At 42.3% G+C, this 72,089-nt stretch overlaps 1 protein-coding gene across 1 annotated transcript; it reads left to right on the top strand.

The window, feature by feature from the left end:
* Positions 1-14,247: 14,247 nt before the first annotated feature.
* LOC141002555 (anosmin-1) lies at positions 14,248-63,318 on the top strand. The gene is made up of 14 exons (XM_073473908.1): positions 14,248-14,441; positions 21,430-21,477; positions 39,574-39,636; positions 39,949-40,171; positions 45,371-45,555; positions 45,873-46,002; positions 49,215-49,420; positions 51,799-51,943; positions 53,326-53,472; positions 56,411-56,499; positions 57,634-57,805; positions 58,733-58,953; positions 59,644-59,785; positions 61,820-63,318. Exons 1-14 carry the CDS (start codon positions 14,250-14,252, stop codon positions 61,876-61,878), a joined length of 2,022 nt encoding a protein of 673 aa, XP_073330009.1. The 5' UTR covers positions 14,248-14,249; the 3' UTR covers positions 61,879-63,318.
* Positions 63,319-72,089: the final 8,771 nt, after the last annotated feature.

Genomic DNA, 72,089 nt, shown 5'->3' with positions numbered 1-72,089 from the left:
TAGACGTTACAATGGAAGAGCCGTGGAACAAAAAATGGCGGATCTGCCGAAGATGAGAATCTTTCCTGATCTACCACCTTTTACCAACACAGGAGTAGATTACTTTGGACCAGTTGAAGTTAGGAGAGGAAGGTCAACCTGCAAGCGGTACGGAGTGATATTCACTTGCATGGCAAGCAGGGCCGTACACCTTGAAGTGGCTAATTCACTGGACACAGATGCATGTATCAATGCTCTGCGGCGTTTTATCAGCAGAAGAGGACAGGTGGCACACCTCACGTCAGACAATGGCACTAACTTCGTTGGGGCAGACAGAGAACTGAAGCAGGCTCTAACTGCTTTGAATCAGGACAGGATTCGAGGAGTTCTCTCACAGGTTGGAATCCATTGGAGTTTCAATCCACCAGCAGGCTCACACCATGGTGGTGTATGGGAAAGGATGATCCGCCTGGTAAGAAGAGTTCTCAGTTCTGTTCTACATCAGCAGAAGCTGGATGATGATGGACTTCATACAGTGTTCTGTGAAGTGGAGGCCATTTTGAATGATCGTCCAATCACCAAGCTTTCAGACGATGTCAACGACCTGGAACCTCTCACGCCGAACCACATACTTCTCTTAAAGGGTAAACCAGCATTGCCACCTGGAGTGTTCGAACCTCATGACCTGTATGTGAAAAGGCGCTGGAGACAAGTACAGTACCTCTCAGATCTTTTCTGGAAGAGATGGATACAGGAGTACCTGCCCTTGCTCCAAGAGAGGCAAAAGTGGAACAAGAAGAAAAGAAGTTTGACAGCTGGAGATATTGTGGTTATAATGGATTCTTCAGCTCCACGTGGTTCCTGGCCACTTGGCAAGGTTCTGGAGGTTTTTCCAGACAAACAAGGACTTGTGCGTTCTGTGAGGTTGCAGACAAAGACCAACATTATTGAAAGGCCTGTGACAAAACTCTGTTTGGTACATGAAATATAAATGTGTCTATGCTGAATTGTAAATTGGATTGTCATAACATTTGGCTCATTTTCTGTTTTGTTTTTTGTTTTGTTTTTTGTTTTGTTTTTTGTTATGTTTGAATTGTTATGTCTATTTGCCATTAACAATTAGGGGCCGGTGTATAGGAGCCAAATATGTTGTATGGGTGTCTTTGTAAAATGTAGTTCACACTGTGTGGGTGTGGTGTCGCTGTGCTGTCATTTAGGGGCACAGGTGTATATAGGAAGCAACGTCACTATTGTTGGCAGGTGTTTTGACCCGGAAGGGCATATGGTTTTTGACCGCTATGGCGCTAAGGAGAATTTGTTATATACTTTGGAATTGGAATAAAACCATTCACAATTATTCAATCAAGGGACTCTCATCTGGACTCTGATTCAACACAACAAACGAACAATAGCGAGTGGCGCGTCAACCAAGTTACTCCGCGATAAATGCCTCAGTAGCTTAGTAATGGACTGAGCTCCTTCAACAGTGCCCCTTTAACAAGGGAGAGAGTGAATATTTGTCAGTCAAAAAATAAGTACATGTGGCGTGTATTTCAATGACTACTTTTGGTATTTTTAGACTCAGAATGCTTAATTTGGACAACTTCAGTCAGGGGTGTAAATATAGACAGTGCAGGCAGTGTGGTTGCACTGGGGCCCGTGGGGTGGGGAGGCCCACATGGAAACGGCCCTTGTGCGAGACTCACATTGCCACTTCGGAATATATGCCCATATTAAAAAAGAACACACATCATTAAATTATAATCGGTGGCATCAGATATATATGCCCATTTGCTGGAAGTCCACATTTTATATAAATACAATATATAAAAACCTACGACTATACTTAACTACGAGTGCTCTAGGGCCCATTATAATAGTGTGCACTGGGACCTGTCGTAACTATCTTATGCCACTGCTTTCAAGCTAACAGTCAAAGAAATATGCATTCAGTGTACATATTTTCCTAGCAGTGTGAAGAAGGCTTTGAAACAGTGTTCAGACCTTCTTATTGAGAAATTACATTTATAGAAAATATGATTAAACAGTTATCAAACTTGATAAAGTATGAAAAGAAAAAAAAAGTTTTAGAGACTTACTTTTATTGTCTGATTATAACGAGGGGGGCTTGTGTCAGAGACTCGGACTCATGTCTTTAGTTTCCTAAAATAATGGCTAAAGCCCTGATTATAAACCTAATATGTTTTGTGAAAATGAAAACCTGAAACATTATCCTCCCGGAAACAACCTAAAAAGAAAGCCCATCATTTTCAATACATCACATTGAAACATAAAAAGAGCGGTAAATGTGGGACTAAAATGAAAACACTATCTCATATACCAAGGGAGATAAGAGATATTTGAAGATGTGATGAGGTCTTTGAGGTCAATAATGAATAGCACAGCTAGGGAAGTCCCTGTTGGAATATGACAGGGTTATTACAGCGATTTTTCTTTTTAGGAAGTGAGTTAACAGCTGATAAACTCTCTCCCTGGACAAAGGATCTCACTCTTGTGTATATCTCCAGCCATGGTCATTATCTAATTCTTCCTCTGGCTGTTATGTCTTTATAGGTCACAGCCAGGTACAGTTTATGACTACGCTACTGCCTGTGTTACTGGCTGGTAGTGTTGATATTAAAGCTAGGGTTGGTAAGTTATGCTAAGCGTTTTTGTTATACGTGGAGAAAATGTCTTAACATTCCTACAGCAATCTTTGAATCAAATGCTGCCCAGCTTGACAGTGGTGAGTACTAACAATAGCCACGCTCATTGTTTACATTCATCATGATAGTGTTTGGGGTTTTCTTCATGTGACACATGAGACTGTTGTTGGTTTTGGTCTGTTTATTTTCATTTTGATGACAATGAGAAAAAATCGTCACAGAAGGCAGTTAAATTTAGGAATTCAAGCTATTTTAGCTGTTACATTCTGAATGAGAGAGAAAAAAAACACACATGGTTCACAGAGAACATGCAAATGTCAGCCAGTCTCCGTTGGCAGATGTTGTAGGACCATATACTACAAAGAGAGTCCTGTCAGAGCTATTTTCTGGAGGAATCCATATTTGATGAGAGCATATAAATGGATATATTACCTCAGCTCTCCAGCCTGCCAAAAAACAGTGTCAGAGCCCTTTGTTGACAGTAAATTGTTCTACAAAGTTCAGGGAGGAAGTGAGACATCTCATTTCCAGAAAATGACAAATTAGAAATTTTCTACATTCATGCATCCGGCCCCGTATGCAAATGTGACCAATCTACATTTTACTGTATGTTCCTCAATCAGTACTTTGCCTGTCATCTCATAAGGTTCTTCCCCATAATTCCCGGGTTTGATGCTGATAATTTACATTTTTTATATACTGAAGTTTCATGATCTTATGTATTGAACACATTTCTGAAGTTGTGCCATTACTCTGAAAGGCAGTGTAAAGGGTACTCAAGATTATATTACAATTTCGTTGGAATGCTGTACTGTGTCAGTGCTGCATTCTTACTTTGATGTGGTAGTGTGCATATGATTTGGTGTTCATAATGACCTTTAGAATGTACCCTTGTTAAACACATTTGCAGTGTTTGCAGCAACTTATTCATGAAGTGACTACTGCGACACAAGATGAGTAATAAGCAACTGAATACCAATTAGCAGTTTGTCTGCTCTAAAGGATGTCTGAGAGTCACCACTTGAGAAACCGTCATTGTCTCTCAAGCATGTTGAAACTGTCTAAGTGACAAGAAAGTATGATTACTTCCTCACCAACACTGAAAAACACAAAAAATGTCCTTAACAACAATACAAATCACAGCCCACAGAATTACCATCTAGTTGAATAACCATGGAGAATTTCATATGATAGTATGGCATTTCTTTTAATTTGTCCATTCCTTGTAAGTTGGATTTAAAGGTGCAACATGTAAGCCTTTGGCCACTTGTTGAATTCATACTTAAAACAAATGGGGGCAGCATATCACCAGAGTAACTGCTAACTGCTGCCATCTGTTGCTACGATCAGCTAGTTAGCTCAGTTGTAGTTGGAGCACCGATGAAGTGCTTTGCAACACAATACATAGACATCATAATCACAAAAGTGTTATTCCTTCACACTCTGTTGATAAATGTATCATTTTTTTTATGTTTTCAACCAAAATTCTTACATACTGCACCTTTAAGATGTGAAATTACATTTTGATTGGAAATTAAACATGATTTTAAGACTGTACTTAGCCTTCAAGTATTTAGTATCTCATTGTTTCAGTCAGTAGTCAAAGCTTGTGACAGTAAGGAGTTTGAGAAATAAAAATTGAGCATTTAAGTAAAAGATTTACTTCATAGCTCAGTGTTATCATCACAAATATGGCCTGATAAACAGACTGTAATGTACTGCAGCTTATCCCACCACCTGGACTGACTATCACTCACATGTGCGATACCTGAATTCCTTTACTTAATTTGGATGCTTCACTCGTTATGAGAATTCCACTGTTTTCTAGACAGTTTCAAAAGATTCAAAGGTTTTATTGTCATGTGCAGATATATATGTTATCAATGCGATGAGGTGCTTAGTTCACTATGTCTCTACCTAATGCCATCCGTCAACCTATTAAAAACATAGTAGAGACATAAAAAAGAAGAAATATAAAATTTCCCATTCATATCCACTATCCACCACTCATGTACATTCATACATACTGAGGTAGACAATTGCAAAAAACAGTAAATGAGGAGGTGTGAATATTGTTCAGTTGTATGCATTTTAGAAAACAACTATCAAGGTATTAGAAGTCCTTGATCTCATCCCAACCCGGTCACATTCAACTGCAAACTGATGAGCTTACAGTCCGATAAAGCAAGAAGGACAACATCATCTGCAAACAGTAGAGATGCTGCGCAGCTTTGTTGCAGGTTCCCACTGAAGAAATTTTGACACTCAATATTTCTTTCATTTATTTCAACAACCTAATAACATTACTTGATTTTTTGCCCCCCTTCTAGCTGTAAACCTTTGAGCTACCTCTCCTCACACAAACAGCCGTCTTTATGTCATGCTTATAAAAACTGAGCCTGCGTTAATAAAAACAGAGACCAGGCCTCAGAGCTATTCACTTATTTTTCTTTCTGTTACATCATCCTCTTGCCATTTTATATGAAACCATGCTTGCCTGCTCTAGTCTTAGTCGAGTCAGCTGCCTCTAAACCCTCCACACTGCCTTCTGCACTTCTATTACACGCTGTACGGTAGCAGCGCTTCCTGCCATAGAGCTGGGGCTGACCTCCTAACAAAGAACAGGTTCAATCTGCCTCCCCTCCCCCAACCCGGGAAGCTGATGAGGGTCACATGACCTTTCTAGACAGCACTGAGGAGCAATGGTAATATGTATGGGTGGGGGAAGGGTGCCGCCGAGTCACACGACTCTTGTTGTGTCGTTATTAGACTGGGGAAGCGTGTGGAAAGCTCAGTCTGTAGCAGGGGGAATATCTAGTTGGGTATCTATTCCTCATTGTGCGCCGGTGTCCATTGACATATTGGATTTAGCTCCCTAAGCCCTGCTGCTTTATTTACACTGTAAAGATAATAGGAGCGTAGGAGCTGTCAGAGCCAGTCTGGAGGAAAAGGCTTCACTGTTTTGTGTGTGTTTGTGTGTGTGCACATTAGAGAGAAAAAGAAAGCCTTGTGTACTGTACAACACCTCCCCCACTGTCTTCCTCCCCTCCCCCTCTCCAGCCAGTTACACTGGCTAGAGATGCAGAAGTCTTTCTGTGGTACACTGTTATGTCATAGCCTACAGACCTACTTTCCAGATAGAGCAGAGAAGAATCAAATGGGGGGGAAAAAAAGATCTGTTTTCGGATGCAAATGCTTTGTTTCCACATCAGCAGTGAAAAGTAGAGGATGCAGTTGGAGTGGAAAGTGGAGCTCAGATGAACTATACTGTATGTGAGCTGCTACAAACATCCTGTTTATATATCACACTTGATCAGTGAGTGCTGGTGCATTTTCTCGAGAGCATCTGAGTGTTTAAATAAAAAAAATGTCACACTTTAGGAAGCAACATTCCTCCCCCTGCCACGATCAAATTCCTTTGACAGAACAGGGGGAGGGAGAGAAGGCGGGAAAAGCAGACAGATGTCAGAGATTCAAGGGTCGAGGACAGAGGTCAAGGGTTGGTGACCTGGGCATCCAACAGACTCGCCTTCCCTTTCCTCCCCCACCAGCATAATGGCGGTCATTGAGTTTACAATGCTTTTTTTCTTACAGTGACATTTAAATCTTTTAGTGACAGAGTTTTGAAATTCCCTTTCAAGCTGCAGATTGGTCAGTTTATCAGTGCTTTTTTTCATTTTGAGTTAGTAGATGCTAAAAATCCAACTGCTTTGAATAAAAAGGCCCATTGACAAACATTTCCTTTGAACAGTGAAAAAAAAATAGTGTTAGGGTATGTTTATTTTGAACCCAATCACCAGAATTAAGGTTGGCAGTGTATGTTTCTGCAAACCACAAATTGAACCTGCACACGTTGAAACTTTATATTTGATATGTTGATATTTCTTTATGTTCAATTTTATGTTGTGACAATGCTGTGCTTATACTCTTGTTAGATTAAGGCACAATTCAATTTAATTCAGTTCAATTCAAACTACAGATAAAAGACATCACAGTCGATAGATTCAATTACCTACAAAAGCACAATAAAAGACCAAAAACCACGTGGTTAAGGTTGGGAAAAGATCATGTTTTGGGTTACCTTTTTCTGTCCCCACAAACATGGATGGAAAATGTTCCGACTTCTTGTTAATTACATTGCATTCATGGGCTACCTGTTAGCTTAGCATTAACAGTGGAAACAGAGGGAAAAAAATCACGTAAAACATTTAAAAAACATTTTATATGTTGTTTGTCTAATCTGTACAAAACTCTGGTTGCCACCACCTCCAAGCCAAGAAATATAGGCCTACTAATAAATAGCTGATATTCATCAATGCAGTTAGTATATTTAAGTGTCATTTCGATCATTTGGACTAAATTGATCTCTTCTTCAGCTGTATATCTTTTACATCTTGTATTTGGGACACATCCACACAGTGTGCTAAAAATGGTTGATGCTCATGTTGAAGTCGTTCACGGCACAAAAACGTCTCTGATGGGTTTCCATGGAGACAATAGTACCAGATGTAATTAAGATGTTATGCATTATAAATATTCCTGCTCAGTATCACAATGTATTTATTCGGTAATTTAATAAGATGGCATGATGGTGGAGTTATGCTTCAAATCCCTCATACCCAAATATTTGCATCATCTCATCTCCCTGTTTTGCTGATAATGAAACCGTTCAATTTTGTGATGCGTTACACTAATGTGTCGCTCTTTTTATAGTGAGGCCAAATGGACCATATAAGGGTCAACTCAAAAATGTCCACACCAAAAAACAAGTGGAGTTATTTCTAATTTGATCTCCTAAATTCAAAATAGATCAATGGAAACCAAGCTGGTGAGCTTTGCTGAAAATATAGGTATTATTTCAGTGTATAACCGGAGGGCGTTTAAAAACATTCCTACTGTATGGAGACTCTCACAGGAGCTGTGATATCCCAGTTACATTGTATTGTTCGCTCAGAGGCTGGGGGATGGGCATGTCTGCCGTGCAGTGGATCACTGGTTTCAGCCTCCTGCTTTGTCATAGCAACATAATGCTACGTAATGGGCCTCCGCTCAGCCAGACACCCAATACAACACTGTGACATGTCACTCTACATAATCACTCCCCTGACCTCCAGGTTCAGGAGATGACATTTGAACAACGCTGTCATGGTTCTCCCTGTTCCCTCTGGAAATAAATGATGATGACACGAAGAAGCATGGAGGGATTTACATGTGGCTGAGAATCATGGGGTTGTATAACAGGCAGGAAAGAACAAACTGTGTTATCACACATCCTGATAAAAGTCATTCACATGGAGATGTCAGGCACCTCGTGATCTGATATGTAAAATGATTCAAAGAGATTTACCACCGGCTAACATTTACCGACCAATTAAGGTTATAAAACATAGATAAATCCTGCCTCACTTTGTAAGACTTGTGTGTATGTATCTCTGTGTGTAAAATCATCCAAATGTGTCAGTGTGTGTGCATGCACATGTGCGTGACAGACACAGAGAAAGAGAGATTACATTGAGTTTCAAAATGTGTTCTTTTTTCCATCATATCTGATAATTGTTTGCCTCAGACGAGAGAACAAAATCCTCCCGATAAATTCCCCATTGTTGGGTATTAATGCTGGATCATCTCCTGGAAAATAATGTGAGAAAAAAAGAGGGAGAGAAAGAGAAGGGGAGAGGTTTCAAAGCACTTGAGTCTTGACTGAAGATTTGCCTGTGGACACATTGCCATCTAGTGGTGCAATATGGTACATGAGCACTGAGATCATCCTCACTTGGATAACATGTTTTCTGTCCTCAAAATGTGAATAGATGCTGTTTCATAACCCCATCCTCTCCGTCTCCTCTCGGTCTATTATATCCAATCTGAAAATAAACACCAGCACGCTTTGTAAAAAGGTGCTGCTGACGACCACCGAGGGACACTCAGCTGTCAGTCAACCATTACTGTCTAAACCGAAAATGTAACTCTGAGTGGGTGGCTTATATGTGAATAACAGCTTGTACTGGACTATTGCACAACGCTGCATTGTTTCGGGACGTGGTGAAAGAAGAAAAATATTTCATGCAGGACATCTATTTAGAAGTCCTCCACGCCAAGTAGGTTTTTCCAAACCTCGTATACAAGACAAATATTATCACAGGGAACGTTAGAAATGAGGAGTGAATAGACTTTTAAAATTATGAATAGACAAAAGAGGGACTGTAGAGCTGAAGGGGTTTTATCAGTTAGACAGAAAAACATATACCGCATGCTGTTTTTTTTATTAGTTTCAAGACATAACCATTCACTCATGGGTCATGTGAAAGGATGGCAGTGTGCAGGCGTCCCAGGCGTAAAGGCAAAACTCAAAATAAAAGAGCAACATAAATGTATAGATACTAGGGAGCATACTGTAAATCTTTAAAGCTATCCTATCTGTGGCTTACATAGCAATACTCAGTTTTAAGAAAAATCTTCAAATGGAATGGAATAATTAAAGGGGCAAAAAATATTCAAACTCAGAATTTTAATATTTACAATATTAATGACATATTTAAACAAACTCAAGAAAGATGTATTTTTTCCATAACTGATAACAAGCTGTTCTCAGAGGAAAATAAGGTCCCCAGAACACTGTTTGATGCCAGAAAAATGGCAGGGTCCGCCAAATATAAACAAAGTAAAACAGTATGAAATTGTGTTGTCCTTTAAAGTCTGTTTGTTTATTCAGTTTATTCAGTCATGAAAACAAAGAGAGTTTATTTAGTTAGTTTGTTTAGGCATAAAAAAATCAGTCAATGAAGATTTTTCTCTTCCTCCCCAATGCTTCATACTGCACCTTTAAGATGCTCGCAATGTAAATCAGCCTGCTCCACTTATCTCGAATAAAATCGCAGGAATATGACAGAAGGCTGGGTGAACTTTTTAATCTACTGCCTTCATTTGAAGCCCTGCAAGTGAAGCAGTGTCTTGCCATGACATGTTATTTGACTTGGTAAGAGGAACAAAAGAAGAAGAAGAATAGCGATTTCTCAACTTGGCGTGTGATGAAAGGTGTTTAATCAAACGCGGCTGCCGCGGTGAGGACTGAGGGAAGATTTCAGTGTTCGCTGCCTCTACTTGGTGGATGACACTGCTGAGGAGATCTCTTACAGTGATGTCACTCTTGTAACTTTCTCTTAGAGACCGACCTCATGTTCTTTATATAACGTGGGCTGCTGATTTGCCTAAAGCCATTTCCTAAGTATCAATCTGGAGAATTAATTCATATGAGATCACAGCCTGTGCAGATGAAGCAGTGATAACATCATGACTTTTGGAATAATAGACTCAGAGTTTTGGCTGCTGACGAATGTGAAATCTTTGAACTTTCTGTCTCGTCTATTAGCAGGTATCAACCTGTTCTGTAGCAGGTGTTGAACTTCTGAAAACAACAAAATCTTACATAATGCAACACTGTTTGAAATATTTATGTGCCGTTTTATTCTGTGAGCCCTTTCTTAACACACTGTGCGTCCATGATCACAAAGAAAGGAACAAGTTGAATTCAAAATGCATTCTGACGTGCATCTACACGATTGTTGTGCTCTCTGTTCATCCTTTCAGTGATCCATGCAGGAACACCGCCTCCGTCTGAGCTAATCTTCTCTTTTGTTTGCTATTTGTTCGCAACAAAAGCCTCTCTCCTCTGATTCGGGGGGGGGCCTCTCATCAAAGTTGTGAACTCTGAGTCCACCTGCACCTTTAGAGATCAAAGATACTCATAGTGTTTGATCGCAACACACCTTCTTTTCTCAGGAGTATGCAGGCTGAAAACCGATACCGGCATGTGTTGTCTTTTGAGATGCCTTTTGTCAGATAATATGAGAGGGACCAAGTTTTTCTTGGGCTGCAGATGGTCCCCTGTCACACCGCCGTAGGGCTGAGTGCTGTTCAACAACACTTCCAACATAAAGGTGATGATCAGTTCCTAGTTATGACTGAGTCTTGGGATATTGGTTGTCTGTTTTACACTGATGTTTACCGGTGGACTGGTGGTTGCAGACGGGGCCCCGTGTGCCCTCTTGGATGCCCCTTTTATAGATAAAACATGATAAATTGCATTCTCAGGTGCCCTTCCAGTGGACAAAACATGGTGAAGCACCCTCTCTTTCTTTGCACTAGTGCCCTCTCGCATACATGTGGTGCCGTTTTTTGTTTTTTTTGCCCCTGCCCCTCAAACATCCTGAGTCCGCCACTGCTGATGTTATTTTGTGAGACGGGACAAATTAAGTTTGAAAACTGGGGTAAATGTTGGGCAATGTTGAGCCAAGTCACCTATCACATGAAGTCATGACGACTGGGTGCACTGATGCAGGTAAAAACAAGAACTGCATGTTTCTGTAGGTACATGTTTTATTAGATCATGAGCTGGTTTATGTACACATAGGTTTATTTACATTGGTTGTTAACGATGACTCATTGTCAACAAAAGTGTGAATTAAAGCAGGGACGTGAGTTCGAGATGAAATCCTGTCAGTCAAGCATGTATGCCCTATCTAGATATCTTCTAGCCTGAGTTCACAATTGGCAGAGGCTTTTCCCAGTCAATGAAAGCATGGCGTCGGAGGGATACGTGTCCCACAGGCTGCAGGAGACATCAGGACCGCACACAGACAGTGTGTTTCCTTCACTGCACACCATAAAACCCCCCCGCCACACATGGCTGTAATAAGCCAACAAATTAAGCCATTATACCGTTTTTAAGGTACACAGACATCCGCGTTTAAATGTTTTAAGAGTGGCAAGGGATCTCTCACCCCGAGTTACATTGTATGTCTGAGACCACCAGGGAAACGATCGCACATCCATCTTATCATTAGAGAGCTGTGAGATGATTTGTATGATACACACACTCCCACTGTAGCAGGCCATTGCTCTCATTACAGCGTCCTGCTTACTCTCATCGAACAGGATGCTGGGTATTCATGAATGACATGGGAATTAGTGAGTATGATTTCATGATCCCCGTCGTAAAGAGGGTGTATTTGGTTCAGGATGTGCTAATATGGGCATATTACCATTCCGGCAGAGGGGCATGGGTCGAACTATTTGGCACAATCTATAATTGGCCCCCGGCAAGATGGCGACTCAAGCCAAATCTAATGATGGTGTGTGTGAGTGTGCTTCCACTCCCACTCTGCACACAGTTTAAGAGCAACACCTATAAAAGTTCATTATGCTGCTGCTGTAATGGGGTTCAGGGAAGTACTCCATGAGCTGACAAAAGCACTGAGTGTCTTGTAAACCCCTCGAGGGAACTTTCTAATTAAATACTCACTCTTTAACACCAATAAATAGCAAGGATTTCAAGCTTTTCCTACATGTCATATTTTCTCCACACCTGAGGCTATGAAATGATGCCAGAAGTTGGGAGTCCATCTTGAGGAATTTAGGCAGGATGGTTTTAATAGTTTTCCAAGTCGAATTGTTTTTCCAAGCTACTGTTAAACTGGGGAGGCGAGAGCTGAAGGGGAAAGGGCTTCCCTGGGATGTTGGCAAGCTTCACCAAGGCCATATGTGAGGAGTTTGATACAGAGAAGCTGGCTTCTCCACATTTTTAATGAGTTGTGTCATCAGTAGATGGCAGTAGGTCTAACCCTCCTACTCATACAGTAGACAGGTGGGTGCTTTCCAAAGGCCTACTTGATGTTTGGGTGTATTGTTGGGGTATTTTATGAAGGCAAAAGGAGAAATGAATGAATAAATTGAAGGATGGAAGCAAATAAGATACATGAATAAACTAGAAAGGTACACAGTAGAGAGCATACCAGTTCCCTTTAGTTGAACTCAGCCTAATCCAATATGAAACCTGATAGCCATGTATCACTCTAAATTTTAAACTACTAAACCATAATCAATGCTCACTAGATCTAGGATCTGCATCAAATTGCACTCACTCATAGATACCAGCCACCTAAAGATGCCTGATTTTTTCATCAAGATCCATGCATTATTCCCTGAGGAATTAACATAAACATTGAAAAACACTCGCAAAGATAAAGAAAGAAAGGAAAAATTCCTGGATCCGTCCCTTTATCTGGATCTGCACCAAAAGTTAATAGGGTCTATTCTGTACTAAGACCCATCGTTCATCTAACTTTCATGGAAATCCGTTGAGTAGTTTTTATGTAATCCTGTTCACAAACCAACCAACCAACCAACAATAAATTAGCACAAAACGGCCATTTCCCATATTCTAACAATAATAACATTTTTTTATCGTATGTCTGTTATTTACATTTAACTAAAACTCGTGAACATGTCATATGTATTGAACGGGCACTTCACCAATTTTACACATGAAGTTCTGTTTACTTATGGGAGCCTGTGAAAACATGAGTATCGTGTCTTGTGTGGCTCTGTAGGAGCTTTCTAAAGTTTGAAAAAAATAACCCCAATGATGTTATCAGGGTTATCTCTGATTGGACTTTAGGCTTGAATTCATATCAGAATGCCTGCTTCACAAACTGGAGTTATAGAGTGGGCGTTTGTAGGCGATGCTATGCTATGCATTATGGGAAATGTAGGATTCCCATACAATAGGGGACTAATTTACGTCGGAAGTTGGAGCTGGTCATAACGTCACTTGCTTTGACTTTCCGAGTCGAAAAATTTGACTTCAGGGGTCGTCCCAGTTGAAATTGCTGACAGGGAACAAGGAAATATAGACTTTGGAATATCTTGCCCTCTGCTGCCTTTATTCTGACCATTCCTCCTTTAAAGGTGCAATATGTAAATATTATCGGCTAGCTGAATTCATATTAAAAATAAATCAGGGGCAGCATATCAAAGTAACCACTAACTGCTGCTAACTGTAGCTGCAGTTAGCTAGTTAGCTCAGCTAGCCGTGCAGCTAGCACCTTGGACTGGGAGCTAGCACCGGGGACGTGTTGGTGCTTACACTGCTAGCACAGGAGCTTTGGACTAGGACGGGGCTAGTTAGCATGTCAATGACATCATAATGTCATAAAGTGTTATTCCTTCACATTGTTGATGATTTTGGTGAAGATTTGAATGTATTCAACCTAAATTCTTACATGGTGCACCTTTAATGAGTTTGTTGTGAGTCCACCCAACTTTTGCTTATATGTTTAGGTGACGGATAAATGGTCAGCACCACTAGACAATGTGCCCGGTAATAAAACATTAGCCTAATAGTGCAAATTGTGTACTCCACAGCCAGGTCCCGGATTGATCTGATGTAGATTAATATGTAATTAACATGATAATAACAACTCATCTGTTTTCTATTCATGCCTCAGCTCGTTCTATTATAATTCATGATTATAGGACATGATTTGCATCCACACACCCACCCTTTCCTTCCTCCTGCTCTGTGGACAACCTGCCCCTGCTGTATGAGCAGTGTGCTCGGTGGGACTCTGCAGCAGCAGCAGCAGCAGTCTACCTGCTTTAACGCTCCTCGTGCCCGTCAGTCACCGCCTGCTCGTCCAATGGCGGCGCCCGTGAGCCCGTGACTCCTCCCCAGTGTATAATTGAAGTTTCTTTAGTTTCTCCGGCGGAGCCCGCACGCAGTATTGTCCGATCCGTGGAGGGATTAAATACACATCGGCGGGGAGCATGTTTTCCAGGAGCCTGAACGCGTCTCTGACCCTGTGTTTGTGGATTACGGCGTTAACGAGCCCGGGAAGTGTGTGCGCGAGGAAGCAGGACGACTCTTTCTTCACTGCCAGTATTTACCGAGCGAGATGCGCCTCGAGATGCCTCAGCCTGCACATCACTCGCATCTCCGCTTTCTTCAAGCACTCGCAGGTACGAGCATGTGGCCGCGGACTCCTCAACTTCTGCCAGTGCGTTAGAAAAATGAGGGATAAAGGCGCTGTTGTGTGGTTTATTGATGAATGAGCGTGTGGGCAGCCGAGCCTCCCCACATGAGTCTAACCTGTTTCTCTTGAGCTCATTGTGAGGAGACAGTATGGTGCTGAAATACTTTCTCAACGTGTCTTCTGTCAGGAATGAGTAGATCTGTGAGAGTGTCACCAGAATAAAAAGCACCAGTTGCAGATATGAGCGTCTATGTGAAGGGTTGAGTTCATTGCAAAGTTGCCACATGCATCATAAGTGTGTAGAGAAATCTAATCAACGCACAGATTTTTCAGACTAAAAGGTGCATTTCAGTTGTGCCAGTGTCCATTCATTTTTTTTTGTTTTGTTTTAAATGAGATTTCTGTCACTACAAATGTGATGGACTTAACCCTGGTGTTTTTCTGCTGCCCACTTACTTCCAAGCCATCTGTCTTCCACTGCCTTACATATTCACAGTGAGAATTTTTCTACCAGGGTCCCCACAGAGCCCGCTGCTGTGATGCACACCCTGTTTGATAAATTAGCCGTATTCCTTTGCCTGATTTGGTATGTGTGCTATCAGAAGTTGTTTTTCACCCTCCACTGGACACACTGTTCTCTCCCAGGACTCCAGAGAAAAGGACCCGGTCACTGATCCTTCTCCCCTCTGCTCCCTTTTCACCAGCTATCTATCTGGTGCTGGCCGTCTTTTATACTGGCTTCATTTGCATTTGCAAGGCTTGTCTTTTCTCAAGGTGCATTAATGAATCCCTAATTGTCAGGAAACACTGCGGCGCAAGGTAAATTTGTAATTAGCCCGAGAGTTCAGTTGCTTGTTTCTTTGTCACCAATTCAGTTGACTTTGAAAGCACTTATTGATCCTGTGTGGCAGGTCTTGATGCATGTGGACACAGAGACCCACTAAGGTCAATTCTCGCAGTTTTATTAAGGGACTTTATACACCTGGGGTGAGGGATGAATGTGCTTAACTGGAATTAAAAAGCAGCGCTGCGCTTCCAAAGAACACAGAGTGAAAACAGTGTTCCTTAATTCACAACTTGGCAAAGTACAGTTGGGGGTTTGCTTTGAGAAGTCTCCAAGGGTATGTTGCTGCAAAGTTTGGGAATCGAATTAGTCACCAGCTGACTGAGAAGTCAAATAAGTGATGGAAGTCCCACCTCTAATGAGCGGCTAATAGTCTACATAATTGACTGCAGAGCCTCAGAGTCTGAGGGGAAAATGAGAGGGAGGTGTTTGTGGAGCGTTTTCCTGGTGAGTGATAAGCAAGGTTGCCTGAGCAAGCCTGTGGGTCTAAGAATAGAAGGCAATTGTTGATAATCTGCAAGGACTGTCTTATGCACAGGCCTTTCATGTGAAAATGGGGGGTCTGGTCAGCTGCAAAAACATATGGACCCAACCTCCACCCCTCCTCCTCCCTCCACCCTGCCCTCTACCCCCTGGCCCTGCCAATAAATGCCAGCATCACACCTCATAGGCATGCAGAGGATGCACACTGAGCTACCGATGCTGCTCCGTCGAGGTCACCTTCCTGCTAAACGCCGGCGCCCAATTGCGCTAAATGTGATAAGCTCTTATGTGCTGTTGCCACAACACTGGAGCATGCTCAGTCAGCACAACCTACAGGTGGATCTGCTTCCTCCGGGAGATCTGATTACAAGCGGACAGGCAGCTCGGAGCTCCACTCCTATGATTGAGACGGCAGACCTCCTAATTCAACTCGGACATCCTTCAGGGGTCATTTAATACTCGATAGGGAAACCAAGACATACAACACTTTCCATTTTCATGGAAATGAAATGTCTGGGCTGCATGTCAAAGCGGTGACTTTTGCCTACTGTTTCTCAATATTTTACAGTGTCTACTCAATATCTAGTAATCTATACGGACTACTTATTTTGGTTACGGTACAAGAGACAATTTGTCCTCTTAACACATTCTGCAGCTGGAATTTAAAACCTCTGTTTTTCATATCAGCTTTTTTAATATGATCATTCTGTGAATACTGGAACGATACTTGCAGAATTTAGCGCTTGCAGATGTTATGAACACCCACGCGGCTTTTCCTTTTTATGTGGCTGAATCTGAGGACAAATCAAGAGACTTTGTTTTAATTGTTGCAACTATGAATTAGTGTGAAATGGAAACAAGGGCAGAGCTGCAGAGCTGGGAAACCCACGGGTCGGCCATAGGTTGTCAGATTTATTGCAACTGTAGATTTATTGATGTAATAGTATTTCCAAATACAGATTTATTGACATTTTACTCCACTTTTGGGGAACTTGTCACCCCGGCACAATAGACAGAGGGGAACACCCAACCATAAATATTAGCCTCGGACACTTTAAAATATTAAGAGCGAGCTGGGAGCCCTGTGCAATAATGTATTCTGAAAGCATCAGCCTTGTAGTGGATTATTTATGTGGGGACCTGCGAAGCCAAAAACAAGGTGTGTCCATGAGGTCTTGTTATTACATTCAAAGCAATAAAAATCTAACATTTTAAATTCAGTCATTCATTTCTAATGTGCCGCAGAGTAAAGTCTAAGCATCTTACTTGAGAGATTTGTGTTTCAAGCGAAGGGAAGGAAAACATTGGAAAGTAGTTTTTCCGTGTCCCCCTTGTTTTCGCCTTTGATATTAAATAACGTGCGGTGGAATCAAACCCCAGCCAGTGCTCGTCTCATGTGTGGAGTTTTTCATTAGTGAAGACAGCGGATGAATAGGGGTCTATGTAGCTTGGCCTCACCTCTCCGTAAATGCTTTTAAACCATGACACTCCTGTCTGTAAATCTCTGCTACACCCCGAGCTACCTCATTTGACAAATAGGCTTCGTTCCTAAAGTGGAGACAACTTTACACCAGTGTTGTTTGAGATCTCTGAAACACCCTTTTATGTTAACATTGGATGTGCGCTAAGCAGCACATTAGCTCACTTTCAGAGCGCCTGTCAAATAATTCATATAAAGTGAATAATTGATGAGCAGAATGACCACAGCCCTCACACCCACTCAAGTCGAAGCCTAAATCTTGAGGCTCCTTTATTTTAGTGCTGCATATGTGCCCTTGAGGATCAGTTATTTTGGTGTAGCTCGAGGACCCCTAGGCTGACACAGAGACACCAGTCTGTCCTTTGAAGTCCTGCCTCCTGTTAACCAGAAACGTAGCCACGGTATTTTTCAGTACTTAAAGGGTGCATTATGTCGTTTTGGAAAAGAAATCCAGGTAATATTTACAATATTGATAATGTAATAATACAAACTCAGAAATATTTATTTATTCCAAAACTGAATAAACAAGCTGTTCTCAGAGGGAAATAAGGTCCCCAGAACACCGTTTGAAGCTAGAAAGGTGGCAGGGTCCGCCACATATAAACAAAGTAAAACAGTATGAAACTGTGTTGTCCTTTAAGGTCGTTTTTTTATTCAGTTTATTCAGTCATGAAAACAAAGACACTTTGATATTCACGCTTAAACTTAAGAAACAATCAATGAAGATTTTTCTTTTTCTGTCTGATTAAAATTTCCTCCCAAAAACTACATAGTACACCTTTAAAGATTTAATGCAACTGCTTCTTCAAAGGGGCAGTATGTAGTTTTGGAGAAGAAATTCAAACTCGGAATTTTGATGTTTACAATATTAATGAGGTAACAATACAAACACAGAAATATTAATTTTTTCCATAAGTGAATAAACAAGCTGTTCTCAGAGGAAGATAAGGTCCCCAGAACACAGTTTGAAGCTAGAAAGCTGGCAGGGTCCGCCAAGTATAAATTAGGTAAAACAATATGAAATTGCGATGTCCTTTTAAGGTCAGTTCGTTTATTTAGTTTGTTTAGACATAAAATAATCAGCCAAGGAAGATCTTTCTCTTTTGATTACATTTTCTTCTCCAATCCCACACAGTGCACCTTTTAATGCTGCAAAACATATAGTCAAGATCGGACACAATTCAAAAGCCATTCTTCGGTGTAACCTGAGATCCATTTAACCCAAATCAGAGGCTCATAGGAAACAAAGGATTCCCATTTTCAAAAGGTGGAATGCTGTCCTGGGAGATAAAAGGGGTTTTGTCCATGTTCCCCTCAGTTGTCTAGACAATACAACACGCCCCTGGCCACCTGCTCCAACTTCTCAGCTGACAACAGCCATAATGCATCTCTGTGATAAATTCCCTGTTTACACGACTCCACCACAAAGCAGCGAGTTCACCTTAGCCTCGCATTCGTAGACCACTGTCTGCTCTCCTTTCCTTGACCCCCCAGTAACTCAGGAAGATATCTTGAAAGCATTCATTCACTGGAGTCCTTGACTGTCCTCAGCACTGCATAATGTTCAGACTGCAGAGGAATGTCATGGTGAGTCAAAGGGATGAAGTCCTGACCTATAATTATTCCCCCGTTGGTCCCTGACATGGTGGGGTCAGGCCTGGACAGCTGGGGCAACATCCTGCTGAGCTTCTCTGCTACGGGGATGCTGTCACACAGCAAAATTAGCTCCTCTGTGGATCTGGCCCTGTCGCCGTTGATGGATGGGCGAAGAAAGGTGTCAAAAACAGGATTGATGATTTAGGACATGGTCTAGAGTTGTGACAATCTGTATAAATTATCCCCGAGGCATTGGCTGCCAGCGAAAATGTCAAGGTTTTATTTACAGCTTGTTACCAACAGGGGGTTTGGCATGGTTACAGTGATCATTTTTTTGTAAGTTAGCGATCTCCACAAGGATTTTAATCATTTGATGGAGGAATAATTCATGTTTTAATCAACTTTCAGCCAAAACGAGTGAAGGTGCTCTGTTACACAGAAAACTTGCTGATGCACACTGAACTCGTCAGCCAAGTTTGCACTCATTTCCACCAACAAAATCAAACTATTCCAATTCTCCTTGGTGCTCCGGCTCATATATTTTTCATCCTTATCTGTAGTTTTTTTTCGCGTTGAAGTTATTCTCCTAAGACAAGACCATACAATCGTGGATTCCTTTGAAGCCATTTGACCATTATCCTTGACACTAAAAGCACAGCACTTACTGGTACTGGATGTCAAATTAAAACCCTTTAATGATAAGTTCTCTCCTAAGGTCTCATGGGAAATTTCTTCTGGATTACATTGTGGGAAAAGGCTTTGAACTTGACATTGAACTTAAGCAGACTTTTTTGCCTTCAGAGCTTGAAAGTTTGGCTGGATCCTACTGCTTCATTGCTTTCATTAAGAAGCGCAGGGAAGTTCCAGTAGTGAAGCTCAGATCCAGGTCATCGACGGGCGGAATCCATTAATGAAACTCAAAGGCTCCATTGAGAATATTTGCATTTGCATTTTTTATAATGCATCCAGAATTGTAAAGCAGGAAAGTAAAGCGGCTAGAATCAATATTTTTAGGATATTAATGGACCAAATGTCGTTTGCGGTGATGAACCCTCAGTTCTGTGCCTGCATATAAACTGTTTTGGTTCACTCCCACGGCTCTCATAGTGTCGTTTTAGCCACAGCAATAGAACTGCAACTAACTTAGTGTCATTATTCTGCAAATTATTAATTATAACTAATCGTTTAGTCTATATGATGTCAATAAATGTTGAAACATGCTCATCACAGTTTCCCAGAGCCCAAACTGGAGCTGGGTATGGTTAAAGGAATTTCAATACCGGTGCTGATACGGATACTTTGACTTCGATAACTGTTCCTGAACACCAATTATAAGAAATACAGTTTAACAAAAGATTACATTACATGCACGTTCAAATTGCTTCTTTTGTCCAACCAACAGTCTGAAACCCAAAGAATCTTCATAAATGACAAAGAAAAGCATCAAATCCTGGACGTCATTGCTTGAAAAATTATTCGATAACCAAAATATTTGGCAACTAATTTTCTTTTGATCAACAAATCGATTGTTGCTGGAAAGTCAGCAAAAAGGCTTCAAGACATGGCTGTACCTGCCCTCCAAACAGCGCCCAATCAGAGTTGGCGATTAGCTGGCGAACGTAGCGTAGCATTTCGTGAGTAAATATTTTGCCCAGGAGTTGGTAGAGACCAAAAATGGAGCAAAAAGAAAAATTAATCATCTGGCTTAGATTCATGAAGTGGACAGAAACTCAACTCCAACTTTGTGCTAATGTTTCCCTGTGTCTGCTAAATGTGTTATCAACCCCAACAGCACACATACATCTCGCAGACGTCAGGGCGAGTTACGTAGGAAAGACAAAGTCATAGATGGAGCGTATGTGTGCTATCTGGGAAGAAACTGTTTGACAGGTTGAACTTAACGTCCCTTTTTCTGTTGCTCATCACATTCAAACATTTCGCCTCTTTCATGTTGATCCCACTGGTCATTTATTCTGCAGCACCAGCCTTGCACTTGCACCATCCAAGCACAATTATGTTTGCAGAGGCTGACAGCATAATTCTCCGCCCTAATGGAATTCAGGAAATGACCACTTGCATGAGCCATTTACCCCCACTGGTCCTCCGCTCGACAACTCTCATATTTACACGTAGAGGGGTTTATAAATACGCAGCCCTATTAGAGCCAAATGTTTGCCTCGTCTGAGCGCAGAAGGTGGCACTTCCACAGCAATTAGAGGAAATTGGCAGTATCTGCAGTCTAGGCAGGAGTGCTGACATCAGTTCCCACCTCGACGGCCTTGGGGACGTCTGTTGAGAGATCAAACAGGCCTGAGGTCATCGTGCTCTGCTGAAACTGACCAGAGGTTTGCCCTGGCTCTGGTGCTGTTGACCCCTCTTTCCTGCTTAGGTTACATGCACTCAGGAAGCAAAAGCTGACTCTGAAGTCTGTTTTTGAAATTTGTCTACCGTTAGCACTATTGTTACTCAAAATAGGATGGGAGAGGAAAGAATCAAAACTGCGTATTCATTCATTTGATGAATTGATTATTTTCTGTGTCTCTATTGATATGTTTTTCTTCTCTTTCACAGAATAATGGATCCTTGGTGTGGTGCCAGAATCACAAGCAGTGCTCCAAGGTAATGCGGTTTCCCGTCTTTCATGAATGAGACGCATGCCACATACATGCCTCATTATCAGAGGATAATACAGCATAAAGTGCGCGAGTCACGACAGGACTAGTTTTGTCATGCCTGCAGGAAGAGAGCCTTCGAGAGCTGTTGACATAGACTATCATGAGAGAAACTCTTTTCTCTTCAGTGAGTCTTTACTACATGGCTTCTGCTTCAATTGATACCCATTTGCTCCTGTAAATGGGATGCGATTAAATAAGTTTCGAAGAGGTTTATGAAAGCAAAGCATGATTGTTTTCCCCCCTCTTGCCATTTGGACTTTCAGTCCCGACGCGCTACGCTACGCCTCCCGCAGGGCTTGTTTGTGTTTCTTGCCCTGTCCCAAAGAGGGTTGATACAAAGCTGGCGTTGACAGGCTCCTCTGAAAAAGATGGCGCTGACATACTCTATCAGACTCTCCTGGAGCTGTTGACAAGGCCCGCGTAGAGGTGCTGTATAGACTGTAGACAGAGAACACTATGAAGCTGAAATAAGAAGGATGATACGCTAGCAGAGGCCGGTCCAAGCAGAAATCTAAACAATGCTCTCTGTGGCTGTCCAAGGCTCTCATCTCCTCAGACACGGACCGTGAAAGCAGGATTTAATGCTGTTAGCCTATGAGGACTCAAAATAGGACACAGACGGCGTGTGTTGTCTAAATAAAAGACAAAAGTATTTAGGAAGTATGTTATTGCCCAGGTGATGACATATTCCATGTAGTCCTTGTCTGTATTTATTGTTTTTTCCACAGACCTCAGACTTTGTTGTGCCTATAGAGGAATGCATGCTGAGAATCTGGGCCAGCACTGCACAGCACTGCAGTGATGGTGATTAATAGGAAATTCGAGAAAATGCAGTTTTTTTTTTCTTATGCTTACTTAACACGGCCTTACATTCGCTGTACATATTAATCACAATCAGTGTCGAGTATCAGCGTCCTCACAGAATGACCCCTTGTGCCTGATTTCTAAATTCCCTTTTTTGAATTTCAAATTGTTTCCTTGACAATTTGCATTTGCCTGCACCACAGCTGAGCTATTGTGCTTTGTGCTTTCTACTACATCTGCAAATGTATAGGTGTTTCCCCCTCGCCAAACAAGCAAATGTTAACAACATGTTGTTCTATCAAACCACTAAATGTTTCCTGAACTGTGTGTAAATCGTAAGCTCTTGTTATGTTGTGTTACTTCTAATTATAAAGCTCTATTATTGAACTCCAGGTGGTAACTGAAGCAGCTCAAGGCAAAGCACAATCAGCTTAAGTTTGACTTTTAAATTATTTTAAACCTTCTGTGGTGTGTTTAGAGGTACAGTTCACCCTAAAATAAAAAAAATGCGTATCTTTCCTCTTTCCTGGAGTGCCATTTATCCATCTAGATTGTTTTGGTGTGAGGCAGTACAGGCTGTCCTGAATGGTTTTGTCTCGTCTTGAATATAATGGAACTAGATGGAACTCAAAGCGGAGAAAAAGTACAATTGGAAAAACTCAGCTGCAATGTCTCTTTTCCAGAAATCATGGCCCAGTTTGTCAAGATAATCTTCAGACTTTGTTCTGGTGAGTTTCATGTAGGAACTATTTTCTCTCTAGTGCATCACTACACAGAAGGAGGTGTGCATCTGCTCATGGACGAGAGGCTCGTGCTTGTGACGGTCCGTGATGTTAACATAAATGACATCCTCCTTGGCTTAGTTCAAATGTTAGTTAGCTTAGGTAGCTAGCCTTTCGTCCATGAGCAGATAAAGTTTCCTTCTGCCTGGTGATACAGTTGGTGGGTGTAGTTTGAGCACCACAAGCCGAGTGGCGTCTAGTTCCATTATATTGTAGAAAAGGCAGACACCTCTACAGTTGATAGGGCTGGGTATCGAACCGCAATACTTTTATGGCACCGACCGAATTGATCCGATACTGTCGCGTTTGGAAAAATGTCTTTTCATTCGGTACCAAATTTCAATACCTAGAGAGTTCATCTCATCAGCGTCAGTGAGCCAATAAGCATGCGGCATGCTTGTTGTGACAAGATCTAATAGGTTACACCCAGAGACCGGGCTCACAACGTGTACGTGTAATGTAATATTTGTTTTAAATGGATTTCATAAAATTGGTATTGAAAAAAGTACTGTTCAGGAGCCGGTATTGAAGTCAAGGTATCAGTTTCTGTAGCGGTATAGAATTTTTATGATACCCAGCCCTAATGGTTGATATCTTCAGAACTCACCATCTCACACCAAAACAAAATAAATCGATAATAAGCACAGCAGGTAAGAGGAGAAATTGGCATTTTTCATTTTTGTGTGAACTATCCCTTTAAAGCCCATGTTTTATTCACTTAAGAAGGCAGGTCTCCGTTGTTTTCACCATAATGCTGTGAAACTTGTTTCTCTCCTTTCCACTGTGATGGCCAACATCGGTTCTTGGCACCGGTCGCTCCCCAGTCACTCGGCAGAGTTTCACGTTTGAAAAAAGCCTTCTGCTGGCTGTGAGTCCCGGCACAGCAGACTGTTTTCATAATCAACCAGCTAACATTGCTGAAAGTCTGAAAATGCCCCAAAAACTTTTTAATGGACTTCTTGTTCTCCTTGCTGTAACAAGCATGTCAGTTAGCACTTCTTGATCCTACTTGTAGGTTGTAAATAAATGAGACTGGATTTGATGTAAGCCCTCTAAAAATAATGATGTGCTTGTGTTACTGCTGTGTTACCGGGTTTGCTCTGCCACTCTGGTGCGTCGAGTAGTTTCAAGGGCTCTCTGAATTTAATTAATTTAATTGTATCCTCGGTTTTTTGTTCAGCCATTCAGGACGCCGGCCAGGGCACGGCGCTGAGGTTTAATTTGTGGCCAGAAGTCAATATTTTGGTAGCAAACATTACCACACTTCACATCCACGTCAATGACTCGAGTGCACACTCAGGGCCTGTGTGCAGCCTGTCAAAACATGGGGCTATTGTGGCCGCTCTAACAATTGTACCAAATGGGCCCATGCTGTACAGTGGTTCCCTGTGAATAGCTCTACAGCCACTGATTAGCCTCTTCACTTCATGAACAGCACACACTCAAACAGAGAGACAAAGGCAGTGGCTCCCGGGGAGTGCGTTAGGGCAGAAGGCTTGTCCACCCAGAGCTCTGTTAAAGAGTAACAGAGGGCTCCCCGCCTGTGAAGAAAATGCAAGGAAGGACTGCCTAATAATCAGACAAAGATGCTGTGACCCCGTCCATCTGTCCTCGTTTTAGGAAATCAATGCCTCCCGTTTGATGAGAAAGTCATCCCGGTCATCTCGTATGCGGTGTCCGGAGTTAGCCCCCGCTCTCAGCGTCCCCATTGTCATGGTAATTAACCTGCTTGCCCCCTCTCTTCAGTGCACAGCGAGGTGGCATTTGGAGAGCCGGGGAGTCATTATCATGCCATAACGCTGGACCAGCAGACAAACTCCATTCAGCATGGGGGAGACGCCAGGAGAGCAGACACAAGCAGCAGCAGCGGCGGCGGCATTTTCTATGAGGCCATTGTCATTTTGTCTCCCTACTGTTAGAGCTCCCCTGACTTGAGAAGTTTGGACGTGTTCCCTGAAAGTTTGAAAAACTCCAGGGTGTTTCTTTTTTTTTCTGTTGGTGCAAAGAAAATAGATTTTGTGCGTGCGCAGAGGCAGCCAAGAAGCTTTTCCTCATTCAGAGCACGGCTGATATTAGCAGGGATTGCTTTCCCCCATGGGTGTGATCCAGGCTCCAAAATCAAATGCTAGGATTGACTTAAGGCAGCTAAATGCCGCTGTGCAACAAAGCAGTGCGCTTCATTAATCAAACTCCTCTCAGGGAAGGGAAGAGAGGAAAGGACATGTGCATTATGCCTGGATAAGTTTGCCCTGTGGTGAGTCATTGGGACGTGTCCATCATTTACAGCTCCTGAGGATGAAAGTGTAATATTTTTCTTGTAAACACGCTGAATATCCTGAACTTCCATTGAAACTCTCAGTGAATTAGATGGGTGGTGGAAGGGGTGCTATGTAGTTTTGGAGATGAAATTAAAACTCAAAATTTTAATATTTACAATATTAATGAGGTAATAATACAAACTCAGAATTATTTATTTTTTCCATAACTGAATAAACAAGCTGTTCTCAGGGGAAAATAAGGTCCCCAGAACACTGTTTGAAGCTAGAGAGGTGGCAGGGTCCGCCACATATAAACAAGTAAAACAGTATGAAACTGTGTTGTTTGTTTATGAAGATCTTTCTCTTCTGATTAAAATTCCTTCCCCAAAGCTACATAGTGCACTTTTAATAATCTTTCAGCAGGGTTGACTCGGCCTCACATTTCTCTACACCAGCCACGTCCCTGCCCTTTATTTATTTCCACAGGGAGCGCCTTTAGAAAGCAACCTTGTCTGGTCACCATTTGATGGCAATGAGTCGTGCACATCTTCTTTCACGGACGTCTCACACGTCCCTGATGGCTCTTTCGGAGCGCTCTTTTCCTCACCAATCACACCCCGAGCCGCACATACCAGCGCAAGAATAAGAAGTGTTTGCTCTTTAGGATTACACGCGCCCTCGTCTTCACATGTTTAAAGCTTTGGAGCCGTTTGCCTGAATAACAATCACAGGAATGCTACTATGTGTCATTCAAAAGCCCCACTGTCAACCCCCCCGCGCTCTCCTACCAACCCCCACGTTTTCTCACGCTGAAATAAAACGGTCGAACTTCCCATTAGTTGATTTTTAAGGGTCAGTTGAAGCTATAAAGTTAAATCAGAAGCGCGGCGGACAAATCTCACTTTCGCTTGAAGCTTCGAGGCGGGTGTGTCATTGCAGGTCTTTTGTGTGGCCGTCTCTTCTTTGGCGGTAGGTAGTATATTCTGAGGCGCTCTGAAAAGATGTGATGAAGTGGGTGCTGCTTGTGGTGGGTTTACGGCCGGGCATGGCCGGGATTGTTAGGTGCTTAGACAGACTTCAAAGCACCTTTTGGTCATGTTGAGGCCAGACGCTGCTCTCACCTCCTTGTGTTGGACACATTACCAGCCCCAACACCTTCAAAGTGAGCTAGAAATCAATCTGTCATGCGGGCAGCTCGTCTGGATTGCCTGCCAGTGTGGCTGCTAAGCAGAGTGTAAAATGGGAGAAAACACTCCTTGCTGGTTTAATTGATTCTCTAATTTCACATATATGTGTAAGACTTCTGAGATCATCGGTGCGGTTTCTCTGAAGCCTTTCCTCTTGGGCTCTTCTATCTAGTTCGAGGCAGTGTGAGTGTTAGCGTGTGGGTGGCGGAGGAGTGTGAAGCAGGGCTGGTCAGTCCCAGCAGGAAGGACCTGATCTGGACATGGTTGTTAAGTTTCATTGGCTAAAGGGGGGGTCGCTTCATTGGCTGCTATCTGTGGAGCTCATTATTCACATGGTGGGTGGCAGAGAATGAAAAGCCCCCACAGCAAAAAAAAAACAACAAAAAAACCCAAAGACATGGCCACAGGAGACGAGGCTGTGGAACTGCAGTTTAGACTTCCTCAGCAGTCTGAAGCTGCTGTCTGTTCAATATGCGAGTGATGAACACTCCAAGAAACCCTCCAGGAAGAAGTACACTCACCGTCTCATACCAGCCTGTGTTTTTATTGATCCCGCAGAGCACGGCGGCCTTTTAAAGAGTAGCCATTTATTTTTCTGGGATAATCAAGCGTTCACAGATAGCCCGATTTCACATGTTCTCCCTGTCAGGAGGGATTTTATTCTCATGAAGGATTAATGTAATCAAAGCTGCTGTGAAATCCTCTTTTAGCAATAATGACCAGTCACACTGAGACAATCTGCTGTCGTCAAAGTGTTTGTGCTCATTCTGAGGATGGATTGGCTGAATATCATAGACGAGAGCACACCTTTTTATGTTGGCTGTGCTGGCCGTTTCCCTCCCGATCTCACGTGTTGAGAGGTGCTGAAGCAAGAAAAGATTCTGTGGCTTTGTCCACGGTCTGCGTTCATGTGGCATCACCAGAGTAATCGTGCAGACAGTCACATAGACGAAAGGGAAGATTAGAATGTAAGAATCTTAAAGCTGATGTACTTAGCAGATGTGGGCTTATCAATTTATCCTCAAAGCTGCTGCATCCTGCCGATAAATCCCGAAGATTGTGTGTGACAGTTTCAGGACGACAGAGATGCAGAATGTGTGTCAAAGACTTGGTGATCGACAGCTCTCTTCACCTTTGACTTGAAGATGACAACTCCAGTGGAGCAATTTATACTTGAGACATCCAGAGCTTGTATCAGAGATGAAGAAAACCGCCTTCTTTGGTTATTTTGTTTGTTTCCTACATCAACAGAAATCCAAAATTCCTTCTCAGCTCGCCAAGATCTGCCTGCTTTTTGTAAAGTCTTTGTTCTCAGCTTTAGAAAAACATAAAAGAGAATTCAATCATCACTTCAAGCAATTAGAATGTGTAATGCCACTTTTATTTGGGCTGCACGTTACGTCTCAATTAGGGCCTCAACTAGGGATGCACATTTTAAGCAATTTCTTGAGGTTAGGGGTGAGGGAGTTATCTACTGGCGTGATCTTTGTCTTATGCAAAATCAGAGTCAGCTACATTAGGAGTTAAAAGAACAGATAAAGTAAACATCAGGTTACTGACTGATGACTTCATTTCAGTTGCATAACTCCAGTCGGTTGCTGTTCAGCAACTGGCCCAACCAAATCTAACCCATATTGAGATGACGAAATTGCTAAAATGTAACATCAGTTTGGATAGAATGTTTTTTATGTATTTTTTTAAATTACAAATTACTTCTAATACCAGTATTTTGTGTTTTCTTTTCACATGTTCAATTAGCAGGCATTTGTAATTTGTAACAAGATATTTTTAGTTTACGTGCACAGACAACACAGAAACAGGAACGATATACAGTATAATTGTACAAGGTACCGGGCTGCTTTCCTTGGTAATTAATGACATCTCACTTAACCTAGTTGCAGTAGCAGAGAGTTGGGAGGATGTTTACTGCCGAGCCTCTATATAACATCGTTTATCAACAAGGTCAATGCTGGAGCTTGTGCCTGTTTCCAATTCAGAATATTGATCTATGTGCCAAAGGGGTTATGACCCTTGCCACAGTTATAAGGAGTCCTTTAAGAGGACTGTCATAACAAGATGCTTTTTAATGTATTTGTGCCAACGTCTGGCTGTCAGTTAATAGCTTTTTAATTGGTTAAAATCTTAATAGCAATTAATCAATGAATGATTAATCATTCACCTTCGTAGCTGCAACTAATTATTATTTTAATTGTCGATGAAATCTCCTACACAGAACCATCTGCTGGAATGCAACCACCAGCGGAGGGTAAACCATTGTTTTACCAAAGTGCTATAGCAGTATCGACGCTAACCTCTTGAGGAGCCGCCATTCTCGCTTTCAAATGACCAGTCGCTTTGTCCACAAACAGAGCATATTTAGTTTACTGTCTTAGGGGAGTAAAGAAACCAGAAAATACTTATAGTTGACGGGTAATTATCAATTATTGCAGCTCCAGTCTCAATGTGTATGTGCTACAATTCAAAGACACTGGAAAGAACCACTGGTGTTAGGAAGTGTTGATGGAGGCTGGAGAGGGCAAGTAGGATTAGTGCATTTCAAGTGTTTCTGAGGCTCAAATAAACAAATGGAGATAGTGCTGGAATGTGACTGCAGCATGGGATTAGGACGGCTTTACTCCCCTTAACGGCGTGGCGTGTTTTACATGTTGTTGGCCTACATTGACACAGAATCTCCAGGTCTTGTTGCATTTGGGGCGAGGAGGGATTGAGACGGCTTGAGTGGTCACCGCCGGGACGTCCTTCTATCTTGTTTACAATCTCCTCAATCTGCAGTGACCGACGTCGCCGTGACAGAAATGCACTTTTCATCTCCTGCGTACGGATAGTGCGAGTTCATTACCGCCGCTGTAAATCAACCGAACGGACAGGTTGAATGAGTGGAAGTGCTTTATCAGGCGATCACGCTTTCAACTCCGCTCCGTCGTAACATTATTCAGCGTGATGGTGTGGGAGTAAATACAGTAAATCATGCGCCGGGCATGGTTTTCTGAGAGGGTTTTCGCTTTCCCATGCCACGTCACAGCCGGCCTCTTTATCACCAATCTGACCCCACATGATGGATACATCCTGTTGAGTCTAATTGTCATGAAATGTAAACCGAGCCCAGAGGTAGGTGATAACTGAGGCTCTGGTTACAGCCACTGTATTTCCTGACTCTTGCAGAACATAACAACATGAGATGGCAGAGGACCTGTAAGAGAAGGAGGCCTCGCAGTGTGTGTGTGTGTGTGTGTGTGTGTGTGTGTGTGTGTGTGTGTGTGTGTGTGTGTGTGTGTGGTGTCTGGGTGAAACTTCAGAGTCATTAAGTATTAAGTGCACTGCTATTGCATTCCACAGCAGACAAAGCACAAATTCTGGCTTAAGCTGTGTGGGCTTTATACTCATAAATAAGGCAGGCACCTCTGATTGGGGGCTAAATGTATAATTCATGCACTGCCCCTCCTGCTCCTCCTCTTTTTTCTTCTCACTTTCTGCCAAGCTATTCCTTTTCAGCTCTTTGTTGTCTGGGCCTTCAACTGCATTTTAATCAATAATTAAAGTGATGCTCAAAGAATGTCTGTGACACCACCTGCTAGGTTACTCACCGTCTCCGAGAAACAAAATAGAAAGTCTTGAACCGTATACATTTCAGTTCACCCCACCGGAGCTGGAAGAGTACAGTGTTTTAGTTGGTTGTAAATGTGAAAGAGTTATGAGACTGGCAACAGTTGCAGCATACGTCTTTCTCAGGGCTGTAAAACACTTGGAGATTTTGGAAAATGTGTTGTTAGTCGTGTAGGAGTAATTTGAAGAAGACTGTGTCAGTCTTTGTCTGAATTCATTAGCCTAGTTATCATAACAAGGCTCCAGACTGCGATCATTTAGTGGCATTTTGGAACCATTTTTTGGAGACAGTGCAACAAAATGTTATAATTGGGAACACTGGGAACTTGTCCCTCATCATTGTTTTTTTCCGTCTCATCATCATCCTCCATTGGTGACGTCTGCCTTGGCTGCCACAGCAGTAAAAAGAAGAATCAAAAAAAGAAAACAACAACAAACATTTCTCAATCAGTCATCTAACACTTTGTCAATACGTACGTGGTTATTGTTGCTGCACATCAGTTTGTTGCTCTCACTGTGAGAGCCGATGATAACGTTTTTGTGTCACTTCGCATGCTTCCTCTCTCTTGTCCACTTGAGCACTGCCCTTGAATGTGTTGCACTGCATCAGTGTTGTAAAAAGTATCCACAAGTTATAATTGAGTAAAAGTAAAGATATCCTGTTAAAATATTACTTTGGTAATAATGAAAGTTACCCATATGAATAGTACTTGAGTAAAAGTCTATGATATGATATGTCCTTAAGTATTAAAAGTACTCTTCTGACAATCAATGTACTCAAGTATCAAAAGTACAAGTAAATTAATATATGTTACCGGTAGGTATAAACTGTATACCTGGTGTTGCTTGACTTTATTTGCGTTGGCGTTACGAATTAAAAAATGCACTGCTATGGCTAGTTACTTTGCATGCTGTCTGCAGAGTAACTAGTAACTAAAGTTATCAAATAAATGTAGTGGAGTAAAAGGTACAGCATCTGCCTTCAAATGTAGAGGAGTGGAAGTATAAAGTAGCAGAAAATGAAAATAAAATATAAATACTCAAGTAAAGTAAGAATTCCTTGGAGTTGTACTTAAGTACAGTGTTTGAGTAAAAGTACTGAGGGAGCACCAGTGCTACCAGTGGAAAGAGTTAGTCTGGAGCCCTGCATGGTTATATGAGTTGCCTTGATATTGCAAATAGTGCAAGCCTGTGGCAGCTCTGTATGTCATTCCATTTTTAGACGATAATTTCTAAAAATCCACGTTGGCAGTTCTTAGTATTTCTCGGTTGCTGCAGGGTATCGCTGCAGACAGCTTGTCCTTCCTCAGAGCGGCTGTGACAGAAGTGATAAACAGATGCAGGGACGATAGGCTTGACTGCACTTAATGCCCAATTTTCATAAAGTTTGTGGAGACAAGAGGAGAGCAGACAGCCACCAATTTGCTCCACACACACTGTACATTATACCCGGTTCCTGTACACCTAAGCGCATGAGCACCTACATGCTGTAATTGTTGTCTTTCCTTGCTCTGAATCCTCATCTGACACTGCGAGCCTTGCAGGTTTGCTGTTAGTTTGCAGAGGCTTATATAACTGCGGAATAGAAAACCCCACAGCAACCACTGCGGTATAATTTTATCTGTGCATCCCCCTGAAATATGTAAATACAAAACCCAAACTTTGTATGAATATTTAACTGCACTTTCATTGACTCACACAGCCTTTGTACTGTAAGTTTAAGTTGCAAGTATATCATCGACACGACTGGGGATCTTTCCAACAGCTCTAATACAATTCCTTAATAAAAATTTCAACCGTTTTCCCTTCCAGATAAGTGTTTAGATAAGCATCCTTCTTCTTGTTGGAACACCTCATCTCATATTTATGAGCGCTCATGTGAGCACGCTGCGTATAGAGTTGCAGACTCACATCTCAAGTCGGCACGCCGTTAATCTTTTTTGTTCTACCTGATCCACGCCACTGTCTGCTCAACACACACCTGTGCTGATTTACAGCAGCGCAGAAATTAAATACACAATATCTCATGGACCTTAATGCTCTATAAGGTCACATAAGGTTGAGGAAATGGTGCGTCTAGACTATATAACAGCTCAGGACGGGGATATCTTCTTCCTGATTTATTTGCTGGATTTTTTACAGACCTTTGAAACTTAATGGCACGTCAGAGACGTACTGGAAAGCCTTGCTAGCATATGATTTTACACTCATTGAGATCACGGCTCATGCACTTGATGAAATATGTTTCAGCCTGGCTAATCTGTAATCATAGACTCTGTGGGCATCATCTGGAAGGAAAGGACAAAGATTTTAAGGCATGCTACTCAATTATTGTGTCCAAAAATAGACTTTAACTTTGAATGTAAATAAAGCTGAGTTTGAATGAGAATGGGGAAGAGAACAGAGAAATCATCAAGAGTAATAGTCCTCACTGTGGTATTCCACTAAGCGCTGAGGGTGACTGACTGTGTCACGGGTAAATCTGAAAGTGTTGTCCGCATGTCTCAAGTTTTTCATCCATCTTTGGATTTTCTAAATCCATTCACACTGAAATGCCAAAAATAATTGGAAAAACAGGAAAATCTTGTATTTTTCCTCCTCTTTTATGTCTGTGGTTTTGGTGCACCATTCCATTGTTTGAAAACCACCATTAATTCGGAAAGAAATGGGATCGAACATAAGCTGTTGTGACACACACACAGCCTACAGCTGTAAGAAAAGAGAGGCGAGGTCCTGTCCCTTCGAGAGACAAACAGAATTTTGATCCCGTTTGAATTGTGCCATGAATTACACATATGATATTTGTCAGTTCAAAAGATATGCATCCCAATAATTTTACAGTTTGTTGTAAAGATAGTAAATATCTAGCTCACTGAACTACATCGTCTCGCTCATCATACATCGCCAACACCAACATGGCTGTCGTCTCGGTTCAGAAACAGTATTGAAAACGGTGAAAATCAATAAATAATAAATCTGGCCATATTGACAACTTCAGTCATTTGAAAGCAGAGTTTGTCAGTTCTGTGAGCTGCTAATATACAGGACTGGCTCTACAAGGTTTTGTTTATGGCTTTTGATGAACATTAAACAAGATGACGTCACTAATGCAACTGTTGGCTGTGTAGTCCTTCTAATTACATACTGTCACAGTGTTATATTTCTACACACATCGTAAGTGTAATTCATGGCACAAATCAGACAGAATAAAACAAATATTTATCTTTATCCATTCACTACCATATATATTTTTTCTGAAATAAGGTCCCATGGTGGTCCACCACAGGGGGCGTGACTTCTCTATTAGTCGATTAAGTAATTAGTCAATTCTGTCATTTAAAGCAAAAGTGTCAAACATTCTCCTCAAATGGAGTATTTCTTTGTCTTAAATGGCAACAATTTTCTTTTAGTGTGTGGCTGAAAACAGACTTCTAATAAGCCTGGAGGAGGAGGATACCACGCTAAGGCACAGGATTACCAAGACTTCAGGTTATTCAAATATCGGATATTTAAGTTGGTGCCCTGAAACCCTGAAAAAAAAGTGTTTTAAACCTTATTTTGGGGCAAAGTTGCCAAACTTTATAAGTTCTTTTTATCAGATTCGACAGGTGATACTGTACATGCAGTTTTTATGGGCCTGGTGACCATCAAAATTAAGTTATGGCTTTCTCCCCATTCATTCAGATAGGGGCCTGATATTGGGTGATATCGGGCTGATTAATGATTAATAAATAATGAAAACGACAGATGTTAAGTGTCTCAGAGTGGCCAATTAAGTAACGCAGGTGTGGTCACTGACATATTTTTGTGATGTGTTCAGTATTAATCTTGAATTATTTGTGCTGTTCAGGATTACCTATAAAAGCTGTGCTCATTTTGGGCAGTGGGTGTTTTCTGCACAGACAGTGTTGGGAAACTGGCTTGTTAAAGTGCTTCAAAAGGGTATGAAACTCTCCCAGCCATCATTGGCATAAAAGATTATCGCCTGCATCAAAAGAAAAAGAAAAAGTTCTTTGATGAAATGTCAAAGGTATGCGGGGTGTGACTGCTTGCTCGCAGTCAGCCATGGTTGTGCTGTGGCTTCCATGTCCCATCTCAGCTCAACCCTTCATCCACTTCGACCAATGTGAATTTCTGGATCCCTCGGCTGCCAAGATTGCAACAGTAAACTCCAGGCTGCGAAATGTCTCTCACATCTTACATGTCCCTCGAGAACCTGTTCTACAGTCTGTGATTGGCATATTTCATTAAATGACTTGTCTTCTTGTGCAATTGTCTTACAGCAGACGCAAAACATGTGTCAGTGACATCACCTGTACTGTGTGGTTGGCTATAGGCTGGGAAAACACACAAAAAAAGATCACAAAAAGAAGTTGGAGGCTACAGAAACATGGCCTTGTATCGTTGCTGGCAAGTGAAAGTGCATTGGCCGTGTTTGCGAAAGATATATCACATGATAAAAAGCTCATTCTTGAGCCTGGTGCTCTCAGATCTATCTGCTCTGGAGAGACTTTTGGAAAACATCCATTTTAGTATGATCACGCTGGCTTAGGGCAGATGGAAGGCCGAACCAGAGAGAAAAGATGAGTTTCAAAATTTATCTGGATTAGAGCGGACATGGTTTGAGAGTGAGGGAGAACGAAAGGCAGATAAGAACTGAGGAGAAACTGGGCAAGTCGAGCGGAGGCGACAGCCAAATAAAAGTGAAATAGAGTGAGAAGTGAGTGAGTACGTGGAGTAAGTGCCTGTTTCAATAGAGGAGGGAGCAGAGGCCCCGCCGACCTGCTCCTGGATGGGTCGATAGATATGAGCGGGGGGCTGAGAGCTGCCGGAATAATTGAGTCTGGTCATCGGGAGTGTGAAAAGCGCGAGGGCAGCAGAAAATAGCCATAACTCAATGAGATTGGGGGTGAGATTTACGACGTGTATGATCAACAACAAAGATTCCTCCATATCGGAGTCTCCCAGGGAAGCAGAGCGCCGCTGCTCCATCCCAAGGGGCGGCAAAGGCACCTTGTAAATATCTGTTGGCACCACTCAGGCTTTCCACTGACCGCTGGGATCGATGCGCGCGGCTCCCAGATGTCATCCCCGAGCTTTTGAGAGAAAAGATACAGGAGTGGGAGCTGTGTAGGTGTGTGTCTGCTGAATTTAATTTACAAAATAACAAGATCAGTCGGAGCTGTCTCACTCATCACCCCGCGATTGTACAAATATGTTGTGGCAAAATGTCAGCTGCATGATTATGAATTATAGCCCGTCTTTTATTTTGTATGTTTTGTATACAGCGTGTATTGTTAAGCCCGGGGCAGTCTCGACTGGTAGCAGCTCATGCTTCATTAACTAAAACAAAACACTGCTGTGACATTTTATGTATGCACTTTTTGCTTATGTTATTTCAGCCGTTCACTCACTCGGGCCATTTTTTAACGATGTGTGGAGATGCCCCCATGATGGAGAAAGGCAGTTCAGTGCACAGCAACCAACCCCCCATCGCTCTCCCTTTCCCTCTCCTCCCCCCCCCCGTCTCACCCCCTGCCTCGTCCCAGCCATGACAAAGTGAAGATGGGCTGTGGCGTTGGCTGCCATTCAGCCTGACTCTCTCATCGGCCCCACAGAATGCCTTTCAGGGTCCCCCAGAGTAACAACCGCTGCGTTTTATTACAGCGTGAAATTGGGAGTGAAAGAGCGCCATGGATGTTCCTACTTAACCATGCAGAATGTGTCACTGTTGGGTAGGAAGATAAGAGGACAAAGGGGAAATCAGCCGCTCAAATGCTTTTGTTCGGACTAACAGCTCAAGTCCATTGAAACAACCCAGGGCTCTTGTTTACCTCTCAGAGTAAAACCATTGGTGTCTTTTTAGGTGAAATTTGTCCAGGAATATGTTAACATCACATAGGATAATGACATGCGTTCCCATTCAAACAGATGGTGGCTGCGTTGCCAGCTGGAGAGATTTGCTCGAGGGAGACCCAGACATTGGCACCCAAACCCAGCAGATACACTTTGTCCAGCTCAATTATGTTCTCCACTCCAGTTCCATGGTGTGTTTTCCCAGATTAGATCTCAGAAAAGTCAAACACTAGCATAGCTATCAACGGCGCAAGATGTGCAAATGTTTGAGGGCTTTCAAGCCTCGAAGGGACCCGGTAACACCAACTGTGAGACCATGGATATCTCCTGATGTGATCCCAGGAATAGAATGGCATTAGTTTCATGATCGATTAATCTGTTGATTATTCTCTCGATTAATCATTTAAACACATCACATTCTCCCAGATCCAAAAGTACGGCCGCTGGAGCGGTCAAGCTGCACAGGGCAAAACATTTTTCAAGCAAAAATGTCAAACATTTGCGGTTTCCAGCTTCTTCAATAACATTATGTTCCTTTTCTTTGTCATTTATGTTTTTTTCTTGTCACCAAGAGTTGAGTTTTGGACTGTTGGTTGGACCAAAGAAGCGATTTGAAGATGTCACTTTGTGCTCTGGGAATTGGAGCATTTTTCACATTTGCTTCTTTTTATAGACTAAATGGTAATGAAAATAATCAAATGCAGCCCTACTTGCAACGACCAATGCAATATATCTTTTTCGATTTCGAAAGTACATGTTTCAGGAGGAAGAGGGTGTGTATCTGCATGGGTGGAAACTACGACCACCCCCCTCGACAAAAGTTGCACAACAGCTTACAGAAGATATGTGGTGGCACTCTCCCAAGCATGCTTTTGGCGGCGTTGGTGCCATGGTTTAGATTGAGCACCAAACTGTGTAAATAGGAATCAGGGACTTGATTGATGAGAGCACCTTTGTAATTATATACAGCCATCCTATTTGCTTTGGCAAGACATCTGTCGTCGGTCCTCCTCTTCCCTACTTAAATGTCAGGTTGTGGGTGTGGCCGCCGAGAGTCGCTGACAGATTGTCAGTTTTCAGCACACCTGCAGAGAGCTCTCACTGCCTCCACACAAACGCTTATCTTTGTGAAGAGTTTACAAGATACCAGCCCATTCAGCAGAAATCAAAGAATTTTAAAATGCAACTTCCTTAGAAGAATTCAGCAGTTTTTCTTAGTTGGGAACTTTTGCCCTGAGGAGGAAAAAAACAGAAAAACTGGGACTGGTGGGGGGGTGAGACAACACGAAACACACAGCCAGCATTCTGATGTGTGTTGCAATATCCTTGGTACGCAATGTGCTGTGTTAATTCATGCTGCTTGGCACGCAAGCCCGAGCATCTTGAGGTAACGATGATTCTATTTTCACTTGCATAGTTGTGATCGTGTTGAACCAGAAGGAGATTCGTCCTCAAGAAAAGCCCGTGGAATGCATTCAGCCGGTGCACACAAGATCTTTCAATGAGTAAAATGAGCTTGATCCCCCCGGCTTATGTGTGTATGTTCAGTGATTTGTAGAAGGGATTTGGGGGGCTTTAACATGTGCGTCTACTGGCTGCATGTCCTTTAGACACTGGTGTAGGCGCACACAGCCATCGCCTCAACACCTCATTGTTCCAGCGCCTGGCTTGTGTGAGGATGCTGAGGTTGCTTGCTACTGCTCGTCTTCGCCGCGGGCTGCACTCTCAGAGGACACAATCGAGAACAGAATAAATGACATAAGGTCAGCGTATTATTAATAGCAGATGATGATAAAACTGCACAGACTGTCTGGACGGTGCAATTGAGCTCATATGTCTTCTTAAATCTCTGAGGTGTTGCAGCGGTTTCACCTGATCAGCCGTGTAGAAACCACATTAGTTTCTTTTGCAGCTCTCAGCTGTCATAACTGCGTGCTCTCCTTCCGAAGTCTCCGATTTCCCCCTTTGGCACGTTATGTTTTATATCATCACTGCAGAGATATCCATATTGCTATGAAGTAATTAAGAAAATACCCTCGCTCTTCCCGCCCTCTGGAGCGAGCTATTTAACACTCAACACACTGTCCACACAGGGCTTCTCGGTTTGCCCGAGACGAGGCTGGGCACAGCAGAGAGGGCCCGGTTGTAATCGAGCGCTGGCAGGCGTGTGCACGGTCCTGATTGCAGCGCGTTCCTCCAGAAGCAAGGTTTATGTTTCATCATGCGCCCGTCCACCGCACTCCATAAAAAGCAAATAAACTTTTCACTGGCAATGGCATAATAATGACAGAGTCGGCTAATGAGCGAATTAAAGTCGTAAATACAACCCCGGCCCCCTGACTCAGATGTGAAATTTCTTACATCAACTTGGTGTTGAACACACTCTCTACTGTAGGCGCCCTCATTTATCCACTCCACCTTACGTAACACCACATATTGCACTGATGATCTTTTTTCAGGAGCCTCTTATCCGGGCTAAAAGTGGACCTCCGCTGATGGCAGATCTCCATATCTGTTCTATCATATCTCCCTCTCCCACTCACTGAACATACTGGACTGTCCCAGATGAAGAATGTGTTGAAAATGTGCTGCTGTGCCTCATCCCAGACATTACTGTAGCCGGTGCAGGAGTCTAAATTAAATGGAGTTGAATGAGTGACTTTGGCAGGTCTCTGGTTGGTGTGGTTTGGGCTGCTCCCCAGTGCAGCACAGAAGCAGCCTGGCAGCCGTTTGACTGTTTGACTGAGCTTACTCTTCTCTTTCACACCAGCGCTCGGCGGCCAGCACCAGGAGCATATAAGACCTGAGCTTCTCTCGGTCCCCATCTGAGCGCCTTCCCGTCCCTGCGGCAGCATCTGCCTGATTCTGTTGGACACGCATGAGCTTTTGTGTTATATTCCGTTTGCTTTTATTCAATTAGATTCACTCAGGGTATAGCATTTAAAAGCAGGAGGATTGGTAAACTCTCATTTAAAATTTTATCATCCCGTTATGTTTGGCAAAACGACTTGCCGATGCCCATGCCAAGCATTCACTAAATTTGTTCCACGTGTTTTAAAAAAAAGGGAATCCCAAGAACATTAAATCAAGTGTATCATTTATTAAGTGCTCTCTGTTCAGACGATGGGGAAGTTTGGTGCCAGCGCGTATCAGGCCCAGACATGAGCAGGAGAGGCGACAGTATAAGAATGAGGCGTAGACAACATGGTGTTGAGGCATGAAGATGGAATCCGCCAGGGTACTTCCAAGCATCTGTAGATTTCTAGACACAGCGCACACAGGGTGTGTCGGTCTACTCATTACGGACAACCCCTCTGCCCCGTGTTTGCTTTTGTAGAAAGAAGACTGTTTATATTCTTTGAAGGTATGCCGGGCTTCTGTGACAAAAAGAGGTGTGACCGGTTGCCGTGAACGGGCGCGGGATGTGGCTGAGTGAGGTGCCTGTCAGGCAGCCAGCACCATCTCCACAGCGGTGACTCTTTGATGTGGCTTGCTCTTTGAAGAACTGACACCCTTCTCCTTTTCACAGTGCCTGGAGCCCTGCAAGGAATCCTGGGACCTGAAGGAAAACCAGTGCCAGGATTTATGCGAGGTATGTCACTACCGCAAATACCGTGGTTGCCTCAGACACGAGTGTTCGAGCATTTTTTTTTTATTCATGCTTAGTGGGAAAATTCAGTAAGAGGAAAGTTTGAGAGGAGTGTGAAGTAACTCTTTCTGCACTCTGTGAGGCTGAATCAAAGCTGTTTAATGTAGACGCTGCTCCTGTGAGTCATAAGCTGAAATGTAAACAGGACAATCCCTGTTAGCTCACAGAACTGCCAGTTCGCAGCCAGGCAGGTTAGTCTTAAAAAGTAATCTGACATATATTTTTCCCTCTCCTCCTCCTTCTCCTACTCCTTAGCCCCTCTTTCCCAAGAAGCATTATGAGTGTCTGACGAGCTGCGAGTTCCTGAAGTCAGTAGAGGGAGTGAAGCAAGGCGACTGTCCTGCCCCGGAGAAGGCCAGCGGCTTTGCAGCAGCCTGCGTGGAGAGCTGTGAGGAGGATGGAGAGTGTTCGTCTGTGAAGAAGTGCTGCTCCAACGGCTGTGGCCACACCTGCCAGCTGCCTAAGAACCTCTACAAAGGTAACACTGAAGGAGTAACTTGCAGCATTTTTGTGTGAATGTAAATTATGCAAATGGGATTTTTGTCCTGGTTGATTTCTTGACCAGCAACTTTATCAGAAATACAACAAAAAAGAAACTGGAGTATCTGTTTACAGTGCAACCGGTCATCGTTCTAGTTTCCCATAGAGCTGCAGGGCATTGCAGACGAAGTTGGTTACCTCGTTGAGTTTGAGGTTTGCAGCCCATCGCCTGCAACTTTCTCATCCAAGAGCTCAGTTTGGCTGCTCCTCGGTGTATCATTACTCCCTGCAACAGTTAAAATTGATCTGCCGTCCAGAGACGCAAAACAAAATGTCCATTGTTGTCCATTTCCTGTGACTGCCTCACAATAAAAGCCTCCCGTGTTTTGCCAGTTGAATGCTTTTAATGTGAAGGTACACCAGTAGGAGAGGAAAGGGTGAACAGAGAGGCCGTTATCAGCGAGATGAAATTAAAAACAGGAAAGACGGATTTCATAGATGCATTGTTTTATGCGAATCCCTTGAGAAGGCAGTTTGAGTCCAATGTGGGAATGAAGCAATGAAAACTACTAACTACTATATAGTGAGGTAATTTCAGAATATAAACTCATTGGCTGACTCTTCCTGAAAAGATTCTCACCACAAATAGTATCAAAAACAGGGTATGGCTGCTTGTAAATCTTGAGGGTTATAACTTCCAGTGTGGAAACGCAGACTCCACCACAAACAATGAAAACTACCATATGGAGAAGTAATTCAGAATATAAACCCACTGATCCTTGTTACTGTATTGCATCGGCGTGTTGTTGTTGTTCCTAGCACATTATAATTAATGTTGCTCCAGGACCATCATCTCAATGTACAAGAAAGAGACAAACTCCACTTTTCAGTACACGACTCTCACTCAAGAGACCAGGGTTTATATCCTGATTGGAACATATTATCTTATAGTGCAGTAAGTTTACCTATTATTGTCTGTTTCTTTTTGTTTTTCTGTCAGTGGTTTGGTTAGGTTCAGGCAACACAAATATTATGGTTATAATATTATTATATTATAATATTATATTATTATACAAATATTAGGTTGAGAGAACATAGTTTGGGTTAAAATAGACCCTTGCACATCCATACCCTTCCTATCCATATTACTGATCAAAAATCTGTTTGTGTTCATATTTTTGTACCAATAGTCATCCCTGCAATATTGTCACAATATTAATATCAAGGTTTTTTATCAAAATACTGTGATTTGACACCTTATCCTAGCATTTGTGAAGTGCCTTTGAGGACATTTCAAAATATCGCGATATACAGTATATCGTTTATCGGGATGCCGCCTAAACACACCATGATGTTATTTAAAGTCCATACCGCCCAGCCCTAGTTACAAAGGACAAAGGATAACTGACTGGACTGTTTTCAAAACCTGGGGCCCACATTACCCACAATTCAATTTATCAGATTACATGCAGCTTCCTCTGCAGCAACAAAAGGCTTTATACTGCTCTTTTCCCCCACATATGAAGTCGTACTCCACAAAGAACTGTAAACACACTTCAATGTGAAAAATTGGTGAAGTTACCCTTTACAAGATGATGCGTTAACGTTGTGCCCTCAACTTGTCCGTTGCCCCCAAGTGGCAACAAAAAAACAGCTACTGCAGGTTTAAATTAAAACGCGTTGATAGATTATGATGCGAAGTCACAACTTATTAACTGGAGGAAGAAGGGATGCACTTAGTGTCTCAACGTTGGACTGTTTGCTCTGATAAAGTTGTTTAATTGTGCGTTCACTCAGCGTCTCATCTCGTTATTTAATTATTGCTCCGAGATTGACCAAATTAACACGGTTCATCACTCCCTCCCTCTCTATTTATCCTGTTCAGTGAATGACGTTTCATCAGTCTGGTAATGCTCCAGTGCAAACATCTTGTTCTTAATGTGATTAAACTGTCGCAGTTTGCATAATTTTCATAAATAGTGTTGAACCAATTAATCCCTCTCTGTCAAACATTAATTGTAAATCGCAATGACGCAAATTGCAGATTATCTCGGACCATTTTTGAACTTGCTTTAGAAACCATGAATCTTCATTTCGTCTCTGTGTATTGTACTGCACCCACACATCCCTCACGCCGTCTCTGTTGTAGATTGGAACAAATCTTTGGTCTCGAATTTGCTGGATAAGCTTGAGGGTTTTGCAGACACAGATGTACCCAAGAATCTTTGCTCCAGTAAAATGGTTTAATAGCGCTGCCCAAGGCGACCCGGGTGCTGAGTCGTTTTGTGAGACAACCAAGAGCCTCTGAACTCGGAGATGGGAGCTGGAACTACATTATATACACTATCAGCACACAATTGCTGGCAGCCCGAGGCCATAACATTGGGGAGATGTTGAAGTGAGACCAGTGGTGGATGAGTCTAAATCAAGCTTTGAACTGCGGCAGTGATAGGCTGTAGCTGCTTTGAATCACACTGCAGTGAGTGTGTTTTATTGTGTTTAGCTGAAAGAAGCAGCAGCATGTGATTCAGAGTTAGAGCTCCTGCACACACAAGAGCTTGCTAGTGTTTATATTTGATTTGGAAAAAATCCCCAGGGACTTCATGGTGGATGTCACGCACAAAAGGTGAACAGCACGTTAATCGGAAGGAAAGATGAAAGCAGGCGTAACCTTGAAAATTTCAATACAGTCACCCTGTCAATGAAAGGCATACAGCGCGCTGCGAGACCTTCGAATCGAGCGGCACCGCCCGATGATTCAGTCCGAACACCGAGCACCGTCGGCGCTGCGTTTACACTGAATCACACCGAGCGTTTTGGTGAAAGTTGGGATGGAATTCCCGTCCTGGTCCTCCTCTGTGTTAAAGGTCTAATGAGGCGCTCATGGGTTGAAGAGCGTAATTGTTTCTATGTGTGCACGAGTGTGTAGTCTTTGCCGTGATGAGCTATGATGCTGGAAGCCATTAGCAAACACAAGCGGGGAGAAATGGAGCGTTTCCCCTCAGTGAGATCATTCTCAGATGTGTGTGTTCAGGTTAGGGTCCCCAGTCCATGTGTTTGTCCCTGAGAGAGGAAAACTGAGGAGACACTGGACCCCCACTGGGCTTTTGATCTGGAGCAAGACTTCTTATTCTTCTTATTCTTATTCTTATTCTTGTTCTTATTCCTATTTTGATCAATAGAGCCTGACCTTGTGGCCCATCATCCATTGTGTATTGGTGGGGGTGTGCCTCAGATAAAATTGCTTTATTCAGATTGCTTTATTTTAATATTTACAATATTAATGAGGTAATAATACAACCTCACAAATATTTATTTTTTCCATAACTGAATAAACAAGCTGTTCTCAGAGGAAAAAAAGGTCCCCAGAACACTGTTTGAAGCTGGAAAGGGTCCGCCAAATATAAACAAAGTCAAACAGTTTGAAATTGTGTTGTCCTTTAAGGTCAGTTTGTTAATTCGGTTTGTTTAGGCATAAAAACAGTTTCACTTTCATATCTTTTTCTCTATTCACTTAAAGAAATAGCACCAATCCGACTTGTTGTGTGTTTTTTCTGATCAAATCCAGACACAGTTCAACAGCATGCTGTGAGAGCACCAGGGAAAGGAGTTGTTGGGTGGTTAAATCAAACAACATGTGAAAAATGTAGATGTCAGATTGACAACGAATTAAATGAGAGCCATCCTCCGATTTACGGTAAGCCCTTGTGCTACAGGCAGCGTTTGCAGTGTTTTCCTCCTCAGCCCCCCTTGTAATTAGAGCAGCCATTATGACAGTATGTGCGTGAGTATTGACAATTATATTCCTGCGAGTGTAATCGTTGGCGTGATTAACACATGAATGGACACCGTGCTCTTGATCAAGCCTCCGCAGCAGCAGTTACATCATGCTTTGGAGTAAGCGTGCGGCCATTGAAAAATGAAACACTGTGTGATTCTTGGACCGAACCTGACCCTGAAAGTTATCTTTGGAACGAGCGGAGCTGAGAGAAAGTGCATTCGCCGCCCTCCTACATATTGCGGAAGAGAGGGGTTGTGTGCATGTGTGTGGTTTTTGGGCTTTGCAGGAGTGCCTCGTGCGACTTTGTGGGAAGATGAGCTAAGACGGAGAGGAGCTGAGGAATGCTGCGGTTACCTTGGTGTTTGTTATTGCGCAGGAAATGTGACACGCACGCACGCACGCACACAGGCGCACACGAGCTCGACTGTGGAGCTGTGAAACCGCAGCACAATGACCCCCAGCTGTTAGTGTGCAGAAAGCTGTTATCAGCGGCACCAAACAAAGTACCGACTCCATATGCATGTGGCTCAAGGACCCTCCTCCATCTTCCGGAGGTTTTATATGCATCAATCAATCACTTTTACATACCCTGGATGAGGACTGAATAGAGATATAAGTAGATCAGGCGCTCTGCATGCAAAACACAGTCTTGATTATGTTGTTTACCGACACGCAGCGCAATAGCCTTGAGCGTGCGTTGATGCTGTTGATAAATGCGGAGCAGTGTTGGGCCGCTCGGCAGCGGCAGAGGTCCGAAATGATGGTCTGGAGTGCTGTGTGATTTATTGAGAACTGTGGGATGTATTCAGCCTTCTCCTGTACTTCCAAACTTGCTTTTCCAATCTCCATCTCATTATCACTATGCCCGACGCTCAATCAACAACTCACTACGTCTCCACTGCAATAAATCCACTTGAGAGAGTCGGTCTGACTTGGCTGAGCATTTGGCCCGGTCCTGCACTTAATAAATCTCTAATTTATTGCACATGGCTGCGTCGACTTTGTCTGAAAGGGCTGAATGTGAAGCGCAATGATCCGGATGAGATTTAAATGTATGTGTGTATGTTTACACTGAGGGAGTGAAAGATGTTCCGCGCGCCATCTCACATACCTTGATGTAAACGGTGTGTATCATCACTAAGAAGCGCAGCAACTCAAACACACCACCCCGGCCAGGAAATATCACAATCTGTCACAGGAGAAAGATGATGCTGTTGACCCGCAGCATGTATTAAATCTATTGCAGTGAGGTCATGTCTCGCTTTTAAATCTGTATCTGTCCAACTCTGATGGTGTCATTTCACTTTCCACCCCAGAAAGTAAAAAAAAAACCCAACACATTTCATGTTGGAAGTTCACCTACAGTGATGATATTAACTCCTGTCACGCAATCGTCTTCCTTGCATGTACTTTTAGGAGTCCCGCTGAAGCCGAGGAAAGAGCTGGTGTTTTTGGAGCAGCCGTCGGGTCAGCTGGAGATCCGCTGGTCGTCCAAGTTCAACATTTCCGTGGAGCCCGTCCTCTATGTGGTGCAGCGCCGCTGGAATTATGGCATCCACCCCAGCGAGGATGATGCCACAGAGTGGCAGACTGTGGCACAGGTAGGAATCCTGCACACACTCGATGAAGGTTTTGTCTTTAGATCTCATCAAATGCTGGTATTCTTTTGATCAGACGTGTGGGATTTGTGTCACAGCTCCACATGTCCCAGCGTGCCACATGCTGCAGCTGTGAAAGTGCTGCACCGCGCTGACAGACTGTTGCACGCGGTTGCACATTCCTCACAGTCGCAGTGTCTTTGAAAGTTTGGCAAAGAGAAACACACAGATGACTGATGTGGCAGCAAACTCACACGGGGCTCTGACCCCGCTCGAACTCTGACCCCTGCGGTGTGCTCTCCCCCCCATCTGTCCCTCAGACTGCAGAGGAGCGCGTCCAACTGGCCGACATCAGAGCCAGCAGATGGTACCAGTTCAGAGTGGCTGCAGTCAACGTGCACGGGACCCGAGGCTTCACTGCGCCCAGCAAACACTTCCGCTCCTCCAGAGGTCGGTGTGTGTGTGTGTGTGTGTGTGCGCACTTATGCACGTGTGTGTGGCCTTGCTTTGTGACTGAGTTCCTGTTTGACACCCACTGCCCTCCATTTGTTACGGTTAAGACCTTGGAACAGGTGGAGCGTTTGGGAAAGAGTTTTCAAACCTGATTTGACTTGTTATCTGTTATCTGGAAACCAAGGCCATGTGGTGAACATTCAGCCAAGCTTTCTTTATCACTGACTCAAAGAAAATGTGTATTTTATTTAAAAAGAAAAAAAAGTTTTAATTACCTGCCTTTTGCACCATTCATCTCTTTAGAGGCTTAGTCACAGATGCTCAACTCCTTGGCTCCATACAGCAGCAGCAAACTGATTACGACTGAAAGATGAGTCATAAAAACAAATGTACATTGAACACTTTTTTGATGTGTTTATTAAAAAAAATATGTTTTCAGGTATTAAAGGAGTACTATGTAATTTTGGGGAAGAAATTTGAATCAGAAGGGAAAGATCTTCATTGACTCTCATTGTTTTCATGGCTGAATAAACTGAATAAACAAACTGACCTTAAAGAACAACACACTTTACTTTGTTTATATGTGGCGGACCCTGCCACCTTTCTAGTTCAAACAGTGTTCTGAGGATCTTATTTTCGTCTGGGAACAGCTTGTTTATTCAGTTTGGGAAAAGATAAATAGTTCTGAGTTTGTATTATTACCTCATTAATACTTTAAATATTAAAATTTGGAGTTTGAATTTCTTCGCCAACACTACATAAAAAAACTTTTGATGTGTTTATTTATTCAGGTATTAGACCTTTAAATTCTCCTGTTTACCTGAATTGTCAATCAGTTTTTCCCACACATTTACCCAGTGAGCTAAGTGGAAAGAGTAATTCATGCCGGTGCCAAGCAAAATGCGAGTAATGAGGAGCGACTGGGTGTGCAGAACATTTGCAACCAGATCTTCATTTATGCCTTCAAAGGAGGGGTTTCCCCCTCTTTACAGTCATATAAAATGTAATATGTCTGAATTAGTCAGGATATTGCAGGTTTCAAATGAATGCAAGTGTTGTCTTGCTTCCAGAGGAGGCTGACGTAACTGAGGAGCGCTTCAGATCTTTGCCACAGATTAGCGAACAAGCTCTGATGGCATTCTGTGCTGCTACTCTCCAAGTTCAATGTTGAATGACACTAAATTGCAGTGTTGTGCTGCAGATGGCATTTGTTAAAGCGACGGCCAATTGTTGAGCGGTTCCCAGGGATTACAGGTTTGTAAATATAATGTTGTGTCTAGATTGGATCTGATGTGGAATCAGATTCAATCTAGACAGTGTGTTTGTTTGACATGTAGAGGCAGAGCCATGTGGCCACCTTATGTCAGCCTTATGCAGCCCCAGGCTTGGGGAGTAATGGGATACATGTAATGGGATTACATAACCAGGATACAAAAAGAGGATACTTTATTCCAGTGAAGTTACAGAAAAAAGATGTAATTATATTACAGGTATACAAGTCTGTAAGCATGCACGTGTGCACATTCTTACAGAATACACATAATTCTTTATTAAGATTAAATATCAGTCATTTTAATGATTTTTATTTTCTCTAATCTTTATTCCATATGTTTGCTATTGAGGGAATCAAGTTACATTACTTTAAAGGTGCATTATGTAGTTTTTTTCTTCATTGATTGATTTTTTTTTTTAGGCCTAGACAAACAAACTCTCTTTGTTTTCATGACTGAATAAACTGAGTCAACAAGCTGATCTTAAAGGACAACACAATTTCATACTGTTTTACTTTGTTTATATGTGGCGGACCCTGCCACCTTCCTAGCTTCAAACAGTGTTCTGGGGACCTTATTTTCCTCTGAGAACAGCTTGTTTATTCACTTATGGAAAAATAGTTTGTATTATTACCTCATTTATATTGTAAATATTAAATTGTGAGAGTGAATTTCTTCTCTGAAACTACATAGTGCCCCCTTTAATATTGTGATACTTGGATTATGTTACTGATAACATTTTTAGTAACTGCATTTTTATAGTGAACCTGTGTAGCCCTGAGTTCAGTGTGATAACATGCAGATGAGTGTCTCTATTGTGTGGACCACTTTCCAATTTTTTATCTGTCATCTATCATCCTCTAATGCACAAGCTTCAGAAAAACTTGTATTATTTATTCATTAATATGAAGTTGTTTAGGAGTGGAACTCTGGCAGATGTTGCAAGCGGATTACATGTTCTGCCAAACACTAAAAACCGGTGCCAAATCCAAAAAGTATTAGTGTGTTTGGTGTGTGTGTGTGTGTGTGTGTGTGTTGACCCATCCTGTCAAGCCTCCGTCATACATTCACTCCCCTGAGCGTTCTGGACGGCTGTCAAGGCAGCGCCAGACACCAGGTGGGAAAAGGATTCTGCTGTGGGGATGGAAACCGATCTCCAATCAGGACAATCAGTGCCAGAACGTTGATAGATTGATGGGAGCTGTCATGGATTTGATGAGCTCCTGGCCGCTCTGTCATGCCATTGTTATTTACATAGCGCGGCTGTATCATCTGATTGCAATTTCGCACTACTACTACTTTGTTGGGGCAATTTGTAAGGACTGACTGCTTATTTATGTTGAGCAGCCACCATCAGCTGGTATGGAGAACCGATGAGTCCACTTGTGTTTTCGGGCCGGATTAAATGTGTTTCAGGTGGAGACGAGGCTGTGGCGTGAGTCATTTTCTCATTAAAGGGCTATTCCCTCTGGTGTGGTGTCTGGCATGTGGCCCTGCCTCTCCTCCTGACATCAGCAGGCTGGGTCACAGCACATACGGATACTTTCAGAACCAGCTTTTACACTGGACACACACACACATTAGGTAGAGTACAGGAATGTCGAGTGTGGAGCCAAAGTGAGCAGCATGTGTTTGTTAACCTCCGACCTGCGCTCTAGGTCTTGTCATAGACGTGACATGACACCTGTCATAACATCTCATGGCAGATTGTCAGTGCAGGACTAATTACTTTACACAGTGTCACACCGGTCCCCCTCCTCAACCGCCATGCTTACCCTCAAGTGGTGAAAGGTGTCTCGGCCTGTAAAACATTCAACCTGAAATTATACCGCCTTGGTTCAAGATTTGTCACATACAAGAACCAGAGGCCCTCTTTGTCTTCCTCTAAATGTCTGCAGATGTACTAAGCGTTGTTTCATGTTGCTGCTATGTCTTCAGATCCTTCCGCCCCTCCCAGCCCGACCAGCTTGCGCGTCGCCAACGTGACCGTGGGCGAAGAAGGCCTTGTGACAGCCCGTCTCAACTGGACCCTGCCAGAGGAGCCCGACATCCCCATACATCACTACAAAGTGTTCTGGAGCTGGACCGTGCCCACGAAGTCCATGGTGCCATCCAAGAAGAAAAGGAGAAAGACCACCAACGGGGTAATCTTCTTCCCGGCCTGTCTCAGTGACGCCTTCTTTCTCCTTCTCCTCTTTTTCCTCTCGCTAAGTCTTGTCCAGGATTATCTCAGCATCTTCCCCTGTGGCTTCGACACGTCACTGAAATATCCATGTGGTGGAAAAAAAGGATAAACACGGAATAGATGTTGCATTTATTTATATACACTTGCGAGGCTATCAATCACACACAGAGTGGTACAATGTGTTCTTCACTGTTATAATTCCTTATACTGATGAAAGAACCTTTAAACGCACAGTTAAGCTTTGAAAGAAAACACATTAAGCGTGATAAATAGCCCGTCTTGTTTCTTAAATATCTCAATTTGTATCGCTCACATTTTTCTGGGTATTTCGGAGCTTTCATTTTCTCCCACTCAGCATTCGATTGTGTGATTCAGCTACGTCTGAAGTGGTACATTTATTTGTCTAATTTTTAACATAGCTCACAGTCGCCTCAGAGTCAAGTGGTTATGTAACGACACTCACAGTTCCTGTCCCGTCATTATCTTTTACATTAATGCACAGCGTGTCTGGAGATTTTTGCAAAACAGGGCAAAGAGACATTATCCAACAACGACACAAATATCATGTTGAAAGAAGACATTTTAATCAGAAGAGAAAGATCTTCATTGACTGATTTTTTTTCTGCCTAAACAAAGTAAATAAACAAACTCTCTTCTTTTTCATGACTGAATAAACTGAATAAACAAACTGATCTTAAAGGACAAACACAATTTCATACTGTTTAACTTTGTTTATATGTGGCGGACCCTGCCACCTTTCTAGCTTCAAACAGTGTTCTGAGGACCTTATTTTCCTCTGAGAACAGCTTGTTTATTCAGTTATGGAAAAAAATAAATATTTCTGAGTTTCTATTAGTACCTCATTAATATTGAAGATATTACAATTCTGATTTTGAATTTCTTCTCCAACACTACATAGTGCCCCTTTTTTAAAAGTGCAGTATGTTAGAATTGGCCACCTGTTGAATTCATTCTCCAAACATAACCGCTAACTGCTGCTAACTGTTGCTGCCATTAGCTAGTAAGCTCAGTTAACCGTGCAGCTAGTGGCCGTATTAGCTGACTCTGCCTGGACTGGGATGGTACATGTGATGGTACATGTCTCGGACTATCATCTCTTGAGGTACAAAATGGCTAGGGGCTAGCTGGTTTGCATGCTAACTTCAAAAGTTAGCACTCCAACATGATAATTTTAGTTTTTGAACATTTTAAGCTAAAATTCTTACAACATCCAAGAAACATTCTCCAGTAATGACACAAATATCATGTTTAAAGAAAAATACCAGTGATTCTGACTGTTAATTCCTTGGAAGAGTTTACTCTGCATGCTGGAACAATCTCAACTATGTGGCCCAACCAGACCGAAAAGTTTTTATGACCTTTTGTCTGGGATGTCACACAGACAAAGAACCCACTTGCGATCACAAAGAAAGATAAATATAATTTGGTTATGAAAGCTTAAACAAACAGGCAAGCTGCAGGCTAACAAAGTTTGACTTCTTGGCTTGGGGAGCTCAGAAAGCCACAGACTAATATTTTGATTGTATTACAAATATGTTTTTACTTAGAAAATTACACAATTATGCATGCAAGCATTGACTGGACTGTCACAGAGTGAAGCGATGAGGCCATAGGCACATAGAAATTGAATTGACCTTAGAGCAGGATCATTGACTGTCCTAAAATCACACACTTCTGACATGAATAACTGAATAAATTTTGCATTAAACAGTTTTGTGAGCTATTTTCAAAAGCTATGTCCGTGTGACCGGATATAGCTGTGGTTCAGTCTCAGTGAAGAGCTTTTTAATTAGAGACCCGAGCATAAAGACAGATAGTCTAGACGGTCCACACACACCTCTATAGAGTCTTCTCCTGAATTAGTTGATGAAATGAATAGCAGATGTAGCACACAGGAGATAGAGGTGGGAGACACCAGACACCTATTGACACATGTACTACTGGTTTCCACTTTGGCACCTCGGGGCTTTGAAAGCAGCCTGCTGGTAGAGGAATGTCAAAACACGCACAGTCAATAACAAGAACTCATCAAGCTCACGCTGCTGGTGGAATGTTGCAAGTCAAACACAGCGAGGAAGCCCTGGGAGGCTCTGATAACACGGCTCCCTCACAAGGCCCTGAAGGCTATCTCCTCGCCACGATACCTTCCTCAGCTCCGCATGTGTTCTTAATAAGCAGGGCTTTCCCACAGGCCCCGGTTGGCCCGGACTGAGCCGAGCTGGAACTACGGCTGGGACAATGACAGGGCTTTGAAAGGGGCCTCTAGTGACTGTGTGGTAACACAGAAATGCCAACAAGTGTTTTGTGTTGTCGCAGGCGCAGAGCTGGGTGGATCTGGAGGGGCTTCAACAGAACAGCAGCTACACTGTGGAGCTGCAGGCTGTCACGTACTGGGGACAGGTGCGACTGAAGAGCGCCAAGGCTTCCCTCCACTTCAGCACCAACCAGAATAACGAGTCAGGTAAAAACTGGTGCTCATTTTCTGTTGGTCATTCAGCTGTCAGACTTAGGGTTATATTTTGTATTCACTAGGGATGGCAGCGTCGGTTGGTTAGTCCAATATTTGACGCATCCATACGACTTTGGTGATCCTTTGACTTTTCTTCTACCACCGTGAGGTTGACATATATTGCTTTTGAGGGAAATGTCTCAACAGCTATTTGATGAATCGTTTCCCCAACATTAACCATGTGTCTGTAATTGTTACCATGATGACGCAAGTCACCTGACTATGACAACAAAGGTCACCTAACAAAAGTCACCTGACGACCTTTCCTGCATGGCCAAGCACACAGATATTAAGGGCACAAAGATCCCGGGAGAGTGTGTATTTTGGGATCACAGGGCCTTTAGAGCAATGGGCATTTGCTTTTCGGAATAATGGGCTGTCAGACAAATGGGCTTTAGGTCCGGTGATGCACTTTCCGATCTGTTATGGGTCCTCAATACTTGGTCCATTGAGGCAGCTGGCAGTCCGCCTTGCTAACACGCTAAACTAAAATGGTGAATGTGATAAGCCAGCTCAAAAACTAGCATGTAAGCTGTCATTGTGAGCATACTTGCATTTAGCTTAAACCACAGCTGGGCCTGAGTACAGTATAGTTCAGCTCAACTTTTTTAGTCGGACTCTAAGTCTGTGAGAAAAGAAAAGGCCTCACAGAGCTTGGACTGCAGACTCTTGTTCCACTACATATATGCCATTTGGTGAATACTTTTGGCCTAAATATCCTAGTATTGGTCAAGTGTCTACTCAGAAATTGATGCAGCACATGTGGCATCTTAATAGGCATGGTTAAGGCAATAAAGAGTCAGCTGAATTGCATTGTCATGCAGTACCTGAAATCAAACACAAACCTGGATGCATCTGCAGTTTTGTGATTGCTGAACCATGTGGAATTGGCTGAACCAGCCTCGCAGAATCCAATGTTCCCTTTGTTTGTTTGTATTTCTTGATAGTTAAATTTTCCTAAATTACTGAGAGTCCTCGGGCAAACAATCATCATGAGAACTGCAAAAAAGCAGGAATGGCCAAGGTACGCTGACAGCACATCTGCATTCATTTGGAGCTCCTGTGTGTTTAGGAAACACAGACAGAGCCTCAGTGCTGCCAGTGTGTACATTCTGAGCATGTGTGGCCCTACAGGGAACTGAACCTCTAACCTTGGCAGTGATGGTGCCGTGTGTGTGTACCCATCGAGTTATGCATAAAGAACGTGTTGTAGCTGCTGTGATCTTACAAAGACATAATTGTGTGTTTCTGTTACCAAGCTGGAGCGTATGCCACAAAACAGTCAGTGTTGTGTCTTAGCTACAGCGGCAAATATTTCTCCTTTCTCTTCCCAGTTAAATCAGTGCTCAAGCCGAAGAAGGAGGAGATATCCCCTGTTGGTCCGACCATGGCCAAACGCCCATCTGGCCCTCTCGAGGTGGGGACGCCCTTCTACCAGGATGGCCAGCTGCAGGTCCGCATCTACTGGAAGAACCGGGGAGGTATGCTCTCTACTGTTTTGATTTATTGCTTTGTTAGAATCCAATTAGCACCTCGTTATGCCTATCAATCACCATGACTCATGTGCACCACAGTAAAGTGATTCTGAGTCACTCAAACAATGGAAGATTCCTTTTGTAAACGTAGCATCGGATGGTATAAATGAAGTAAATGAAACAACGTGCCTCTGTGCTCGCCAAATTGGTGTAAACCTGCGCACACGGGCCGGTAGAGCGGAGCCACTGTTTAGTAAAGAACAATAAACACAGAGCTTAGCCGTGCGATGGGATTTATTGACAGCTGTATTTAATAGATCCTAGAGAGTCGAAGCGGCCCGTTTTGTTTTACAAGACCTGATGTCATAGGTAACAGGAACGGTCACGGGTTGAAGCACCGCAAGGGGTTAAAGCCTATAGGAATGCCTGTCCCAGCGGCGTCCATTCCCCCAACCCTTCTGTTAATACCAGAGTGGAAATATGGAAACCTTGAAAGCCATGCTCTCAGGGTAACCTGTCAAGTCCCATTCACTGGTCTATGTTATGTTACTAATATATGTCATCGCCTCAGCCAAACTCCACATCTTAGAGTCAAGAATGCAAACCCTGGCTGAAGGAGAGGCCTGGTGAGACACCAACTGCTGAATCAGAGTGAGAGAGAAGGGGAAGATGGAGTTGGCCCAGAGCTGTTAGCAAGGTTGGCCTGGACTCCGAGAGCTGAGTGATGCTGACGGGGATCAAGCATGGCTGGGGAATCGCAGAGTTAATCCTGGTCCAGCTTGTTTTTTCTCTCCTTCTTTCTCTTGTTTGCAGCGTGTGTGTGTGTGTCACTGCCACTCATTAGTCTGAGCCGTGACCCCCGGCTTTGACTCTCCACAACCTGCGTTCCACTACTGTAAACATACAGACGTGCAGATGGCCCGGAGAGTTGAGAGTCTCTGGACATCTGGTTTGTGTGACGGACAAAAGGGACAGGTTAACTGAACCGTGATTAAACTCTCACTCATTGTCTCTGTGATCCAGAGCAGCCCGGACCTCTGGGTTGTCTCCAGAGAGCCTTACTGTACTGCCAGCTCAGATAATATATCGTTGTCTGCCCAGCGCCCAGACAATAGACAGCAGTCCGGACGGCGGTGGCGGCACTTCTGAGGCTCGCTTCCAGCCATGATTTATAGAACACCGGCGAGGTTGTGTTCTCTACCTGATTTCCATGTCCCATTTCTTGTTTTACATACCACTTCCCCTCTCCGTCAGACCCCGCTCGGCATATCTTGTTTATTTTTTCCCGATTTCCCGCTTCCCTGTAATTCCTCTCTTCTGCTTCCAAGGACCTAAGGGGCTCCTAGTGCCAGATCTGTGTCTAAGCCTTCAAAGGACCCCTTTTATCTCCCCCACTACAACCCAGGCCCGCGCCGAGGGGCGAACATAGCATAACTCAATTATTAATCGGAGAAGTATCTCACATATGCAAGCGACACAGCTGAATGAATAATAAATCTAGTAACATAAGATGAGGGTGATGAGCGGATAAACACAGCTGATGAGCTCAGGAGGCGCTACTGTACAGTAATGAAGCGAGCGGTGCTGCGGCGGAGAGAGTCGCAGCGTCCCAGCATGACCGAAGCTGCCAAACAAGAATGAGAATGCAAAATCTTTGGGAATTTAGCCTTCAGCAAACAAAAAACTAACGCGAAGACAAAGAAGGAAGTGGTTTCAAGTTCCTTTTTTTTTTTCGAGTTATCGTGATCATCGATAATGGAAGTGGTGATATCGGATCTCAGATAGGGAGTGTTGCAGTTTGTGAGATAGACATCAGTTGGTCATTTCAGTCTGTCAGATTGTCTTTCGTACCTGATCATTGTTCAGCGTAACATAACATTTACTCAAGTACTGTCCGAAGGTACAACAATGATTCCAGTGATCAGAAATATGCTGGATATCAGATCTAATAATCAGTCAACCCCTGCTTTATAGTACATGCAAAGGGCCTACATGTAAATGTATGTGTAACTGATACTTTAATATATGTATTGTCAGCTTGACTGAAGTACAGTTAATATCAGATACTTTTTCTTCAAGTACTTTGCCTAAGAGTGACTTTCACTTTTACCAAAGTAACATTTAAGCACGATATCTTTACTTTTACTCAAGTATGACTTGTGGCTTCTTTTTACAACACTGTTGTTTAAGCTATAAAAAGTAAGAAAATACTGAACCCAGAATCGTCTTGTTTTATCAGTCAACAGTCCAAAGCATGATTTACGCCAATATCAAGAGAAAAGCAGCACATCATTGAATTTGAGAACCTGAGACCTGTAAACGTTTGACATTTTGGCTTCGTGAATGAACCAGATATAAAAAATGTTGTCACAAATAGAATAATATAACACTGACAACACTGTCTGAAAACAGCTAGACCTTTTTATGTATTTTGTTGAGTTGTGTACAGACATTCTCCCAAAAGTTTCCAACAATGTTCAAACCTCAGAGAAATCCATATTTTTATTCTAGGTAATGTTTTTTTTTTCATTTGGCTGTCTGTCAATGCCGTCAAATCCACTTTATCCCCTCTAGTTGAAACACCAGATGCGAGTTCATAAAGTGAGGAAGGAAGTCGACACACTAGCTTGCAAGCCACCCTGTTCTTTGATATTGTTTCTATTGCTCACTCGTGATCCCATGCTACTTCACAATAATAATAAAACTCTGTCTTATGTTATTGTTTTGATTGAAAGAGCCCTCGCGACAGAAATTGCGTACTTTGCATAAACTTTATGTTTAACACTTCAGAACATTTTGCCCCTAATACTGCCAGACTTTGATTTAAGTAAAAGTTTTCCTTGTAATTTTACATTTCATAAAAATGCAGAATCGTCTGATGATCTGAATGCTGAGTCGTGTCTTTGTTGTGCCACATCCTCTCATCTCATCCTCTTTGTTTCAGACCCCACTGTGAGTCGCTACCATGTCCAGTGGATGCCGGAGTACTGCAGCCACAACGAGACCCGAGGACCAGAGAAATCCGTCACGCAGGTTAGTCTCCAGCCACCGTTTCACACAACATCTGATCACAGTGCAGTGCCCAGAGCTATGGCTTGATCAGCAGCGCTGTGCCATAAGCAACGCACGTGCCTAACCTTTTGTCTGATGCTTAGAAAAGGACAGCTCTCGCTAAAGAAAACAACTCTAGTGTGTGAGCCGGAGCCCTGTTGCGTTGGATTTGCACCGGGCAAATCACTGGCTGTTGTTTTGAATATTATGAGTCAGTCGTGTGGTCAGGCATGTGGTGTGTTGGCCAATAAAACACATTTACTTAAACATTGTTTCCCGGAATAGAGGGATCATTCACCTCCAACGGCCCCGGACATGCTCCTGCTTGGGGCTTTCTTTTAGGGTGCAGAGGGGTCTGTGTAAGCGTTGGAGGAGTCTGGGGGTGGGGGGGTTAACTGTTGGGGCTCAGGCTGATACAAGATGGCAGAGGCCTGGCAGTCAACACATTCTTCGGGGACCAGCACGCTGGTTGCTAGGAAATATACATCCACATTTTCTATAGATCACTGGGAAGGCTTCCAGGATCGTGCTTTCATGTGAGCAGAGCGCCTCATTCACTTTTAATCAAAGCTGTTCCATATCAGAGAGAATATACACACACCATTTCTCAAGGGACTGCCTATTAATGTAGAACCTCCTTATTACAAAAGCAAGATCTAAATCCTCTAGTCAGCGCGATTTTTTTTTGTTTCGTCGATAATAGATGAGAAAGGCATTTTTCGTTGAGATCAATAGAAGATTAAAGTTTGAAATGAGTGTAAAGTCGAAGACTGCTGCACGGAATTCATTAACATGGATTTACAGGCCATTCCCCTTTCAGATTACACATGAATTCACTTTGCTCGCTGCTTGTTAATTAAGTTCTTCTCATGTTTTACCACATGTGGAAGCGATAAAAAATCATTCTTATTGTAGGCTGAATAGAAGAATAGCGGTCTAACCCCGACCATGTGACTGTTCAAAGTGGTCCTGTAATGTGGGGCATGTTCCTGCAGCCTTAGTGGGAATGCGATCTGCCCTGGCGCTGTGTATTTAATTATCTCTGAAGCTCCATGGGACCTGACCTGGGTGACATGTCAAAGTCATCATGGCTGAATAATGTGTTTCTTGGCTCAGGAGAACTACATCAACCTCCCGGGCCTGCTGTTCTCCTGCAAGTACAAAGTCACCGTTCACATGCTGAAGTCCAAGAGACGCTCCAAGGACGAGAGCACCACCTTCCTCACCCCATCCTGCGCTACCATCCGGAGCAAGACTCACAAACACATCCCCTGCCCGGGGGAGGGAGGTGAGTCTGCAGCTGTTTGACGCGTAAAGGGCGTTTTAAAAATCGATCTGTATTCGTGCAGACACTGCAGCATGATATAATCATGATGATCAGGATGAGTTTGACATTTAAGGAAATACATTTATTTGCTTTCTTGCCAAGGCTCAAATTACAAAATAGACACCTCTCTCATGTCTTTATGAAGGTTCAGCCAGAAGCTAGTTAGCTTAGCTTAGCACAAAGACTGGAAACGAGGGAAACAGATAGCCTGGCTCTGTCCAGAGGTAACAATCCACATACCAGCAGCTCAACAACGTGACATGTTATTCCTCTTTTATAATCTTGTCGTCACTGTGGGGTTTTCAGGCAACTACGGGCTTGATTTTGTTTCACTGGGACTTGGGTTGCAGCCCAGTCACTGTAAGTGATAATAATAATAATAATAATAATAATAATAATAATAATAATAATAATAATAATAATAATAATAATAATAATAACTATAATGGGACTGAGTAGAGCACACTCAGATACCAGCCATCTAATTACCTCTGGTTTTTTTCATCAAGACCCATGCATTTTTCCCTTAGAAATTAACCAAAATGTCGAAGTTAAAGAAAGAGGGAAAAATTCCATCCCTTCAGTCTGTGTCTGTGGATCCACGCCAAAAGTTAATTGGGTCTATTCTGGGCTGAGATCCATCCTCCATCCAAGTTTTGTGGAAATCCCGTCTTTAGTTTTTGTGTAATCCAGCTGACAAACCAGCCAACCAATTTATGCTAAGCTTACTAGCTACTAGCTACATAATAAGCAGACATACTGTACATGAGTGAGGTATCAAGCTTCTCGTCTAACTCTCAGCACTAAAACAAATATGCCTATTTCCCAAAATGTTGAACCATTCCATTAATATCAACACCCTAACTGAGATCATCGTTCTCCCAACAGCTCCAGGGCTTCCAAAGGTTTTGGCTAAGCCAGAGAACCTGACAGCCTCTTTCTCCATCAACGACGGAAACATCACCGGCAACTTCCTGTGGCGTGTGTCCAGGATGGCTCCCAATCAGCGAATCACAGGCTTCCAGGTCACCTGGGCTGAGATAACTACTGAAAGTCGGCAAAACAGCCTCCCCAACAGCATCATCTCCCAGTCGCAGATTCTGCCTCCAGTTAGTATATTTTCTTTAAAACTGGATTGATGTATTTCTATTATAGTCATACAATAAGGGCTGTTTTCAAATTCTGCAGATTGAATATGATTTCATGTACCACGGGGAGCCTGCTCTGTCATATATAGTCAGTTGGAAAGTATGTTCTGTCTCCAACGCTTCATATCTTTACATCTGTCAGAGGTGAGGGTGATGTAAGGATAACACTGTTGTGGCCTTTTTGCATGAATCTTGCGATAAGCGGCGTTGTGTAGACAGACAAAGGGGTAGATCTGAGGAAGCGTTGTGTCCTGCTGGAAGTTTTCCTCCTCTACCTTTTCATCTGCCTTTGCGTCTTCTTCTTTCATCCTCCGTGCAAGATCAGAAAAAGCCGCTCTTTGACATAATCTGCTCCATCAACAACACGTTCCGCCTATCTGCACCTCCCAGCCTCTGGAGCTCGTCTATAAATAAAACCACCCACCGCACACTTTATCAAGCTGGCGGCAAAAAAGAGAGACAGCAGGCCTTGTGAAAACAAAGTCTTTGTTTTTGTCTGTGTCTTGTGCAAAGACAGCTCCGACGGCTGATACTCCCGTGGTTTACAGCCCATTCAAATTCAGGTCCTGTCAAATTCAGAGGCACGTTCTGTTGTATTTCAACTGATTGCATGTCTTCTGCTGCTCTTCCCCCCCACCTCTCACTTGGCAGGATCATAACTTGCTTGTCGTGTCCAACCTGCGGCCGTCCACCTACTACAGGCTGGAGGTGCAGGTCATAACGACTGGAGGAGAAGGTCCTGCCACTGTCAAGACCTTCCAGACCCCCAACATATTACCGGTCATTCAACACCGTAAGTACCAAGTCAAATAACTCAAGGAATTTAGGAGTTGAGCCTTAATTGGCGCAGGATTTTAAAAAATGTTGGTATCTGTGGTGCTTCATTACTTTTTTAGCTGCGACTGTTCACACGGTGGCCATTTTCTTCTGATGCCACGTTCAGGGCGGGAAACTCAAGTGTTGTTATCAAAGTAATAATGTCGTACTGCTGTAATTCAGGTTACAAGTCATATGTAGGCAATCAGACTAATCTTGAAAATCCGGAGGCACATCGGGCCATATTTCAAAGTAAAACTACATAACTAATTGGCTAATAGTTAACCTTAGCATTCAGCCACTTCCTAGCTAACGTTACCGTTTGATAGTCTTACACAATACGAAAGGGAAAGGCGCAAATTAATACTAAAATATTAAGGCACTAGTTGGACAGGGCTAGGAAGTGGTGGGATCAGTTGCTGGTCAGTCAAGGGGCAGTGAAATGATAATAATTTGTTAGATTATCTATCTTTATAAGGGTTCAGCTTCCCACCCTCAGAGGAAAATGGCCGCTGTATGATTATGGGCTATTGTTTCATTTGGTGGCTGTTCCTGCTCAGTGCTTACGTCATACTGTAGGTCGTCCATTATTCTTGTCATCCTCAAAGCATTGGTGCCACATTTTAGTTAATGCGATTGCTTTCTGGCGAGAGATAGAAGATGGATACTACTCTTGCATCCGAGCAATAAATAGAAGCCAACAGCCAGTTTAGCACAAAGACTGGAAACAAGTGAAAAAGGCTAGCCTAGTAACAAAATCCACCCACCCACACCTCTGAAGCTAACGCATTAACACTTCACCTGGCAACTTCTCAGAGCCAAGAAATAATTCAGCACATAACCCTCTGCCAAACAGCAGATTTTTACACTTACTCTAAGTTTGAAACCAACAAGATATCACATGTTGATTAGTGTGCTGATAAGTTTAGTTCCTGAAATTCACAAAACTATTCCTTTTATTATGATCAATATATATTTTGAATATTACCACAAAGAATCAAGAGTTCCCCTCTGCTTCCACGGAGCGCTTTTGCCATCTTTCAGCTCACTGTTTTGGTCTCCTGGCTCACAACTTTACTGTTTTGATTCAACAGACGCAAAAGTCAGCTTTCTTTCAGCAAAAAATCCCCAGACACACAGTGTGAACAAACGGCTAGCTGGTGAAAATAGTAAGGTTGTCAAAAGTATCGCTACTTAAATACCGTCTCAATACCACATGTTTCAAACCATACAATATCTGCATTAGATTGTATCTGAAGTCCTGAAGCTATCACAAAAACTGATCTGCAATCAGATTTTCAACCCAAGGCTGCACAGATATTAACATTATACAAATGTGGTGTTTTTTTTCAGTGACTTTTTCAGTCCCAGCACTGTGTGCAGGCTGTAAATCAAGAAAAAGAAAAAAAGATTATCCTATTATGCATGTGGACTTCTTTTTTCTTTTGCCTTTCCTTTTTATGCTAGAATTGTATTAAAATTCTGGGATTGCGACAACCTTCGAACAGGGTCAGATATTTCCCTGAGGAGTTTGTGAAGCACATAACAAAGCTAAAAGAAGAGAAGTTATTGATCTGTCATTCATCAGGTAGCCAAAAACACGACTCTGAGTACATGCTGATGCTGCTCTGTGTCTGCTTTGTGTCTGCTGGTTGTGTAAATTGGATGTGCTTGTTAACAAGTCCACCATATCAGCTTTATAAGTGGATAATACGTCACTGCTGTTTACAGCTCGTTTCCACTGCCTATAAGTTGGCAAATAATCAGCAAGAAAAGATGCTGTGCCTCCGCCACATTAACTTAGTGTTAGGCAGCATATTTTCAAGGAAAAGACACAATTAACTGTGGGTGTTTAGCTCAGCAAAAAGAGAGGATGTAAAAAGTATTTATGACCTAGATAACAGGTGAAGCGCTGCTTTGTATCAGCAGCAAGTAGCAAAACAAGCACATTTATACTGCATGAAAAATAGTTAATTATTACTAAGATCTGACGGATCTCTTATTATTTCAGGACCCAGACTCCGGCAGCACCACTCTCACCACCAGAAGCCCTCAGTAGAGAGACACTGAGCTGCAAGAAGAGGTAAAAAACCCAACAGGGAGAATCACCAGTGGCTCTCTGCTCCAGTCTGTCAGGGAAGGAACGTGTGGAACCAAACAGAAACACAGCGCACCAGACCATGAACTGACCCCCCTCTGCTCGTGAAACATGGGTCCATCCTCTCCAGGCTCCACAACACATCAGCTATTCCTTCTCAAAACCTCTGTCTTGACTGATACGCGTCACTGGACGGGTTGGTCTGTACAGTGAAATTTATACCCGAAGGTCTCATATTCTGCGTTGGGTAGTGCACAGCTCCCCAACACGTCCCCAACTCATCAGGAAGTTATGAAATGTAAAAAGTTTAAAGGGGCACTATGTAGTTCTGGAGAAGAAAATCAAACTCAGAATTTTAGGTGAGATACTAATGCAAACTCAGAAATATTTATGTTCTCCATAACTGAATAAACAAGCTGTTCACAGAGGAAAATGAGGTCCCCAGAACACTGTTTGAAGCTAGAAAGGTGGCAGGGTCTGCCAAATATAAACAAAGTAAAACAGTATGAAATTGTGTTGTCCTTTAAGGCCAGTTTGTTTATTCGGTTTATTCAGTCATGAAAACAAAGAGAGTTTGTTTATTTAGTTGGTTCGGCATGAAGATCTTTCTCTTCCTCCCCAAAGCTACATAGTGCTTTAAGATGCTCGCAATCCAGCTGTCGTTGTCGTGGCAACATGATATAACAAATTTGATCAGATGATTAATGACAAGCGATTACGGTTTAAAGAAAAACTTTGGCGACTTGATTGAAGACGGTCGAACACGGACAGTAGTGAAATGCCAGAACTGTAAAACAACTGTTTATTGACGAGGAAAGAAAACGTAGAAATTCATCTATTTATTTTGTGTTACCCGTTAAAGAGGCGCTTAGGCACACAGTCAATACTGATGGATAATGTAACTAAAGTCATTGTTGTCTAACCCAGAATATTCCACATAGTAATGTTGCATGTAGTACATTTGATTTTTGACCTGTAAATGAATTACTTGCTTCAAATTGAAAGCCTGTAATGGTTTTGCATGACAACCGTTCGCATTCTGTTGGCATGAAATGATGTCTGTGTTACCTCTTTTTCAGTATGTTAGCAATATTTCATTAACAGATTAACAAAGAATTATATTGGGAGTAATATGTTATGTTTATTAATGAAATTATAACTTGTGTGGAAATGATGAATTGTACATGTTCTTGGCTGTAGAAATATTTGTCGTGGAGCAGTCAGTGAATGTCTATATTTATTTATGTGTGTATTACAAAGTTTGGTTTGGATGTGTGTGGATGTGTATGTTCTTGTGTGTTCTAGTCTCAAGTTTTTGAACCTGGCAAAAAATCTTGTAAAGACATTTTGTAAAAATGGAATTGTAAATACAGTCTTATGTTACATGTTATTTTTCCATGGTAGAAACTGTACAAAATGCTAAGTAATAAAATAATCCTTAACCAGTTCCCTTTTGCTGTTTGTTTTAAATGAAGCTGCTGCAAGCAGTAAATAGACATGCTTCTCCTCCCCGAGCTCCACTATTTGGCAGTTACTGTTGCTTATTTTGGCTGTAAAACCCGTCATGGCAGACTGTGTACAGCATATTCACTGATCGGCCCAGGAGCCTGAGACATGCGCTCTGCAAGTCCAAATAAACAGGTCATCCCGCTCAACAGGCCCAGTGAATTTACCATCGCAGAGGTCGGGCACCCCTCGACAGAGTGCTCTGCTTCTCAGAGCGCTTGTGTGTTTAAAAAGCATTAAATCCCTCCTCCGCTCGGCAGCCTTTCACCCTCGTAAAATGAAAAGTGGATATGTTTACAAGAAAATAAAGCTGAGAGTGACACTGTGAGAGCCTGTTTGTGTGCAGCATGTGATTTTTTTTTGTGTTTGTTGAATGCAAGTTTTCTAGCACACATACAATAATCCTGAAAGGAGTGGACGCAGAATGGTGTTTACTGGTTTACACCTTTTGTATCCTATCGTGAGTATCAAGGCTACAGTGAGATATCTGAACCAGAGTAAGACTGTATGATTCATGTTTGTTGTTGCTGCATTTAGTTTTTTTTTAGCAGATGCTTTTGACCAAAGGCACTCACAAGAAGTGCATTTATCTTCCATGTGTACAAGAGATGTTGAATCACACTGCATTGATGCACATCAGTATCTTCATCACCTCAATGAACTGTGCATCAGCTCATCAGAGTATTCAAACGGTGCATCTGCCTTGTTTGTGCTTGACATTTAAATCTGGTGCCTCAATTATAAAAAAAAAATGTTCATATACTTACACTTGAACTTTGTCTTATGATAATTGCAGATGGTGTGCTTATTTCATTTTATTGAAAGATGCTGAGCTTAAGCAGGCTCTAAAAGAGTCCTAGTTTTAACTACGCACCTGCCTTGCCATTTTCCCTTCAGAAAATGCCAGCACAAATGAGGGTTTAGTCAGGAGCAGCCATGGACCAGAAGAGAAAAACAACCTTTTTAGTAGACGGGATCATGGTGATGGAAGAGGAGATTGAAGCCAGGCAACACATCGGAAAATCACTTACGTCAAGTCTAGGCTTATAGATAAGATAATTTCCATGTCAAAGTGAGGTTTCATAAAAACTACTTATATGTGATTTTCTGCTTAAGGCATACTGGAGATTAAAATTGATTTTAAATCTGTTTTATAAATGAGGCCTGTGGCATTTTGGACATACAAATACACTGACTTTAAAGTTTTTGTGTTGTTGTTGTTGTTCAAGCCCAGAGAAATCCTTATTTTACCCAAGGTAACAGTGTGTTTTTAATTTGGTTGCCTCTCACTTTGACTTCCTGGGAAACTTTGGATGATTCATCAGAGAGTGAGGAAGGAAGTCAGGGAACGTGAGTAAACATAACATGAATACGATTTTAAAACATGACCTCGTCTGTGAACAGTTCTGCCCGAGCCACGGCGAATAGATTTTCATCAGCAATGGTGGCTACTTACAGTACCGCTTTTTATTTCGTTTTGATTGAGACCCCTAATGACGGATATTACATTTTTGTGCGCTTGAGAATTTATGTCCCCAAACAAAGAGAGCAAAGTCATAGTTTCCTACTCTGCTGTTTGAGGTCAATAGCAAATATGTTGGTGTTTAATAGGAAATCATAAACCCTGCACTGTATTGTTTGTGTCTGTGTGAAATGGCCGCAGTGTTTGTATATTTTCTGTTTCCTATGACGTGTGTGAAGCCGTCCAGATGTTTACATCTGAAGTCTGCTCTTGTCACCATTTTGTGCGACCAGCAACAAATAATTCGAAGCCCGTGTTTTCACACACTCAGCCTCTTCAGTCAGTCAATGCTTCGCCGCTCACTTCTCAGGGATGTTGTTTATGTACAGTTCTATTATGTCACAGGAGATTAGTTCCTCTTGGTCTGTGCGCGTTAATCCCTCTCTCTTTGCTAGGAGCCGGGCCAGTGTTTAGCCAAGGCTCCTTTCTGTGTGAGCCAGCCCAGCCCCTCTCCCTTTCAGGCTGTCACAGTCCCTCTCTGCACAACCCACACACACACACACACACACCAAATACCATGACCCTCAAGTGTGAAACCTTCAAAACAAAAGGGCCTCTAGCCTCTTTTGAGGCGTGTTGCAAGACGTCCAAGTCTCTAAGGACATAAAAGAAATGGAAAAAATGCAACAACTAAATAATAGGCCAGTCGTCGGTACAAAAGCTTTGTCTGTGATGGTACAAGGCCAGTGAGGGCTTATTCACTTTGCAATGCATTACATCCCCATTGTGAAAGTCAGGGAAGGGATATCGCTTTCAAATTTAAACACATTTTTCTGAAAACAGCATTATTCATTTGGCTCTTTGAATAATCTGAGTCAGTTAAATATTTACCCGTCTTCTGGTTGACATTAGCCCTCATTTTACCAGAATTGAGAATAGCACAGCGAGTCCATTGAGAGGGGGCGCAACAAAGATAGGCTGTTTTCTCCCACACATTTCCTCTGACCCCTTTCGCACCCGTTCTGCAGATTAACATTGCAATGAGCCGTGCATCACTATTTATCAAATTTAAGCCACTTTTATGGGTCATCCTGCAATGGTTGAAGGAGCGACTGTGACGTTAGGATGGGTGGAACTGAAGTTTCGATGATAGGTGAAATCCCAGCGTGACTTTGAAAAGAATATGGATGGACTTCACGTTCCCATTTCAGATGATCGTAACCTGAACGATTTGAAATCTTACCCCGATGTGAGTTTCAGGTCAGTGAGATCATCCAAATTACTACCACATGGACTACATCAATTTCCTTCAATGTGATGAGATGGAATATATTGTCTGTGAGATTGATGAAAAATAACCAGAGTGTTTCCCCCTTTCTCTCCATTAGGAGAGGCAATGTTGCTTTAATGCCGCGGTATGGTGAGAAATCTGACCTTGCCCTGGGCAGTGGCATGTTTCTGCTTAGGCTCTGGTGAGTGGGACCAGGCAGGGGACACATGAAAGGATCTCTCTGTCAGGCCGCAAAGATGTTCAGTCTAAGTCTAATGAAGACCAGAACACATGAGCAGACCTGAGAACATGCATGCCACACATTATACAAGCACCAGAGCTACAACACTGTTGACAAGCTTAGTATTCGTCTGCTGTTCTTTGACAAAGTGAAAAGCTCGATAAGCGAATGTGTGTGCTCTGATTAAATAGCAGCTACTGGGTCATTCAGAGTGAAAACATCCAAAGACAGACAGATACTGTGTATTTTTTCTCTGCCTTTCATTTTAGCAATAATTTCCTTTGCCTCTGTGACTCCACAGGGGAACTTGATTTCCTCGTCTCTGAGCCTAGAAAAGCTTTTTATTCATGTATATGTTGGATGAAATGGAGAATGTGCCATCTTGGGGTGTACAAATCAGCAGCTGAGCTGCTGTAATAATACCACAACAAAGTTAGGTTTTAGTTTTTGGTTGGTTCGTGCCGTCATGTTGTCATGCAAAAATGTAACTAAACGCAAGACACACATGGAGGCAGGCAGGTAAAGGAACAATAAGTGAGCTTTAAAGGTGCTATTTGTAAGAAAAGTTGATTTTTGAGTCTCAGTCCCAACGCGTCAAAAACTGAGGCTTCTGACCCGTCCTACAATCCCAAAGCATCAGTTTTTGAAGAGTTGGGAATGACACTCAAAAGACAGACGAACCAACAAAGAGTGAGGACACATCACAGGCTGATATATACAAACTAAACTGACAGGGGGATGAGGTGCAGGTGGAGAGACACTGGGAACAGGGCAGTGCTGACGGGGCTGATGTGAGACAGGTGTGGGGGGACAATTAGGCTGGGGAGGAGCACAGGAACACAGGAGGGAAACAGAACACCAGGTACAGGTGAGAAAGAAGTAACAAGACACAAAATAACTACAAAATAAAACAAACCAAAAAGCCCAAATCATGACATAGAATGGAATAGAGAATATTACAGAGTAAACTTTATTGTCCAGCCAAAGCAAAAAAGAAAATGTCTTTGGGAAAATATAAACACAAACGTCCACAAGAAAATAATCTCATAAAAAAATAATCACATTAACAAAACAGATCTCTCAATTTTACAACAGTCAGTGTATTCATATTCTAAGTGTACAGCTCACACTCTCATATAAACTAAGCTACCGGCTTATATGGTTCACCTGTGCAATCAAATGCAGTCCGATACAATAACTCTCCATAACTCAAACTTAATTATGTTCATTCATGCTGTCAGTGAGCTGTTGATTCAGCTCTATTGTCATTTTGTGGCAGTTGTTATAGAGATATATTGGATTGTTACCAAGAAATGGGTTGTAGGAGGCAAAATATAATAAAATATAATAATTAATATAAATATATAATATTCAATTACCTCTCAGTAAAATCAAAGGTGGAAAATGTGCTGTGATTCTTTAAAGTAAAGTATCAAAACCAAAAAAGCTCGCTTACAAGGAAAAGCAAACTGTTTACTTGGGTAAAGGTATTAGAATGACCTGTCTCATAGTGTTATTTATTACGCATTGTTATTGTTATATTATAGCTATTATTGGTAGCACGAGCGAGGAAGGAATCAGGAAAAACTTGATAATTAATCAATCATAAAGGAGTAATTTCTGAATAACTGGGATTCAATGACTATATATGTAGATTATGATGAGTTACTACAAAACAGATTGGGCGAAACTATATTAATGAATCATTAAGTAATAATTAGCTCATAAGTATCAGTTACTCTTGTTGTGCACCTTCAAGTAAGTGAAACATAATACTTGGTAGTTACTAACTAGACACTATTGCTGATTACTTCATCTTAAATGACTCTTTTTGTACCCCCTCTAGTAAAGTGATGAGGTCTGTGATATCAACTTTTGAGGCGTTTGCATCACTAGTGTTGCAGAATGTGACTTGCGTGTTACTTATGATGAAGTACTTTGTGATTAATGAGTCGTCCCTTGTGTCACGAACAACTCATGAAGAAAGTGGTCATGTCGATTGACAGGCATTTATGAACTAATCATTACCTTATGGTTCATTTATATAGCATCTCCCACTTTAACATTTTATGCTTTTGATCTCTAATAATGCTTCATAGTGTATTTTTGTTGTTTTGCAGATACAATTTGCATCTGCAAAGTAACTAGTAAATGTAAATGTAAGCTGTAACATAAGTGTATAAAGTACAATATTTCCCATAGTCACATAGTTACACGTACATGAAATTTAACAATGTAACTCTCCTCATCCCTCTCTTAACTGTTTGTCCTTCCTGTGTACTAGTCATGTCCTTGTAGTGTCATACTGTCTCATCCCACTGAAATGTAGTTGAGTAGAGGTGTGGAATAACATGAATATTCAGGATAAGAGCAAATACCTAAAACTGTATTTTAACCTACTACAAATAACTTTTAACTGATTACAAAACAGTCTCAATTTAGTACTGATGCCTCTCTGTGACCTACATATAAGCAAGCAAGACTATCAGCAAGAAGATTTGTTGTTTTTCTGTTTAGTTATAATATCTTTTCTTAATGCCTGTAACCAGGCTGGATTCCGACTTATCCAGGTTGGCTAAGTCATGAAATTGAAACTATTTTTAATTTCAGAGTGCTGAGGATGAATTGTGGAGTCTCACAGCCTGAGGAAGGAAACTACTCTGTACAGGGTTCCTTTCCACCATCGAGTATACTGCAGTATGTCTTCATCACTCAATCTTAACATTTCAGCAGAACTATTGGATTGTACAGATTAACCCATTAAACTGGTCACTCTGCGCAAAATATGTGACCATTATTCCCACGAGTCCTCTGCTGAGCCTCACAGTCAATTGACCTGCAGTATGAAACATTTCACACACTCTTTCCTATCCTGACTTGAAACACACTTTGTTTAAAGGACTTGCCATTCTTTGGACTTTGGGTCAAAGGTAAGTGTGAGGTCCAGTGTGTTTGTGTTTACAAAGAAAACGACACCATAGGAATCATTATCCAGCTCCCTCTTTCCAAACCAAACATCCTTCAACCTCCAAAGTGAAGAGATCAGGCAGGGAAGGACCATCCAGCTGGGTAATAGCTGCTTATAATCCCCTCTGATTAGTGTTAATCCCTTTAATGCTCCTTCCTGAGAATAAACACATGTTGACCCAAGTGACCCTCTCTTAATTAATGAAGTTAGGAAGTCTGCTATCATCTATTCGCTGTGGTCAAGCCAGTGATACATAAGGCAAAATGTGCACTTGATGATACAGTTTATGGGTAATGATGCTTTTAAATTTGACTGGTGTCAGCTTTTCTTCAATACAATACCGCCCCAGGCGTGACTAGTGATGAGGGGCAACTTTCCGTCTTGTGTTCTTTTCTCCTGTGAAGTCAGTGCACGGGGTCGGTGGCTGGGGCCTCAGAGGCGAGGCAGAGTTCACAGGTCAGCGTGTACCCAGGAGGATGGACGGCAGCGTGAGGGCAGGACCCGGGCTCGGGGACAAGAGAATGGGTCAGGGGTTGAGTTCAGATGGAATCCACACGGAGGATGTTGAAATAGATATTGTCAGGGGGAGAATTCAGAGCTTCCTCCACTTTTCCTGCTGCGGGGCTGAAGACTTCACAAGGTGGGCAAAGGAATCAGAGACTGTAAACACATCTCCTCTAATTCGGAGGTGTTAATAAGACAATGCGTTTGCCATCCAAAGTGGCAGGTATGTACAAGTGGAAATTGTGACAGGAATAATTTGATGTGTAAACACTACGCTCCAGCGCCTCTCGTTCCTCCTTATGTCGAAATAAACATGCGTGACAGAGAAAGGAGAAGAGAAAATGTGTTCCGGGAGGTGTTAAGAGATTAAAATCCGTGTACTTCATTGTGCTCTTTTATAAAATAAACATTACATTTTATTTTGAAATCTCTCAGAGGAGAATCTGCTCTGTCTCAGTCTTAATTGGCTCAGACAGTCGGTCCACACGTTACACCCAACATGATAAATGTACCTGCTTGTTTACGTGTTGAAAGAGGGCATCAGAGGTAATCATTCCTCACAATGAAGGAGCTGGGATGTCTTTCAAAATTTCTGTTAAATCCGTCTGTTGTCCTGGGAAAAATCAAAATGAGGGATGTGCTGAAAAGGGAGCATGAAATTGATTACGCTGTAAAAGAACAGCTTATACGTGCAATCACTGCAGCTATAGAGGCAAAAGGTTTACATGGAACAGCAATTTGGCTCCACAGATAAATTAGCACCAGGATGATATTTTTTGTTTTTATTTTGTATGAAGATGATCTAAATGCATTAAAAACAAAGCCAGCACATGGCTCAGCAAACCACCATGTTTATATAATTAATGTGCAGTATTTTATCCTGTATGTGTGTGTGTGTGTGTGTGCGTGTGTGTGTGTGTGCTCCAAGGCTAAGAGCTCATTTCCACCCTTGATGATCACAGGCACCATTGATTGTAATACCGACGAGCAGGCTCGTTCTGCCCGTGGCGTACAGAGGAATCTGGACATGTTTAAAGCACTAACTTTCATGTTTTTTCATGCTGGTATGAAGCTGAATTCTGATGTCGCGGGCAGCTGGCTCTCATTAAAAAAACATGATGTCAAACAGAGGGCCTGGCTGGTGAAAGTCAACCGCTCCGGCTCTCATGGTCGTCATCGTCTCACGGCGTATGCCGGCTACACCGAGTGCATGTTTCGACCTGCTGGACGTGATGCTTTGGTTAAAAATGTCCTGACGGCTGTGGTAAGTTCATAGTTAATTCAACCTAAGTTAAGTTATTTCACTGTTAACACACTATAGTGTCTTATAAACATTTATTAAGCAAATGAGAAGGCCTCTAAACATCAGTTGCAAATTTAAAATGGCCATCCAAATAATGCTTACAGATGAACTACACAGTATTTATTAACCATTTACAAATTATGTTAAACATTAGTTGCAACTTCACAACAAACAATTCCTTAATAAATGATTTATAAAGCATTTAATTGTTTGTTTAACCTTTAACTCAATTACAAATCACAAATATAAATATATGTAAATATAAATTCATTGTATTCATCACACTACACACAGTTATTTTTCAGATCATATATGTGCCAATTTCTGATAAGAGGTTTGTACAAGTTGTTACAAATGGCTTTATTAAAGCAACATTGTGTAGAAATTGGCATTTTGTGCGATTTGGCATCCTTGGTTAGATTAAGGAGAAGATGATGAAGTGAAAATACTTCACGTCAGTTAACTGAGAACTAAGGAAGTTGATTTCTGAGTCTCATTCCCAACTCATGAAATACTGACGCTTTGTGATTGTTGGTCGGGTTGGCCGCCATCCCAAAGTGTCAGTATTTGACGAGTTTGGAGTTCTTACAAATTGGACCTCTACTGTAAGTCAACAGTGACTTTCGGTTTCACACGGGACACAAGTAGGAGGAGAGGCTGGTTATATTCACATCACGTACCAGGGAAATCGCATGACTGAAAAGAAGGTAATGCCTGCACACTTACTCTGTTCCACAAAAGTGTAATAAAGATTCAACAGATGATGAATTTGATATAACATTTATTTATATACAAGATGTTTGTTTGATGTTTTGATATATGACTTGGTATTTCTCTTGCTCCTCATGTATTTTTTGTCTGTGTACTTTGCAGATTATCAAGTCGCTTTTGGATGTTTTGGACGTTAAGTACTAACCACACCTGCCATT

Source organism: Pagrus major, chromosome 9 (genome assembly GCF_040436345.1).
Source record: "Pagrus major chromosome 9, Pma_NU_1.0".
Taxonomy (NCBI): Eukaryota; Metazoa; Chordata; class Actinopteri; order Spariformes; family Sparidae; genus Pagrus; species Pagrus major.
The sequence above is the reverse complement of the archived record's forward strand: the minus strand, read 5'-3'. Positions and strand labels throughout refer to the sequence as shown.

Excerpts from the sequence above, each read along its gene's own strand:
- LOC141002555 (XM_073473908.1), top strand. The coding sequence starts at position 14,250 with ATGTTTTCCAGGAGCCTGAACGCGTCTCTGACCCTGTGTTTGTGGATT. Across the intron at positions 40,172-45,370 it reads GCCTAAGAACCTCTACAAAG|GAGTCCCGCTGAAGCCGAGG; the intron begins GTAACACTGAAG and ends ATGTACTTTTAG. Across the intron at positions 58,954-59,643 it reads AGTCGCAGATTCTGCCTCCA|GATCATAACTTGCTTGTCGT; the intron begins GTTAGTATATTT and ends CTCACTTGGCAG.